The sequence below is a fragment of the Lycium ferocissimum genome, chromosome 12 (genome assembly GCF_029784015.1).
Source record: "Lycium ferocissimum isolate CSIRO_LF1 chromosome 12, AGI_CSIRO_Lferr_CH_V1, whole genome shotgun sequence".
In the NCBI taxonomy this organism is placed as follows: domain Eukaryota; kingdom Viridiplantae; phylum Streptophyta; class Magnoliopsida; order Solanales; family Solanaceae; genus Lycium; species Lycium ferocissimum.
This window is the reverse complement of record NC_081353.1, coordinates 48748398-48816588: the sequence shown is the minus strand read 5'-3', so window position 1 is coordinate 48816588 and position 68191 is coordinate 48748398. Positions and strand designations below refer to the sequence as shown.

Below are 68191 nucleotides of genomic sequence, written 5' to 3'. Positions count from 1 at the left end.
GTATTTCAAGAGTAAGAATTTTGGCATTCGATTATTATACTTGTTTTACGTACTTCTTATGCATGATTTGTATTTCAAATGCAAGCATTTTGGTATTACAGTTATTATGCTCACTTTACTGTACTTCTTACTTCGGTTATGACCCGTCTTACGTATTTCATGCTTTATATACTCGGTACATATTTAAATGCGACCCCCTTTCTTCGGGGGGGGCTGCGTTTCGCCACGCGGTGTATACGGATGAGTAGAGGATACTAGTAGAGATGTTCCGAATTTGGATTGGCGAGCTCCATTTCCTTCACGTGCTGCCGAGTCGAGTATCTATGTTATGGTATCTTGTTTTATGTTAGAGACTTTGCGAGACGAGTCACGTATATAACTGTCGATCTTGTAAGCGGCTCTGTATCATTATGCATTATGTTACAGATTTCATATGATTACGAATTTTTCTTCAATTGAGAAAGACGAAAAATATGTTGTTCTTTGAAAAGCTTCCATTATGCATTCATTTCATGATTTAAGACTCCAGTAAGATTATGAGTATCACGAGGAACAGCGGGTTCGCTCGGCCCTAAGTAAGGGTTGGGTGCCCATCATGCCCCATCAAGTAGGGGTGTGACAAAAGGCTACTGTTATGATGTTGTGAATGTTAGTATTGATGTTTGGGAGTTGATATATGATATGGAGGAAGTCGTGTAAATAAAGGAGATGCTGTCCAATTTTCTCTAGCTTTAGTCAAGTATGCTAAGCTATCGATTTTCTAATGTTAGTATGTACTCCAATGAAGGAGGTAGAAACGTGAGCATTGAAGAAGAACGTGCAAGTGATAGAATAGTTGAACGGAAAGGTATGTAAGGCTAACCACTTCTTTCATAAGGCATGGTTCCTTGGCCAAATATCTATTCTTCTATGAGCCTATGATATTCTCCAATGATCCCATCTCTAAAAAGCTACTAAGCTTATGATCCTCGATATGTTACGATTGTACTAAATTCCTTATACGACGAGTGATCCTCTATGGATAGATGAAATGAAAGACGATAGTAACGATGCTAAAGATGCTTATGAGCTTATAGGTATATGTGCCTATGTATGGCTATTATGAAACCCTGAGCTTATATGGCCGAGTAGAATATAGTAAATAGGTATGTATATATAATGCGCACACCACTACAGTTGGGTACGGATAACCTTGAGCCTTGGTAGGGCCAGGTATGTATGACACTGAGCCTTGGTAGGGCCAGGTATGTGAAACACCGAACCTTCGTGGTCAGGTATGCTATGTAAATGCTATGTATATGATATTAATATGAGTACGAATATGCTAAGTATATGCAATATATGTGATATGTATATGATATGAACATGATTATGAATGGAAATATGACTACGAATACGTGAATGGATGTATGTACACGGATACGCAATAGAAATGGAATGTCCTATGAAAGGCAAGTAAGTGCTATGATGATGATACTACTATCTCCCGTCCTTTGATATTTCACGTATGTTGTCTATTATGCTTTCTTATTGATGTTGATCATGCTTTACATACTCGGTACATTCTTTATGCGACGTCCTTTTTTTGTGGACGGTTGCGTCATGCCGCGGTGGCCGGGGAGACGGAACTTGATCCATAGCCTCATTATTCAAGGACTACATAGCGGAGCTCCATTTCGTTCGGAGCTACAGCTTTTGGTATAGATTCTTTTGTGTACATATTTATGGGCACGGCGGGGTCCTGTCCCGCCTATATGATATGGCATAATCTTCTTAGATGCTCGTAGACATGTGTATATGGTTAGATGTGTTTGGCCTTGTCGGCCTATATTATGGGATATTATTTTGTTAAGCCTCGTCGGCTTATGTACATTTATTTGGGCATAGTCGTTAATGATGATATAAATGAATTGTCGCCCAACTAGATTAGAATGATGATGAATGGAAGTATGATTTAGCTATGTGGCTCACCTAGATGTAATGTGAAAGTATGTCTAGAGGTGCCCGGGTGGATTAGCACCGGGTGCCCGTTGCGGCCCTCCGGTTGGGTCATGACAAAAGTGGTATCAGAGCAGTTCAGTCCTAGGATGTGTCTACGAGCCGTGTCCAGTAGAGTCTTGGTTATGGGTGTGTTGCGCATCACACTTATAAACAAGAGGCTGCGGGCATTTTTGGAATGAATGACCTTCTTTCTTCATAAGAATCGTGCGATAGAGCTATGATATAAGAAACTTCTTGTTCCTTAACCGTGTGTTATGTTTTCGAAATGCAGTGAAAAGGCTACAGCAACCCAAAAGAAGGGCAAACGGTGGCGGAAAATGGGGCTGAAAGAGCACGCCGCGATGTAGAGGAAAGTGAGTCCCAGAGTGCGGCTCAATCTCAGTCCTCCCGTTCAGTACCTATTTTAGAGGAGCGTGAGGGAGCCTCAGCCCTAGCTCCACCACCTCCGGCTCCTCCACCGGATGCTTCAGGCCAAGATGTAAAAGAGGCCATTCATTTGCTTACTCAATTGGTTGCTTCCCATACACAGCGGCAAAGTACGGGGCAAGGCGATAGGGCTGTTAGTGCAAGGGCCCGTGATTTCATTAGCTTGAACCCTCCAGAATTCTTTGGATCAAAGCCGGATGAGGGCCCTCAGAATTTTATCGATGGTATGTTGAGGACACTTCATTTGATACATGCTTCGGACACCGAATCAGTAGAGTTAGCATCCTATAGATTGAGAGATGTTGCGGTTCATTGGTACACGGTTTGGATGGCTTCACGGGGGCAGTGCACTCCTCCTCGGTTTGGCAAGAATTTGTAGATGCATTTCTCTGACATTATTTGCCTCCAAAAGTTTGGCGAGCTAGAGCCGACAAGTTCTTAAATTTGAGGCAAGGAAGCATGAGTGCTCTAAAGTATAGTCTCCGCTTTAATTCTTTGGCTAGGTATGCTTCGGCCATGGTAGCGGATATGGGTGACCGAGTGCACCGATTTGTGAAAGGCCTAGGGCCACATTTGATGGATAGGTGCTTGACGGCGTCCCTTGGGGACAATATGGATATTTCACGCATCCAAGCCCATGCTCAAAATTTAGAAAAAGCCTACAAACAAAGAAGTGAACGTGAGCATGATAGAAGGTATAGCAAAGGGCTATATCTTCGGGTCCGATGAGTGAGCATAGGCGGGCACGGACGGCGGTTTTCGAGGCATTCGGGTCATTCTATGACTAGTGCGCCTTCGATTTTCGGGCCGGAGATTTGATAGATCTACTCGTCCCGGGCGAGAGTCGGAGCTTTCGGGATCTCGGTTTAGAGGTGATTCGGGTCGGGCGAGGCCACCGTACCACGATGTTCCGGTATGGAAAGTTACATTGGGGTCGGTGTAGATTGGGTTCGAAGGTTTGCTATTCATGTGGTCGACCGGGCCATATTATGCGTGATTGCCCCTCGGTTGGTGGTAGAGGTAGGACCCGGCCTTCGGGGTCGATGGCCAGGATCTTCGTCATCTATCGCCCTATGGGGCCGAGTTCACATGCTCCGGTCGGCCATGGTAGAGGCGGAGGAGAGTCCCAGATTCTAGCGATCCTCGGCATCGTATTTATGCTTTGGGGACGCCCGAATCTTGAGTCTTCTCACCCGATGTTGTCACGGAGTATATTATCGGTATTTTCTCATGATGTATATGCTTTGATAGATGCGGGCTCCACATTGTCATATGTTACTTCGTATATTGCGGGTCGGTTTAGAGTCAAGCGGAGTCGATCAAACCTTTTGAGGTGTCTACACCCGTTGGTGAATCGGTAATAGCTAGCCGAGTATATAGAAATTGTATAGTTGTGATTCGTGACCATCATACTATGATTGACTTACATGAGTTAAAAATGGTGGATTTTGATGTCATTATGGGCATGGATTGGTTGGCTTCATACTATGCCAACGTTGATTGTAGAATGAAAATGGTTCACTTCCAATTTAAAGAGAACCGAGTTTAGAATGGAAAGGAAATACGGCGTCACCAAAGGGTAGGTTTATTTCCTATCTAAAGGAGAAAATGATCACAAAAGATTGCATTTATCATCTAGTGCGGGTTCAAGATGTAGAAGGTGAAACCGCCGACTCTTGATCGATTCCGTAGTGAATGAATTTTTGGATGTGTTCCCGGAAGAGCACCCAGGCCTCTCTCCTGAGCGGGAGATTGATTTTGCTATTGATGTGTTGCCAGACACTAAGCCTATATCTATTCCTCCTTATAGAATGGCTCTCGCAGAATTGAAAGAGTTGAAGGAGCAATTGAAAAACTTGCTTAAGAAAGGCTTTATTAGGCCTAGTTCATTCCCGTGGGGAGCACCCGTATTGTTTGTTCGAAAGAAAGATGGCTCCTTGAGAATGTGCATTGATTATCGGCAATTGAATAAGGTGACAATTAAGAATAAATATCCTCTTCCGAGGATCGATGACTTATTTGACCAATTACAAGGCGCCAAATGGTTTTCAAAGATAGATTTAAGATTCGGGTATCATCAAGTGAGAGTTAGGGAGAAAGATATCCCTAAGACGACCTTGAACAAGATATGGCCATTTTGAGTTCGGGTGATGTCATTTGGGCTAACTGATGCACCGGCAGTGTTCATGGATTTGATGAACAATGTGTTCAGACCCTTCCTAGATTTATTTGTGATTGCATTCATCGATGACATCTTGGTGTATTCTAAATCCGAAGCAGAATATTCGGATCATCTGCGTACTGTCCTTAAGGTTCTTCAAACTCGAGAGTTGTTTGCAGAATTTTCTAAGTGTGAGTTTTGGTTGAACTCAGTGACATTTCGGGGCACATTGTTTCAGCCGATGGTATTCGGGTAGATAGCCAAAAGATTGAGGCCGTGAAGACTTGGCCAAGGCCCACAACCCCTACGGAGGTTCGTAGCTTTCTGGGCTTAGCAGGTTATTACAGGAGATTTGTTGAAAGTTTCTCTTTTATTTCTGCACCACTCAGAAAGCTGACCCAGAAATCAGCTAAGTTTCAATGGACAGATGCTTGTGAACGTAGTTTTCAAAAGCTAAAAGATAGATTGACTTCTGCACCAGTCCTGACACTTCCAGAGGGATTGAAAGGTTATGTTGTTTATTGCGATGCTTCAGGCATTGGGCTAGGCTGTGTATTAATGCAACATGGTAAGGTGATTGCGTATGCTTCAAGGCAATTATGAAAACATGAGAAAAATTATCCAACTCATGATCTAGAATTGGCTACGGTGATTCGTGCATTAAAGATGTGGAGACATTACACAGCATGGTGTTCATGTGGATATTTACACGGATCATAAGAGCCTTGGTATATCTTCAAGCGAAAAGAGTTGAATTTGCGGCAACGACGATGGTTGGAATTGCTAAAAGATTATGATGTCGATATTACATCATCCCGGGAAGGCAAATGTTGTGGTTGATGCTCTTAGCGTAGATTCATGGGAAGTTTGTGTGATGTTGAGCCGGAGAGAAAGAGAGATGGCTCGTGAGCTCCGGCGGTTAGCTAGCCTAGGAGCTCGAATAGTGGACTCAGGTAGCAGGGGAACTACCCTTCAGAATTCAGCAATCTCGTCGCTAGTAGTGGAAGTAAAAGAGCGACAATACGAAGATCCCATGCTAACGCATTACAGAGATACACTCCCTCAGAAGAAGAAGTCATCATTTGAAATTGCAGGAGACGGAGTTCTCCGGTGTTGAGGCAGATTATATGTTCCTGATGTGGCAGGTTTACGCCACCAAATATTGAGAGAAGCTCATTGTTCCCGTTATTCTATCCACCCCGGAGCAACGAAAATGTATCATGATCTTAAGTCTATATATTGGTAGAATGGGATGAAGAAAGATATAGCAGAATTTGTAGCTCAATGTCCCAATTGTCAACAGGTGAAGATCGATGTTATATCCCGTATTTTGTACAACGGGACAATCCGGGTTAGCCATGATAAGTTAGGGGCAAGACCATTTCGGGATACGAAGTCGAGACTTTTGACCTTCGATTTTGTTTTAAGGCACAAGTTGCTTATGAATTTGATGGCATGGAACATTTAGAAAAATTTGGGGCTAAAAGTGAAATATTGGAAAGTTGGTAAATCATGAAAATTGGCCATGTGGCTTGGAAATGGTCCCAGCGAATTTTGTGGCCAAATTTAATTAGTCCGGCCCATGTGTGGGCCATGGACAAGGTGTAACTCATAAATGAGCACAAGAGATGACTAATAAGTCATCTTCTCACCATTCTACACTTAGAAGAAAAATCAAGAACCTTGGAGACCAACACGAGGCCGTTACGGCCATACCCAAAAAATTTGAAGATAAAAATTAGCCATCAAAAAATTATTTCATCTGTAAACCCACTAATTGAAGGGTCCTCGTTAACGTGGAGTTATTGTTTGGGTCGACAAATCGCTCGTTTTCATCCGTTGCTAACCCTAGCCAAGTTGGAAGTTAAGAAGAAAGGTAAGGCTTAATCTTGTTCTTATGTGTTATGGATGGTTTATGTGTGTCGTAGTATGTCAAAATGGATGAAATTCATGAAATATGGCATGTTGGAGTTGAGCCGTGTGCATGGCTTGTGGCCGTGCATGTGTGTGTTGTGTAAAAGTGATGAGTTAAATTCTATGTAGCATGTTTAATTGTTGTAGTATGGTGAAATGGATGAGAATCATCAATATATTTATGTATGGTGGTGGCCGAATATGGGTCATGTGGTGTGACAAAGAATGAATTAATATTACTTAGTGTTTTAGTTGTTGTCGTTATGAATTCTATGTTGGCGATAAGAATTTTATGATTCAAGTTGATATTGTAAGTGTTGTGGGCTGATTTGGAGGATTGTGTGCATTTAATGTAATTTCTATATTTATGAGAATGACATTGTTAGAGTGTGGATTGTTGGTGCAAATCATGATTCGGAAGTGAGGAACGTGTTATGGATATGGTTCTCGGGTTTGGGGCAGTTTTCGGGTAAGTTGGAGCATTTGTTGGATTGTTGGAAATATTGTGTGAATTGTTTAAAGAGTTCTTGAATATTGTTTGAATGGTTTCGGATTGGTAATTGAATATATGAGTATTAGTGTTAGTTTGATTATATATTGGTTTGTATGTATGTAGTCGTAGTGAGCATAATTGGAATGTTGTCGGAATATGTGGAGAAGAATTTTAATGTCCGAATGCGTTTCGAATTGATTGTTGATGTTGTTGGAATAGTTGTTGGTATTGTTGTTGATGAATTTGGCAGTTGAATTCTCGGGGTTGTTGCATTTACGGAAATGCTTCCCAAATTCCGTAGAATTACGTGCTAGTTTGGAAATGAACTCCTAAATGCCTATAGTAACGCTGGTATTTATTGATGTTATGTAGATCTTGGGGAGCCCGAGACATAGGTTTGATTTGGATTAGCTTTGAGAGCGATCGAGGTATGTAAAGCTTAACCCTTCCTTCTTTTGGCATGCCTTAGTTGTAAATAGGCTATGACACGAGCCTCGAGAAAATTCTACTCTTGCGATCCGAGTATGCCTACGATTCTTTTTTGCATTTTATCTTTGTCATTCGTAATGTGATGGAATAATGGCCTTTATGTCTTTGGAATATTTGATTTTCAAATGTTGCATAAAAAGTTTTGTTCTTAAAAAGTTCTACGTCGGAAAAAGGGCCGTAACTTTCGTAGACAGAATCGGATCGCCTCGATATGTTCGTAAGGGGTTTTATAGCATATGATGACTATGTCTTTCATAGGAGGGCCCGGATTGGGTTGATGCTCGTCCGTGGGTCCCGCGAGTTTTCTTTGTATAGTGCTAACGACCTTTTGAAAGAACTTAATATGACTATCTTTCTGACCCCCGAGTATGATTATATACTTATCTGTTGAGTCTGAAATGATGATTCTTATACTTATGATTCCGATACGTAACTATGATTTCCAAAGTTCTATTTGATATGTTCCCTAGTGGCATTCGGGGAAAAACTTGATTTGACTATTCTATGGAGTTTTTGAAAGTGATTTAAACTGCATATGGTCTCCCACGACTCTGCTCGTGCATATGGTTATATCTTTCGCCGAGTCCGGGCCGGTTATGTTATCGTGCGCACTATGTGATATTACTAGGAGTATGATGTGTCCGGTTCGCCGAGCCCCTGCTATAGGGCGGGGGTGCATCCGTGTATATTTGGTGTTATGATGTGTCCGGTTCGCCGAGCCCCTCCGCTATGGGGCCCAGGTACGTGTATATGTGATATGTGATATGTCGGGTTTCGGAGATATGAAATCTTCTGGAGTATGATGTGTTATGGCGCCAATGACGGGCGGGCGACCATATTCTAAGAGCCCTGTGCATGATTTGTGTTTTGATAAGTAAGTATTTTGGCATTCTGGATTTTGCATTTATTCTCTGTACTTCTTATTCCGATTATGATCCTGTTTACTATATCTCATGCTTTGCATACTCTACGTATTTTCGTGCTTGACCCCTTTCTTCGGTTTCGTTTCAGCGCGCAGGTACAGGTATTTATTTGGATGACCCACCAGCTTAGGATTCCTGTTCAGCTGTCTTGGAGCGCTCCCTTGTTCCGGAGCCTATACTTTGGTCCAGATTCTGTTATTGTACATATGCATATGTTTATTCAGGGGTACGGCGGGGCCCTGTCCCGTCATATGATTCTGTTATTATTCGTAGAGGTCTGTAGACATATGTGTGGGTTATGGGTAATCACTGTTCAGTTGTGTCCGTGTGATTTGTGATTTGGACGTCCCCCTATACTACGATAGCCTTACCGGCTTATGTGTGATATTATTCGCTGAAAGATATGACAGCGATATGTATATATGTTTGTGACATATTTGGGGCGACGTATTACTTTTCTGTTTGTACACGATCTGGTCATGCCAGTTATGATCTACTGTTTGACTTCTGTATATGTATAATCTGTTTGTACGCTGATTATGGTCAGCAGGTGTGTATGGGTGCCCAGCTCGGGCACTAGTCACGGCCTACGGGGTTGGGTCGTGACAATCGAGCACCAAAAGCCGAGCGGATTGTTGCAAGCTATAGAAATCCCAACCTGGAAGTGGGAAGTAATTAACATGGACTTCATTACAGGTTTACCCCATTCTCGACGTAAGTATGACTCTATATGGTGATTGTGGATAGACTTACGAAGTCAGCTCATTTCTTACCAGTCAGAACTACGTATGTGGCAGAAGATTATGCAAAGCTTTATGTGAAAGAGATAGTGCGACTTCATGGTGTTCCAGAATCTATTATCTCAGATAGAGGAACTCAGTTTACAGCTAATTTTTGGAAGTCCTTCCAAGAGGGTTTGGGGACTCAATTGAGCCTTAGCACGGCATTTCATCCACAGACTGATAGACAAGCTGAACGTACCATTCAGACCTTTAAGGATATGTTATGGGCATGCATGTTAGATTTTGGAGGTAATTGGGAGGATCACTTACCACTCATTGAGTTTGCTTACAATAACAGTTATCATTCTAGCATCCAAATGGCCCCGTATGAGGCTTTATATGGGCGAAAGTGTAGATCCCCAATTGGGTGGTTTGAAGTAGAAGAGTCTAAATTGATAGGGCCGGACTTGGTCCAGCAAGCCATAGAGAAAGTTAAGCTCATACAAGATCGGTTATTAGCAGCCCAAAGTCGTCAAAAGTCCTATGCGGATAATCGCCGAAGGGACTTAGAGTTTCAAGTTAAAGATTGGGTATTCTTAAAAGTGTCGCCAATGAAAGGCGTTATGAGATTTGGCAAAAAGGGGGAGCTTAGTCCCCGGTACATTGGGCCTTATGAAATTATGCGCAAGGTAGGCAAAGTGGCTTACGAATTAGATCTACCTCCTGATTTAGAGTCAGTCCACCCAGTTTTTCATGTCTTGATGCTTCATAAATGTGTTGGAGATCCTACTAGGATCGTTCCAGTAAATGATGTTCAAGTGACAGAAAAATTGATTTATGAAGAGGTACCCATTGCCATATTAGATAGGCAAATACGGAGGCTTAGAAACAAAGAAATGGCCTCAGTTAAAGTTTTGTGGAGAAATAATAATCGAGAAGAGATGACATTGGAAGCGGAAGAAATCATGAAATCCAAATACCTGCACTTATTTCAGCCCCCGGAAGAGGGCCAAGATGAGACATCAAGATCATAAGGTATGTATGTTTTCCTTTTATGCATTGGGTCGTGTGTGGCCAAATTCTATTGCTATTATGTTATGGCCCTGTGAGGCATTGTTATTGTGGGCTGTTGTGACAGGGTGGTAGTGCTACATTATAGGGGAAACTCTGGCGAAATTTTTATAGAATCCCCGAGAGCTTAACATTCAAAGACGAATGTTCTTAAGGGGGGAAAAATGTTACACCTCGAAAAATTTTCCGTTGATGCACAGTGAATAGGCTAACGAAGAGCACGAAGTATATGGTATTTCGATAAGTAAGGAATGACATTTGATGACCCTAATTAAGATTTCAAAGGTATTCGAAGTAAGGGGAGAAAGTTTGCCAAGAGAAGACAGGGCATACGATAAGTATCGGAAGAGATTTACGAGTAACGAGTTAATGACGGCTTAATAATGATTTGGAGAAGAGTTATAACGTCCCTTAGATTGTTAATGAGGTGATGAACAAGTTTTAAGAAGGTTCCATAAGGACTGGAGATCAAATGAAGTGACGAGAATAAGATCAGTGAACTGATGGGTTATACGGTCGATTATACGGTCTGTATAATGTTATACGGTCCGTATAATGGACCGCAGAACCATCACAGTGAAGGTCCCTCACTGATGGGATTATACGGTCACTTATACGGACCGTATAATGTGCCGTATAATGGTCACAGAGACGAGAGGCTAAGGGGTCGATTTCACGGTCACTTATACGGACCGTATAAGTTTATACGGACCGTATAAGTGTCCGTATATTTTCCCGACAGATCAGATTTCTAAGTTATTAAAAAGGGGACTAAGTTCATTATTTCATTTCCATTTTTCACTCCTTCTCTCTAGAACTCTCTAGAACATTTTTCCCATAAAAATTCAAGAGATATTAAGTGAATCAAGTGTAAGAAACCCATTAAAATTCATCCAAGACAAGAAATCCAAGTGAAGGTGAAACTAGGGTTTTGCTCAAGTGAAGTGTTTGCACCCAAGGTTCATTCCTACACCATCTAAGGTAAGTTTTATGATATTTCCATGTTGTTTAAGGTATTTGAAAGTTGAAACACTTGGATTATATAAGGAAATAGGAAATGGATCATGAATTGGGAATAGTGTCACTTTTGAGTAAATATTTGGATTGAGTTACAATTCTTGATACATTATGATTATAAACATGTTATAAATGATATTGAGAGTATGGAATAGACATTGTATGTGAATGAACGTAATCGTGTGTTATGACCATGAATATGGATGATTGGAAGTGAATTGAGAAGTAAGGATAATATAGGTGAATAAAGGCTATTGTTATGATGTTGTGAATGTTAGTATTGATGTTTGGGAGTTGATATATGATATGGAGGAAGTCGTGTAAATAAAGGAGATGCTGTCCAATTTTCTCTAGCTTTAGTCAAGTATGCTAAGCTATCGATTTTCTAATGTTAGTATGTACTCCAATGAAGGTAGAAACGTGAGCATTGAAGAAGAACGTGCAAGTGATAGAATAGTTGAACGGAAAGGTATGTAAGGCTAACCCTTCTTTCATAAGGCATGGTTCCTTGGCCAAATATCTATTCTTCTATGAGCCTATGATATTCTCCAATGATCCTATCTCTAAAAAGCTACTAAGCTTATGATCCTCGATATGTTACGATTGTACTAAATTCCTTATACGACGAGTAATCCTCTAGGTATAGATGAAATGAAAGACGATAGTAACGATGCTAAAGATGCTTATGAGCTTATAGGTATATGTGCCTATGTATGGCTATTATGAAACCCTGAGCTTATATGGCCGAGTAGAATATAGTAAATAGGTATGTATATATAATGCGCGCACACCACTGCAGTTGGGTACGGATAACCCTGAGCCTTGGTAGGGCCAGGTATGTATGACATTGAGCCTTGGTAGGGCCAGGTATGTGAAACACCGAACCTTCGTGGTCGGGTATGCTATGTAAATGCTATGTATATGATATCAATATGAGTATGAATATGCTAAGTATATGCAATATATGTGATATGTATATGATATGAACATGATTATGAATGGAAATATGACTACGAATACGAGAATGGATGTATGTACACGGATACGCAATAGAAATGGAATGTCCCTATGAAAGGCAAGTAAGTGCTATGATGATGATACTACTATCTCCCATCCTATGATATTTCACATGTTGTCTATTATGCTTTCTTATTGATGTTGATCATGCTTTACATACTCAGTACATTGTTCGTACTGACGTCCTTTTTTTTTGTGGACGCTGCGTCATGCCCGCGGTGGCCAGGGAGACAGACTTGTTCCATAGCCTCATTATTCAGGGACTACATAGCGAAGCTCCATTTCATTTGGAGCTACAGCTTTTGGTATAGATTCTTTTGTGTACATATTTATGGGCACGGCGGGGTCCTGTCCCGCCTATATGATATGACATAATCTTCTTAGAAGCTCGTAGACATGTGTATATGGTTAGATGTGTTTGGCCTTGTCGGCCTATATTTTGGGATATTATTTATTTAAGCCTCGTCGGCTTATGTACATTTATTTGGGCATAGTCGTTAATGATGATATAAATGAATTGTCGCCCAACGAGATTAGAATGATGATGAATGGAAAGTATGATTTAGCTATGTGGCTCACCTAGATGTAATGTGAAAGTATGTCAAGAGGTGCCCGGTGGGTTAGCACCGGGTGACCGTCGCGGCCCTCCGGTTGGGTCGTGACATTAATTTCCTATTACTAATACTGCATAACTTTAACCACCTACCAAACGACCGTTTATACTCAAGGTAATTTGCTCGCTTGTTGGGGTTGAGGTCAATCACTGCTGAACGTCTTATTATCAACTCTAACTTATTATCATCGAAAAATGTCTAAATGACATAATTCAGGCCCACCTCAAATGTCCAAATAGAATAAGATTTAGTTAGAATGTTTAAGTGAAAGATCGTGTCCACCTCAGAGGCGATCCCTGATGAGTTCTGTCTTTCTTGAAAGTACTTCCATGTATGGCCAAGCCATTCGTGCCAAGTATTACTAGAGCTTTATCACATATCGTGTAATTTATAAAGTTGGAGGATTTGGCGCCTTACAATGACAAAATAACGTCGCAGGATCTTGGCTATTGTGATTAAAGAAACAATATTGGATGCAAAAACTGTTCACTAGGGCTTTAAATTGGACAACAAATGGTTATGAAGGGAGGGGAAGAACATGTAGTATGTGTCTTTTGTAAACTTTTTAGGTATGTTAATAATTAAATGGAACAAAAGGATAATTTTAGAATATAAAAGATATCTGATATTTAACAATAAAAAAAAATTAACACACTTATTATAAAAAGGTAAGAGGGAGGTGAGCTTAATATTATGAACCACCAGAGAGGTTAATGTTATGGAGTGAAATCCGATTTTCTGAAATTATCTCTAAAAAATGGAGCTTTGATTACTTTTTTTAATGCATATGAGCATCAAACAGTAAAATCTTTCACTTCATCATATATTTTTATTTCTTTTATGCATTGAAAACATAAGTTATAGGAGTAATAATTAATTTGATGAGAGAGAACAAAATTCAAATTTAAAACTCACATTTTCTAGGATAATTATGCATATTGACTCTTTGGTTTTCCAATATAGACAAACTTCTGCAACAAGTTTTAAAATAGTCCAGAGACATATTAATTTTAACACATTAATTTTGAAAGTCTCAAAACGAAAGACAACAGATTACATTTTGACCAGTGGAATCGATTAATTTGATCTTCTCTAAAGTCGACTAGTTATAAAATCCCATGCTATGCACGAGCCCAAACACAAGTGAAAATATTAAAATTGGTGGCTGAAATAACCTTTATTTATAGAAGTATAGATTTCGAATCAGATCACTTGAATGAGTAATCTAGCATTTTTCTTATATTGATAATCTAGGTTTAGATCTGTTAGTTAGAATAAATAAAATGCTCAAGGTTAATCGCTTAGGATTTTACTTTTTATATTAGGCTGACAGCGTTTACCATAGATGACACAAAGAGGTGAAGGTATGGAAACGTATTCTCCATAACACATACTTTAGGCAAGAAGGGTCCCCCAACGGGATATAAGCTATTCTCTCGTTTATTTTTATCTGTCCAGTATTCTAAAAATACATTTTTATTTTTACTTGTCACTTTTAACATATCAAGACAAAACAATTTTTTTTTTCCTGTTTTACCCATAGTATTAAATACTAATTTCAAATCATTTTTCAAATCCAATAAAAATATGCATCAATTAATGTAGGTACATTGGTAAATTATGCACTTCATTTATTATTTCTTAAGGAGTGTGCATAGTCAAAAGTGAACGGAGGGAATATAATAAAGAGGGGAAAATATAGAATTACCACAAAAGTGAATACTTCCTCCGTTCACTTTTACTTATCCAGTATTCCAAAAATAGTTTTTTCTTTTACTTGTTGCTTTTAGCATATCAAAACAAGATAATTTTTTTGTTTGTTTTACCCATAGCATTAAATACTTATTTCAAATCATTTTTCAAATCCAATAAAAATATGCACCAATCAATATGAGTACATTGGTAAATTATGCATTTCATTTATTATTTCTCAATGAATGTGCATAATTAAAAGTGGACAAGTAAAAGTGAACAGATAGAGACTACATTAAAAAAGCTGCAAATGAAGAGTGTCAAATGGAAAATTAAATGGGCCCTCATTTCCACATGAATGATACTTGAAAGGTTGGAAAGTCGCAACATTTTTTTGCGCGGATTGTCCTTCTTTTGGCGTGGTCTTTAATTTTTATCCCTTAAATTAGTGGTCTTTAATATTTGCCCTTCGCTTAACACTCAGAGGTCCTGGGTTCGAACTCAACCTAGAATCAATAAAAAAAAAAAAAAATCGCAAGGTATAAGTTGGGATTCGCAGGACATAAGTTAGACCCAAAATTAGGCCTTAAGGCAGAGGTTTGCAGAATTCCAACAATTTTTTTTTGCTTAAGGTAGAGTTTGAAACCCAACTTATTATGCCTTGCGAATTTTTTAAAATTTTTGACTGAGCAAAAGTTTGAACCCGAACCAAAGAGCTTTTAGCGAAAGGCAAAAATTAAAGACTACTAATTTGAGGGATAAAAATTAAAGACCACCGCAGCGAAGGCCAATCCTGCAAATTGTCCAAGTTGCAATTAGCATGGGAATTTCAGATGGGGCCCAGAATTAAGCTTAGTTATTTAGAGCCTGTTTGGATGAGCTTATTTTAAGACGCTTATAAGCTAAAAAAAATAGTAAAACTTACACAAATAGCTACCTTTTAGTAGCCTCTAACAAGTTATAGCTATAAGTTGAATATTTACTTTTCGTAGCTGGTTTTTGGTATATTTCAGATGAATCTCGGCTGGCTGAAATATAGTGAAATACATCGATATATAGCTCGGCTGTTGAGTAAAAAACGGCTATATTTATGGCAATAAGAGTCTTTTCCAAATTAAATGGTGATTTGTATTAATGGTTCCATGATTCACACAAACCTCATGAGGTTCCATTACAGCTAACGTCTGTCAATCAAATTAACTCTATTCAAATACTTTTTGAATTCAAAAAACAAAACCAAAGATCTTATCTTTCCCAAAATATAGCAAAAGTTCCTTTCTTTTAATTATTTTTTTCAACAATCAGTTTGCGCTAATACAAAGAAAATCCCTTTCGTTTATTAAATTTTTCAACAATGCCGATTGAGATATGTTGTTCTAGTGGAGAACAAGAGGAAGATCGCATTACAACGTATCGCTCTATTTGTAATGATATAAATGGCCAAAGGTAACCGCTTTGATCCGACATTCGTTTTGGAACGATCAAAATTGTTATGTTAACTAAAAAATAGATGCGAGTGTATTCAAAGGATTATTGCAAAAACGATGAATTGGTTGCTACGATTTCAACTCAACTTGGTCCGGATAGTCGTAAACAAAATCTCAATAAAATATGTTGTTGAGGGGATACTCAACCAATGGAAATACACAACGATACGGGAGTTAGGGTGTATGTTGAATGGGTGGGAAAAAAGTGTTTTGGGGATGTATCCATTGTGCGTTAGTATTACAGATAATGATGTTGACGAGATTGCAACTGGTGAGTGTGTTTTTAGAGACGATGTGCTTTAACTTGGATACGATGATAATTTGGAGGATATGGATGCGTATGATTCTAATGAATTCGATCTGTTAAATTGTGGAAAGGTCATTTGTATTTTTAGAGAGGACAACAAATTGATTATTTCCAACGCAGAACAGAAGGAAATTTTTGTAGATCAAATTTACAAGGATAAGGATACATTGAAACTTGTAATGGCGAATTATGCTATTCGAGAACGATTCAATTTCAATGAGAGATCAAATGCTATAAGGTATGTACTTTCCATATTCTAACTTTGCGGGAGATAATAAATGCATTACAAACTGCTCGTTACTGAGAGTGACTTCATACTGATCTATGTTTTATTTGTAGCTATACAGTCGTATGTATGTCGCCTGAATGTGAATGGAAATTACGAGCGTCAAGTGTTGGAAAATATGAACTGTTCAGAGTTAGGTATTTCCATGACGAACATACATGCCCTTTGAAGGACAAGGTATATTCACAGAGGCAAGCAACAAGTTGGTTTATTGGAGAATCGGTTGTTAAGCCGAAAATAGCGAACCACAAGAGGAAAGTCAGCCAAACTTGCATGGCAATTGGCATTCCATGAATCCTATAATATTGCTTGAAGTCGGCATATTTCTGACTAATGCTTGTAACCAACTCTTTGAAGGACTCTTTGCCCCAAGGATAATCAACATATCTCCCATCCTCTAACAAAATGTATCCTAGGTATGTTCGATCGAACAGGCTCACCGCAGAATACGAATGTATTTATAAAATACAATATGGCCATCTTGACTGCGTCCTCGCCTTTGTCCTCCCAATCTGTATTGTTGAAACACTCGATCGGCTGCCTCTTTTGATGTGATCGATGTTCCACCCAAATAATCATCCATAAGCCTATTTTTTCCGTCTTATCGTATACAAACTCATTTGCGTCGAGACACAATTCAATCCGAAGATTAGTGCAAATTCTCTAATGCTAAAACGCAATACTTTTCCATTTATTTCAAATGTAAAGCACTCGTATGTACTTCCCTTAAGCTCTTTAACCATGAATCACCTGAACAACTATGCTTGTACATCCATATGCTGCATTCTGAGATATTTCCCAAAAATAGAGTCTGCAAACTTGTCCATCTGACCAACCCCTGTTAGTTTACCCCTAATGTCACTGATTACATTGACGTTCGTGTATCTTTGCATAGATGGGGCCACAGCAGGCTGCTTCGTGACCAAAAATCTAGAATCCTAGAACAAATGACATATGTAAAACACAGTCAATTTTCCCTACAAAGCTAAGATACAAAAATTTAAAAACAAGAAATCACAACTACAAAGAAACACAACTGCTAAAGTCTTAAAATCTATAACAAACATGTCCGTATTTTTGACATTCACTGAAATACACTGAAATATAATGAACAATTATACTGATAAAATGTCCAACCCAGATTAAAAATAAAAATATAACAAAACACAAAAACATAACTACCAGATGATAAAATGTACATAACAAATTGAAAAACACATAAATAATTTAAAACCAAAGGAAATACGAAAAAAATACACATAAATATATGGTAAATATAGATCTGGTGAATTGAAATACATTCATGAAAAGGGGAAAAATACCTCTTCATCGTCTTCTACATCAATTGAAGGTTTTTTTCTGAACTACTTTTTTGCCCTTCCCTCCAGGAACAGTCTTGGTAACCTTTCTCTTCTTCTGTAGCGGCACTTGAGAAACTTTTTTATCTGGTGCTGACTGTTTCCTCTTTGTTTCTTTATCATCATGAGAATCATGATGTTGTTTCGTCCTTCTTGGATCATTGATTTTTTTGCTACGCGTCTCAGCATAAGATGGCCCTCCTGCAATGGGGTTTTCTTGTTGAGTAAATCCCAAAGAGAAATTAGGACCATCTATTATATTTTCTATACCTCGAGTTCTCGTGCCCGGAGAGCCGATTTCAGCCATTGAAATCGAATCTGTGAATCTTGAGGAAAAGCAACACTAAGAATGGATGATTTTTATATCAGAGAATGATGAAATTAAAGCAACAGAGAATTTTACAAAAAAAAAAAAAAAAAAAAAAAAAAAAAAAAAAAAGCAAACAACATGCATCTTGCCAAAAAATATGCTTGAAATACAAAGATACAAAATCAAAACCGAAAAAAAAACTTACCTATTTTTGGTAAATGTTTTTCTTAGAAACTGTAAAAAATAATGTGGAGTTATGTGAGAGTGAAAAACAGAATTGATAATTGAAAAAGTGAAAGAAACGGATTTGAATTATGGAAGAAATGGGGGGAATTGGGAGTTAATTGTGTGTATTTAGGGAGAGAGATAGAGTATATTTGGGAACTATGCGTCTAAACAGGGATATGGTGCTGCACGGTTATTTAGTAAAAAAGTGGGGTAGCTATGAAGTGTAAAATTTGAAAAATATATTTATGGATCATAAATATTAAAAGGGTTAGATATTATCTATAAATAAGTCTTAGGGGTAGTTACACCAAGTAAATTTTATAAAAAAATAAGTTGAGGTAACCCAACTTTTTTTTTGGCTTATAAGCTGTTTTCAGCCTATGAGCTGCTTTAGATAAGTTAAGTCAAACGGCCTAATTATTTTTTTGAGCTTATTTTAAGCACAAAATGACTTTTAAGCTAAATTTTTTACCCAAACACTCAAAAAAGCTGAAAATAGCTTATAAGCAACTTATAAGCCAATCCAAACAGGCTCTTACACTCGTCTAAAGATTGTTTGAAGGTATCCCTAGCTAGCAGCACATGAAGTTACCAAAGTGCCCTCGTTAGCAGGCAAGCATGTTGTATAATTGGAAATCGGAGGGCTTTTCCGTCAACTCATATTAACGGGAAGGTCCTCCCCGTTCCCGCTTATTAATAGTAGAAAAAAAAAAGAATTTAAAGTTATTGTAATTTGAAAGAAAAAACAGTTGGGAGTACCATTTTAAGTTTTTTATTGTTTATATATTTTAGGGAGAATAACATTTTTGAAACCTCATTTATAGGTAAATTTTGATTTGATCCTTGTGAGATATTCTTTCCGTCTCAAAATATTTGTCGTCTTTACTAAAAATATTTGTCTCAAAATATTTATCATTTTATTTACCCAAGATAAAATTAAGTAACTTTTTTTCCATTTTACCTTTGTATTAATTATATCAATGGGTTGATTTTGTGAGTTCATATACCAATATTTATTGAGAAGAGATAACATGATGGAATATGTTAAGAGGGTAAAATAGTCAAAATGCTATCCTTATAGATGTTTTCTTAATGGACACGTAAATGAAAAATGCGACAAATATATTAAGACACAGGGAGTATGACTCAACACATCCGACCTTTAATTAATTAAAATGTGTGCTTTTGATCCCTTTTTATAAGAAATATGTTATATTTGGACCACTATCCTCAAATACAGATTAACAATACTAATTTAACATAACACATATATAATTAAATAGTGGAGCGGTTAATAATTTTGAAAATTAGTGATAGAGACAAGGATCAAAATTGCATATTTTAAGTAATTAAAAGTTGAATGTGTTTTATAAGGACCGTATATTTTTTTTTTATGTTTGAAAGAAAGCTTTATTGTATCACGGCATTTTGAATAGGGAGCCCAAAAGCGAGGGAAAGATATGTACTGAAATATAAGTCTAAGTAGTCATAGACTATCAACTCAAAGTCAGTTCTATAACTACTCTATTTCTCTGTCAATCCCCATAACCGTCTAACTCAAAAATACAACAAACTGTACACAAAGAAACAGGAAGAAAGAAAGCTCTGTTCTCAAATGGCACCCAAGAAAAAGAAAACTATGGAGCCACCCGCCATTGTTACTACTCGTAGCTCTACTCGCAGTGGCAAAGCAAAATTGGATTCTAATTCCGATACTCAACCACCCACCGTTGTTACTACTCGAAGCTCTACTCGCAGTAACAAAGCCAAACTGGATTCTATTTCTGATCCTCAAGTACCACCCAAGTCCAAGAAACCCAAAACTAACACCTCTGATAATGGTAACACTTCTTCTTATTCCAAGAAAAAAGCAAATATGGAGCCCACCACCGCCATTGCTACTAGAAGCTCCAATCGTATACTCAACTCTCCTCTTGCTGTCTCTCAAAACAAGTTCAAGAAACCCCAAACACCACCCAAGAAGACGCCAAATGTGACACGTAGCTCGATTCGAATTACTGGTCGTCAGGTTCAATTACTTACTACTAAGGTATCGAAATTAACTATCTCTGAGGGTAAAACAGCTCCGTCTTCTCCGGCAGATTTGCCGACTACCGGTGTTCGGACACGTGGCATGATTCGCCGTCTTAAAGGCAAAGGTAAAATGGATGATAGTACGTCACCCAAGTCGAAGAAAACTAGAAGAAGTATTTTTGAGGTGGGAAGTACTTCGACATCCATGCAATCATCAAAGAAAAGGGTAAAAATGGAAGACTCTAAAATCAAGAATACTCGTCGGGGCAAAGCTAAAATGGGTTCTGACCCGGATTCTGATGACCCGGAACCACCAAAATCCAAGAAGGCTAAAGGAACAATGTCCATCACTTCTAGCTCGACTCGCCGGGGCAAAGGCAAAATGGGTTCTGACCCGACTTCTGACGCTGACCCGGAACCACCAAAATCAAAGAAGGCTAAAGGTTCAATGTCCACTTCTAGGGGCAAAGCTACAATGGGTTCTGACCCGGTTCTTGCTGCTAACCCGGAACCACAAAATTCTAAGAGAGCTAAAGGCAAAGGCAAAATGGGTTCTGACCCGACTTCTGATGCTGACCCGGAACCGCCAAAATCCAAGAGGGCTAAAGCCAAAGCCAAAATGGGTTCTGACCCGACTTCTGACCCGGAACCGCCAAAAACCAAGAAGGCTAAAGGAAAAGCTAAAATAGGTTCTGACCCGACTCCTCCTGCTGACCCGGAACCACCAAAATCTAAGAAGGCTAAAAAGGGAAATTCATCTGTTTCAGAAACACCTAAGAAAGAGGAAAATGGGGAGGCTTCTAAAAGAGTTACTCGGAGTTCGACACGTGGCTCTAAAAATAATAACTGAAGGTCATTTTTCTGATATCACTACAAAAATTACTCAATTGAATTTTTCATTAGTTTTAGCTTTATCATGGATATAGTATTGGGGTGTGATTTTTGTGTAATTGATGGGGGCAAATGCTTTAGTGGTTTCCATCTTACGTACTATAGCCATTCTTTTGTCTTGTTTTGGTTGTACGAGTTAAATGCACATTTGGTCACCAGCTTATGCATATTGGAATCAGAAATGTAGTATATGAGAAATGGACAGCGTAGATTTGATTCAAGTTCATGTTATTTTTCTTGCTTACAGTGGTAATTGAGAGTCTTTAATTGCTTAGTTTTGCATGTTACTGTTTGGTAGTATATGAAATTTTTGGTCCATCCGTATTTTCATACTCTGTTTTAATTATTTGTAGTCATGTACCTCTTTTTGTTAATTGCACCAAGTTCTTCAGAAAAGCCAATTAAGACTTAAGATAGATTTTATGATGAAAAAAGTTATATTTAAGGGGATTATTTAATTTAATTTTGGACAGAGGATAAATGATAATGTGTCCTGAATATACATGATTATTTATGGGTTTGATATTTGATTATTTATGTTTGAGTTCAAATTGTGATACTAGCACTTGGATGAAGTGAAATTCAATAGGATTGATTGGGTTAATATACTCAAATTATATCAAGTAGATGGAGGTGTGCAACAGTGCACTTTTGACAAAATAGGAGATGTGTTGTTCTAGGTCGCCCTTCCCGTCAGACCGTTATAACTTTGGTATCGATAGACAAATCAATCTATTTGGAATAAAGCTTCGAGTAACTTAAAGAGAGCTTGGTGGATTTGTCATATTGTGCTCTGATGGTGTTTACAATCATGTCTTGCAATTACCATACCATAGATATATAGCTACAAAAGCAAACTAATTATTTATGTTTTGAGTATCCAAGGACTCCTTAAGAGATTTAGCAGTAGGCTTTGCCTGAGGTGTTTTGAGTAAACCAATCTAGAGACTAACATGTTAGCATTCTTATGATTATAAAACTATAGTGCTTATACTAAGCCTATATATATCGCAATATTAAGATGGGTCATTTTGTTTTATGTGCTTCAATATTCTTCGATTCTTCCATAATCTTTGCACGTATTCATGATCTGTTAAATCTTTTGAATTGCTCAATTCTTCATAAGTTCATTCTAAATTTTGAATACAATCTTCCTTGACTCAAAGATTCTTCCTCAACTGCGGCAATCCTTAATCAGCATCATTTTCATTAACCTCATATATCATACACGCTGCTTAATTCATTAAGGATGTGTCTTTCCTTAATCAACTCTGTGATGCGTTCAATCTCTTTCCCCTCATTAATTCCATCAATCTTTGCTTATGATATTTTTTGTTTGTTTAATTGATCCTTAAAACAAATTAAGTGCAATTTACCTTAGCTCGAGTTACATTAGTGTCTACTCTTTTAATTTGACAGTTCGTTGTATGAACTCTAGTGTATGCTCCGTGATCTAGTTTATGGTAATTTGTCTTTTCAGTTGAGTTAGTAATGATGTCTAGACCTTTGAGGTGTGTGGGAACTTAGCTTGTTCCTGTCATAGAGATGTTCTAAAGTACGTACGTGAAATGTTATTTCCTTATTCAAGTTTGTGCGGGAATTAGAAAAGGATAAAAACTTAACCGCATCGAGTGTTTACACCAAATAAATGAATATACGACATGTCTTGCATATACACATTTATATGTTTTCACTTAGGCTTGTGGATTCATAAGGTTAATTGATTAGTTTGGTGTCAACAAAGGCGGGTGTAGCACACAAACATCAGGTTCATTGAACCCGATACTTTCGATTCAGAGCATAAATTTATATGTAGAAAACCACGAAAATTAAAACAAATAGTAGAGAAACAATGCATATACGGAGGTTTGACTCATTTTTCAATATCAGGTAAAATCTTTTTTAACAATTCAGAATTTAATAAATTTTATATTCCATGAAATCGACAACTCAAGGATCCTAAATCATACTCAAAATCTGATTTTGATTTGAAAATAGTTTAGTGAATTGAGCATTTTCCCAAATTTTTGCGCCAAAACAGGACCCACCAAAATGTTATGATTTTGGTGCTAGATTCTCCGAATACATTATAATGATCAAAGAAAGTGTGAAAACGTTACCTTAGCGGCCGGGCCGGCTTGGAAGCAAGCTACCTCTTGCCTATCTCACCCCCTTCCTTCAGCTGGGTGAGCCTTCGCTTTTTGAATCGTCTTCTGCCCAATGCGGTACCCCCTTTTTTGGTTCCCATTGGGTTTACCTTGTTCACAGGTCGACCCCATGGCAGCAAGAAAAGGCGATCTTGTGCTATACTCCGGTGATCTCTTTCCTACCAAGACATGCAAACTCCCATCGTGTGCGTTTGGCCATCAATTTTCAAACCAGCGTTTGGTCATCAGTTTTCAGTCATGGTTTGAAACCTGGTTTGAAACCATGGTTTGAACCCAAATCATCCAAAAAGCATGGTTTGGGGTTTGAAACCATGGTTTCAACTTTTTTAAATACAAAATTTAACCCATAAGTTAATATTTTGTAAAAAAAGATCCATAAGTTGGTAAATATTTTTAACAATTACCCCCATCAATCATTTACCAATCTCATTAATTTCGACCAACCTTTATTTATGTCTACCAACCTTTAATTTATGTGAGAAGATTAAATTAAATAGTAGTTACATTACTATTCATGTTAAATTTTCGATTTTATTGAAGTAAAGTTTGATTAATTGATGTTGCATTTTTTAGAAAAACCTTCTAGTAGTGTACTAATTTTGTTATAAATTATGATTTGCTCATTTGGTAAGATTGTATAAGAATTAAGAATGTTTTGATAGTTTTTACAATTTGTGGGGTTTTTATGCCTATAAGAGAAAATACAACTTAAAATATCCAAATTGTATGTCCAAACATGATTTCAAACCATGTCCAAACGGGGCCTTAGTGTTTCTCCTTAATCCATAATGATCTTTAACATTTTTTCCCACGAGCTATGCTCTCGAAGACTCAAAATCTTTAAAAAAATAATAATGAAGAGTCTGCACTAGATTTTCTTGTATAACACAACTTGATCTGATATTTTTATATTTGTTGCACTAGAAAAATCTGTACATTTCACTTTTAATTGTCTAAAACATATCAAATGAACTCTGAATTGGATGAAAATAGTTTCTACGAGTCACAAATAATGATACAGACCTAACTGTGCGGTCAAATTATCATTTGGACCACATATGCACAAAATGAGGGGTCAATTTCTTTGTTTTTCAAAAAATGCCATTTATGCGGAATGCGTTCCAAATCCATCCGAACCATCTACCAAATTTTGTAGACAAGTCCCAAATAGTTTTCCCGAGCTACTGGAATTGAAGTCTCGAAATATGATTCGGACTCCTAAACCAGAAAATCATCGGATTATCACATTATCACCACTTAGAAAGAAGTTTGTCCTTGAATGTACCTAAAATCTTCAATACAAGTCAGCATTCGATACAACCAGTTCCTACACAAAATTAGAGAATTGTTAATGCTTAGCAGTTCAAAGTTGTCATATTTCTTAATTTAATTTTTCTACTTCACAGGAAATAAAGTTGTATACCACTTCTGTAGAGCTCAACGAATTATTAACTTTTTTCCGGAATAATTTTTTCACTTTTTTCAAAAATTAGTGTTCGGCCATGAAAATTCCAAATACAATCCAAATACAACTTGAAGTTCTATTTGGAATTTGAAAAACAAGAAAAACTTATTTTTCAAGTTTTTCACAACTAAAATAAGTACATTCCAACAAAACAAACGATTTGTAAAAATTATGGCCAAACACAATTCTAAAATTCCCAAAAAAGTGATTTTTTTTTGGTTTCTATGACCAAACGCCTACTAATTATTTTAGTTACGAATTTTAAAAACTTTGTACATGGGTGAATAATAGAAATAAACAGGGTCTCAATGTAATTACAGTAAAAGTAAGGGGTCAAAGTATGAATCCTCTTTAAGTCTTAAACCCTAACTAAACCCCTCTTCAATTCTCTATCAGCTTTCTTTCTTCATCACAGAACAGTTAACTCCAATTTCGCATTTCATTGTTCAAATGGGTGGCGGACCTCGTACATTCCCAGGTGGTCTAAACAAATGGCAATGGAAACGCCTCCACGAGAAAAAAGCCCGTGAGAAAGAAAACCGTCTACTCGATCAAGAAAAACAGCTTTATCAGGCCCGAATAAGATCTCAAATCCGTTCTAAACTATCCGACAACAGGGCGGCCCACGAACAACAACCCAAGCCCAATTATAGCCCTGTTTCACCACAAGACCACATTAAAGCACTAGCTGATAGGTTCATGAAAGAAGGTGCTATTGATTTGTGGAATGAACACGACGGTCCCATTAATACTACTCCACAGCCAAGTCATCAACAACGTCCAGAGCCTATTGATTTGCGTAAATTGGTGAAGGAAAATTCGAATTTTAGAGATGTTAGGTCTAGTGATGTTTCGGGCAATTATAGTTTACGAAAAGCTAGACATTTCTGTACTAGTGTTAGTAATGTTTTCGCCGAAAATGAGAATTTTAGAGATATTAGGTCTAGTCATGTGTCGCCAAGTTATAGTTTTCAGAAACGTAGACATTTTTGTACTAATGTTAGTAATGACATTGCGCAAAATTGGAGAACTAGAATTCCAATATATTCGAATTTTAGAGATATTAGGTCTAGTGATGTTTCGCGAAATTTCAATTTCCAGAAAGGTAGACATTTTTGTACTAATGTTAGGAATGATATTGTGGAAAGTTGGAGAAGTAGAATGTCTACATATTCGGATAGTTGGTTGAGACGGAGCGATTTTTTAATGTTTGGATGGAGGATGGGTAATAATGAGAATAGAAATGTGAATAATTGGAATGGTTTTTTGAATTTTAGATGCTATTCTACGGAAAGGAGAAACGGGAGAAAATTGGATTTTACTAGAAATGAGAGTTCAACTAGCGAGGGTAAATCGAATTCAGAGGGATTGGCGGTGAAGGGCGATGAGCGTAAAACGAGATGGCCAAGGTTTCGACATAATCCTGAGGAGTCGACTGATGACGAGGATGATGAGGATAGTGAGGTGGAAGAGGAGGAAGGACGAAGTAGAGGGAGTGTAAAAATGATGAGTAGTGCTGCTTTAGGGAAATATGATATGAAGACAAAGAAGAGAGTTCCATTGAAGTTTGTGGAAGATGAAGATGATTTATCGCTACACGTGGAGGCGATAAGGAAGGAGGTTAAAGGGCGGAGTATGCAGAAAAATGAAACCGAAGAAGAAGGCGAAGACGAGAAGGAAACGATACTTAGCTCTAAAAGGTAAAGAAATGATTTTTTTAAGTTTGCCACTAGATATTGCAAATTGTTCATATGTATTATGATGTTTCAGTGACAATGTGGCGTATGATCGATTAGGTTTGATGAATATGATGTATCTGCTTTGACAGTCAAGGCCCTTACTGAAGCGGGTTATGTGCAAATGACTAAAGTGCAAGAGGCAACACTTACTGCTTGTCTTGAGGGTATATTTTTACTAGTTTACTACTAAAATATTTGAGAGAATGATTTGCTGTAAATATTTAGTTTTTTCGTCATACAAACATAGTCTTGATGATGAGTATCATGTTTCATTCCTTAATCTTGGTGTAACCATAAATTCATTATTATTTGTCCTGAAAAAATAAATCCACAAGAAGTTTAACTGATGAGCAAATCCAAGATTAGACCTGTAATATCTCTTTTGGATGGGTTAGTTCTCACTTCTGCTTTTGCCAATTACAGGAAAGGATGCTTTAGTTAAAGCAAGGACAGGCACAGGCAAAAGTGCTGCTTTTTTGGTAAATTAGTTCTTCCCTATTTTGTTATTCCCTGCAGATTATTTGCATGTTTCACTTCCTTGTTCTTTTATTGCATGCTATTAAAGGCCAACAGCTTCCAGCCATTGAAACAGTTCTGAAGGCCTCAAGTAAGAAGAGCAACCAAAGGGTCCCCCCAATAGATGTACTTATTCTCTGTCCCACCCGAGAACTTGCTAGTCAGATAGCCGCTGAAGCTAATGTTTTGTTAAAGTACCATGAAGGCATTGGTGTACAGACACTAATTGGAGGGACACGGTTCAAAGAGGATCAGAGACGCCTAGAGTCTAGCCCATGTCAGGTATATATGCATTTATCTGTATTGGGACATTCTTCAGTTTATGGTAAAAGATGAATTTGATGTGGATAATTTGCTCAGAGGCAACTCCCAGGCACTTTCAAGATTACATATTGAGAAACTTACACGTGATTCTGTTAAACGGGGGTACAACAAAAGATATGTGCAAGTTCTGCCAAATATTTTGATGACTTGTAGTATGGCATGTGTGTTATCTCTGACTCATTAGTAGAAGTTGCTCATGAGGTTTAGGCAGTCTAGCTATAGGTGTCATCTTAGTAGCAGTCAAACTTGGCCTGGACCTGCCGTTTGAGTTTTGACTAGAAAATAAAATAGAATGGGGCTTGAGCTGGCTGTGCCTAGCTGGATTGTCAAGCAGTTGACCTAGGAAAACATGCAAACCCCTGCCTGGTTTCTACCCATGCAACCCCAAACCCATCGTAAAATCAGGCTAGCGTTTTTCTTGTTTGAACTCAAACAGAGCCAAGGTGGATTCGTATAAGTAATTTTTTCTTCTTTCCTCAATGTAAATAATTAACATATCTCGCCATAATTACATTAGTGGTCATGATCATATCACTGGTGGTGATGCCGACAGCAATTGAGGAATATTTTGCTATGGGGAGGGACTGTACGTTTTCATAGTCTGTTAAATAAATTTGGGACACTGCTTTCTTTTGTGCATAATGTGGTCTCCACGGAAGGACAATAAGAGGTGTTTTGAAGCAAAAGCTTATGCTGTATATACTTCCAGATATAACTGCTTAGTTGCCTTATTTGTTATTTATTTTTTTGTTAGCAAAGCAATGTAAATTGGTTTATAGAGTTTTACGAGCTTTAAAACTGTAGCGTTTCCTAAAGCAAGTGTAGGTCCTAGTTTGTACTTAAAAAGGGATTCTTATGTACTTTTTGTTTTAGAATGTTGTATGCCATCTATGATTTCCATGTTTTGCATGTATAGTCTTTATAACTACTTCCAGTTTTTAAAAAAAGCTTTTCTAACTACTTAAAAATCTACTGTTAGTTTATTCATTAAACATATGGTCTTTAAAAAAAAAAACTGCTTAAAATCTACTTTTAGTTTATTCATTAAACCTATGGTTAGACTGATAAGCAAGATAGCTCACTCGCTTCATCTTGTGGCTGGGGTTGGTAACCATGTTTTAGAACTCATTACTTCATTCCCCAAAGAAAAGAAGAGGAAACTATGTTGAGAACTAATATAACCTGTTTGAGCAACAGTAGGGTGTTAAATATGTTGCAACGACTCATGTGCGGGTACCCGATATGGGTGCGGCTAGAGATCAGATTTTTTGTCACATAAATTTTAGGATTCGGGGGTATGAATCCGAGTGTGGATAACGGCCAATAGATGTATGTCACCACATATATATTAATTGAAGTTATTGAACTAAAACTAATAAAATTTAATTCTATATAAACACTTAATAGTTTATTCATAAGATATCTCGTGTAATAACAAAGTGTTCTCATGCATTATATAACTGTATAGATTTGACAAAAACTTAAAAATCAAACCAAATACCCCATCAATTATTCTTCTTGGTCATAGATGTAGTCAAATCACGCAAGGTAAGTTGATCATGTGGATCCCACACCCAAATCTGTTGAACCAACACGGGTGCGGCTTGGAATTTGAAGGGTCCGAGCAACATCTTGTTAATGTTAGTTTCCTTGCAGGAATAGCAACTACGTCTCAATCATAAACTAGTTGAGGTTGGCTATAAGGATCCTCGATATTTGTTCCCATACATTGGGCTTACTTCTTGTTTCATTGCAAATTTTCAATACTAAATAAGTTGTTTTTAAGGATAACATAGAGGTTGTCTAATGCTAGAAGTTCTCTAATTTTTTTTTTTTTTTTTTTTTGCTGATTTACAAATATCTAAACAAAGTGAAAAGCCTTTTATTTTTTGGCAAACAGCAGACTTAATGTAAATGTATGAACATTACGATGCCTTAATCTAACTAGTTGGTATCACATTTTTGGAGCTTTTGTTTCTCTTATCTTCTATTCTTTGCCAGGTTCGCATTAATTCCTAGAGATTATAGGTCTTTTAACACAAGTGTCCTCCATGCGATTTTAGGGCTAGATAATCAAATGGGGCATTCTGAGAATTGAACTCGGGACATGTTTCAACCTAACCGAGTATTTACTACCAAACCAGATACTATTTTTCATGCAGCAATATTAATATTTCAGGGTCAAAACTTCTAAAGCTTTGTGAATGTTTCTTCTATTATTATTTAGCTGACTTCTTAAGGATGTTGTGCATGTTGCTGTCTTTTTCTCTGTATTTAGCTGGCATCTAAGTTCATTGTGGCTTATTGCAATTTCTGTAGATTATAGTTGCGACACCTGGTAGATTATTAGATCACATTGAGAACAAGTCTGGCTTCTCTACACGATTAATGGGATTGAAGATGCTTATACTTGATGAAGCTGATCACTTACTGGACCTCGGGTTCCGGAAAGACATAGAGAAACTTGCTGATTGCTTGCCTCGGCGAAGGCAGTCTTTACTCTTTTCAGCTACTGTCCCAAAGGAGGTTAGTATTTTCCTCGTTTCGTCTTGTTAGTATTTGTAAGTGTGTGCAATCTGGTGCAACACAACCATAATAAAAGAAATTGACTGGTGCTGCGTAATCCAAGAACTTAGGTCTTTCTAGTGAACTTGTAAACTTCCTGCTGGTTGAAAGAAATTTTATGAAAATGCAGGTCCGTCGCATATCTCAACTTGTTCTGAAAAGAGAATATGGCTTTGTCGACACAGTGGGGCTTGGTCTGGAAACGAATCCAAAGGTGTGTGTTAATTTCGGTTTCTGCTAAAGATACGGAATAGGTTCCTGCTTCTTTACAGAAAATTTAGACTGTTAGGTTCTGGATTCAGCGTAATTTCTTAATTTGCAATGTGGTTATATTTTGGAGTTCTATCCTAAATGCATGGGCTTATAAGCAGGTTAAGCAATTTTATCTAGTTGCACCACATGAACAACATTTTCAACTTGTGCACCATCTTTTGTCAAGCCATATCTCAGAAGTGCCTGATTACAAGGTAATTAGTTCTTAATGTTGGAATTTGTTTGCTTGCACTTTTGAAGCTTTTCGTAATACCATCTGCTTTCTTGGTTGTGATGTTTATTTTCTCATATCTATTTTGATGTTCTTTGAACTTTGACTGTCATACAGGTCATTGTTTTTTGTACAACAGCTATGATGACATCCCTCATGTTTTCCCTTTTCCGCGAGATGAAAATGAATGTGAGAGAGATCCATTCCAGAAAACCTCAACTTTATCGTGCTCGAATCTCCGATGAATTCAAGGAAACAAAACGTGTAATTCTTATTAGCTCTGATGTGTCAGCTCGAGGGATGAATTATCCTGATGTTACGCTGGTAATTCAGGTAAATGGCAATTCAGAGAGCTTATAATGCACATTGATAATTTCTTGAAAATTTAAACGTTATCCTTGATTATTCTTTTGAATAATCTTTTTGCTTATAAACAAGCTAAAGCTTATATTGGGAACAATGAACATGAAGAATGCAGCTAACGTGGCTCACATGGCTAAATAATTTTGGGTTCAATGTCTGCCTAACATGACCTTCTCTTAAAAGGAAAAAATAAGAAAAAAAACGTCCTTCAGATAATTTACGTCATTTCTCATTTAAAGTGTTTCCTGCCTCCGTGGAATTAGTCGAGGTGCGCGTAGCTGGTTTGGACACCACTGTTATAAAAAAAGTGTTTCCTGCCTATTTGTAAAGTGATGATCAATATGGTGGTCTGATAATCAAGAAGTGTGCATCATGTGGGAACTCAGTTTCCTTTCTTTCTGGCAGGGCTGTTATCCTTCCTCTATCCCTCACATTGGAATATCTCTGTTTATCAGGTTGGTATTCCTGTTGATCGAGAGCAGTATATACACCGGCTTGGAAGAACTGGGCGAGAAGGCAAAGAAGGAGAAGGTATCGTGTTGCTTGCACCTTGGGAACAATATTTCTTGGATGACATAAAAGACCTCCCCATGGAAAGCTGGCCGGTTCAACATCTTGATCCTCGTGTTAAAGTCAAGGTTAGATGCTTCATAAACACATTTATTTTTTCTATGCACTGAGAAAATTAAAGGAATGTCACTAGTTAGAGAGGATCATAATAAGATCTCGGATTAGTATGCTGGACTTCTGAGAAGTATTTTTTTTTTTTTCCGAATAAGCGGGACTCTTGAGAGGTCCTGTTCTTGATTTTATTTCAAGCGAAAAAACTTTATTTCTTGTGCCTGGCAACCTCAAGTTTGTGTCATAGATGAATTACTTTCCAATGTTCTTAAAATTCCACCTGTCATCACAAATAACTGAACAAGAGTGTTATTGACCCGCCCACTGGAAATAATTGTTTCACTTACGGCTGGAAATCAGTTGTTAGCAGTTAGTTTATGATGATGTGATAATTGCAGATGGAAGAAGCAATGGGAAAGATGGATACAAGTGTCAAAGAAGCAGCTTATCACGCTTGGCTTGGTTATTACAACTCATTAAGGGAAATAGGCAGAGACAAGACAACGCTTGTCGAGTTAGCTAACCAGTTTAGCGAGTCTATTGGTTTGCAAAAGCCTCCTTCGCTATTCCGTAGAACAGCTCTAAAGATGGGATTGAAAGATATTCCCGGCATCCGGATACGAAAGTAGCACGGGGTTCTTTGGTTTTAAATTAAATTAAAAGTTTTTTATGCCAGACGAAAGTAGCAGCATCCACAGTTTTGTGCAACTTACACTTGGTGAACTGAACATGCAGTGGTTTGGCTAGAGCCAATTGGTACAACTTTTAAGGATTCTTTAACATAGATCAGGAAACAACATTAGCAGGACTTGTATTTGGTCTTTTGACTGTCTATTTGGACATCTTGTGATTGTTTTAAATCATGAAATGAATGTAAATATTGGAGTGCTGAATGAACTGTTATTACGTTTGTGTCTATTCATGACAAATTTCCGCATCTTGTGAATGTGTTAAATCTTTTTGATAGATTCGTTTCAGTTTAATGAATACATGACCCAAAATTGTGGTAAAATTTCTCTTACTCTTCTTTTTCCTATTAAGTTACCCCTCTGATCCTACCTTAGAGATCCGCACCATTTTGACAAGTGTAATTAACATGCACTTAAAACTGTTTTGAGTATTACCAATGGTCTGAGTATTTTGTCATTTTCAGGCAGGCCTCTATTCGTCTTTTATCTGCACGGCACGACTACACCATAGCTTTTCAACGCATATAATAAGACAACTCATCAAGTGAATGAGCTCATTTTAACAACCCTCTTGTATGGTAATTCATCACGTTTTCGCCCTTTTTATTGTTTCCGACCAGTGGTGTATCTAGAGCACAACTTACTGGTTCACGAAAATTCAGTAGCCTTTGACTAGACCTTGTATATATATTGCTAAAAATTCACAAAATATTTGATTGTGAAGTCAATTATTATTGTACGTTAATTTGAGATCGTTATGGGAACCCATAAACTTCAAATTCTGAATTCGTCTCTGCTCCCAAGATGACAAATCCTCTACACGATATACTCCCTCCATCTCATAGGAAGTGTCATTTTAGCCAAAAACACACATATTAAGAAACCAATAATGCAATGTGAAAGTTTACTAAATTACCCCATATAATAAAAATAAATTACTTTTTCCTCTTGATTAGAGCATGCACAAGTAGTAAATCTTTTGACATTGGGAATCCAACAATACCAAGTTATTATGTGGCTTTTTCAATCATCATCTATATGTTATTTTAACTTGTCAGTTTTGTCTAAAGGTAGAGTTGGAAAAACTAGCTAATTTATGTCTTGGTTTCCTAAGATGACACTTAGTAGGCGTTTGGCCGTGAAAACAAAAAATTATTCACTTTATTTGGAATCTTGAAGTTGGAGTTGTGTTTGGTTATAGTTTTTGCAAAGAATATTTGGTTGTTTGAATGTAATGAAAGTGAAAACAAGATTTTTGGCGTTTTTCAAAATCCACAACTTGAAGTTGTATTTGGAATTTTCATGGCCAAACATTGATCTTCAAATAAAGTAAAAAAAAAAAAAATTCCGGGAGAATGAAAACTTCTCATGGCCAAACGGGTCCTAATGGAACAATTTTCTTTTTGGCTAAGGTGACACTTATTATGTGACGGAGGGAGTATTATTTTCTTCATTCATCATACTGTTCTAAGTTTATTTCAATTTTTTGCGGAATGGCCATCAAAGGCACTGGTCTTTAATTTTTGCCCTTTGCTAAAAACCCTTTGATTTAGGGTTCGAATTTCCGCTTAGTTAAAAATAAAAATAAAAAAATTTAGTAAGGTAGAGTTTGGATTCGCAAGGTAGAGTTTTGCTACCTTAAGGCAGAGTTTGAGGCAAACTCTGCATTAAGACACAGTTTGAAACTCTGCCTTAAGGTAAAGTTTGAAACTATGCCTGGTCAGGTAGAGTTTGCCATCAGGTATGGCAAAACTCTACCTTAACCTTATACTTGAAAGCAAAACTCTCTCTTAAGGTAGAAATTTGCATTAAGACAATTTGTTTTTTATTCAGTTGAAATTTTGTAAAACTCTGCCTTAATGCCTAACTTTTGCCCGAATAGGCCTAATTTTACTATGAAACTCTGTCTTGTAATTTTTTTTATTGAGTCGGGATTTGAACCCAAAACCTCAAGATATTAAGCAAAGGCGACCAATTTGAGGGCCAAAAATTAAAGACAATCGTGCAAATGAACAGTTTATTTATGTGGGTCCTGCAAACGAATGAGCTTTGACAATTGGATGATGAAGAAGGGCCCTTGGGCTCAAAACTGACGTCATGTTAGCTAAGTAACAAAAATTGAAAACGAAATGTTGTTTTAATATGGATGCCCTGTCTTCTCAAACACGCAATATCCCGCAAAAAATAATTATCTGAAAACCCATTACATATCCCGCTTCTTTAGATAAAATTCATATAACCACCCCGTTCACTTTTACTTTGTTCATTTTTGATTTTATACATTCATTAAAAAATAATAAATAAAGTGCATAATTTATCAATATATTCATATTAATTGATGCATATTTTTATTAAATTTGAAAAATAATTTGAAGTAAGCAATTAATACTATAGGTAAATAGAAAAAAAGAAATTATCTTTTCTTGATATGTTAAAAATGACATAAAATAAAAATCTATTTTTAAAATACTGAACAAGTAAAAGTAAATGGAGGGAGTAATTAAACTTCGCATGTTTTTCTTCAAAAAGTACACAAATGTTTCGACAAATTTCTCATGTTATTCACTGTCACTTCATTTACAAATTGACCATTTCTGCTTTTTTCATCTTTGATTTTCCTGATTACCTTTAAAGCAATTTCATGGAAACTTACTTACATACTAACCCGGGCTTGGAAGCTTGAAAACCATATCATGTCATATGAATTTAGAAAGTCTGATAAAAAATAAAAATAAAATAAAAAGAAACTAGGAAGGCTTGAATGGATGGCTTCCAAGGCCAGGGATCGGGTGAATTTAAATAATAAAGGCTTGTTGGCATTTCAACCTTCTTTCGCTACACTTGTTTATAATTGGAAATTTCAACTCGTACTATTGACTTTCGCAAGATTAAATTGAAACCTTTTTTCGGCATTTACACAGCAGATTAACTGGTTGACCAGGTGCATTTGTTTTAAAAAATTTCTACCCAATGTCGAGTATCCGTATTGGGACCCGACTAAATGCGAATTCGCGCCGGGAAGTCCCACATTGAGAGAAAACATGCTCCCTAACAAAAGCGACTTCGTACCCAAGATGGACTCGAACCCGAGACTTCCGTTTACTAGGTGCATTTACATTCAAAATTGAGTGTTCTTAAACTGTTGACCATTAATAATGAAATTTTTTGAGGGCACACTTGTCATTTTCACAAAGGCCAAGACTAGCTAGTATTTATTTTATTTCAGCTCTTGTCTGCACCATATGTTTTTCAACGCATATTTAATGAGACAACCCATCAGTCTGTACAACTTAATAAGCTCATTTTTCTAATTCTTCTTCTACTTCCTATCACCATAGTCATGAAAGCTCAGTACCCTTCTGTTCCATTTTTACTACTAATCATATTGATTGTCATTGTGAGCCAATTCTCAAGTTGCCACAACACCCAAGAAATCACCATTACAAGCACAAAACAAAGATTCAAAGGAGACTTAGATTCCAGTTTTTCAACAGATCCTAAAGCATCAAGAAATGAAGCTGTTGAACAAAGCTACAGAGTTTCGCATCATGCTGTTCCGGGAGGACCAAACCCTTTACACAATTGAGTTGAATTGATTGTTTACTTCACTCATCTTACTGTCTCTCCAAAATCACAGGTTTTGCAGTTAGTTGTGTTATATTGTGTTTATTCTTTATGGTTTTTTCTTCTTTTTGATTGTATAGTGGCAATCACAAGTGTATACTAGGAAATAGTAACTAGTAATGGAAAGTCTTTTGTTACTATATTTCATTGAACTGATAAAGTTTCTTCTCCTTTTTGCTTTTGCCTTTCTGTTTTTGAAGTTTTATGCATTCATTAACTAAAATGTACAATTTTTTCTTCTTCTTGTAATTCCTGTTCAGTCATAGACTCTAGGAGCAGCTCTTTTTGGCAGGAAACTTGATCCAGTTAAAAAGTAATCAAATGCTGCATCATGTGACCTTTAAAGATATATATGTTTTGTAACTTATTAAGATAATAATAAAAGGCCACAGATAGTGAACAGGGAGGTACATGCCAAAAGACAAATTTCTAATATTGCTAGTAACCAATCACATTGGGATCACTGACCGACTTTTGATTAAATTATGTCCATTCAAAACAAAAACTGCGGCTGATGCAAAGAAGTCAACTAGCTAGATTCAAAAGCAGCCAATAATGTAAATTTTTCTCCCATATTTTCTATCCTAAGCAATTATAGCCTTACTGGTGGAGAAACCAGCTAGCTTTTCGATCCATCGGATACATTATGATACAAATGTGAAAAACGTGTACTATAGTACATCTACATAGGAAGATTCTATTAGTAAGTTCTCCAAGCAGTCCAACATTTCATTTTGAAGCATTTCAAGGTGAATTCCCAGATGTATGACAATCTTGATATGAGGCAACTGGTACTTTCCTACCTGTTGCAATACCAAGTTGAAAGATTAATTTTCTCCCTACTCTATGAAAACTATGTCTGCCATGAGAAACACATAAAAAATGGAAAATTATTTATTGGATCTCAAAAAACGACTTCTTTGATCCTTGAAATCAAAAGCCAGCTACATAGTTTTGCAGGTGTGCTGTTGGAGGGGTTTACAGCGAGCCATATTTCCAACATTCTGGAAAAAATATTTAGTAGAATGTCTGAATATGTCAACTCATGAAACTTCCCACAAGATCTTCAAGTAAGTAACTGGAGCCTAACGGCCACAAGATTACACACGCCATTGAATTTATATGCATAGCATGTATGTCACAAAACTGAAAGTGTTGGATTCCAGTGTAACTGGATGAGATTAATTCCAGTTCAGTTAAAACAGAAAAATGAAGCAAAAGCCATAAAAGATACTGTACTACATAATCATTAAATAATGTAGCTGATCAAGCAAAGCAGATCACAAAACAATCTAAATAATGTAGTGATTTAGATGCTAACCTGCTGTTTGCCTGGAAGAAGCATTTCAAAGTGGTGAAGGCATCTCAAAGCCACCATGGTCGGTCGATATAAAAAATAAGATTTTTAAATGCTTTATATGTAACTGAGGCCAAAGGAGCACAAGTGAACCAACGGGATGAAATTTTTGCTACATAAGCTCTGTGCCCACTGGATCAATTGAGAAAGGAACAGAAAGATGTTTTTGGACAATTGGCTGTAATTTTGATCTCCACATCTGCTTTCAATGAACAAAGCATTCAGATTTTGGCAACTAGATTCATCATCATCAAGTCATGAAATTAGGCCAAAGCTACTTCTAGCTTCCTTTAAACTTCAAAGTCATTAAACCAATGATTTCAGCATGTTATGATAATGATAGTAAATCAAGCCATGTTATGGGAAGTGTTAGTTTCAAAATTAATCTTTCTTATTACATAAACATTAAGAGGGGCTTTGAAATAAATATAAACAGCAGAATCTTGTATGTTAAATATCTAAAAGATAATCTCAACTTATCTGCTAAAGAACAACTAAGTTCGAGATTATCTCCACATCTGCTTTCAATAAACAAAGCATTCAGATTTTGGCAACTAGATTCATCATCATCAAGTCATGAAATTTAGGCCAAAGCTACTTCTAGCTTCCTTTAAACTTCAAAGTCATTAAACCAAGGATTTCAGCATGTTATGATAATGATAGTAAATCAAGCCATGTTATAGGAAGTGTTAGTTTCAAACTTAATCTTTCTTATAACATGAACATTAAAAGGGGCTTTAAAATAAATATAAACAGCAGAATCTTGTACGTTAACTATCTAAAAGATAATCTCAACTTATCTGCTAAAGAACAACTAAGTTCGAGATTATCTCCACATCTGCTTTCAATAAACAAAGCATTCAGATTTTGGCAACTAGATTCATCATCATCAAGTCATGAAATTTAGGCCAAAGCTACTTCTAGCTTCCTTTAAACTTCAAAGTCATTAAACCAAGGATTTCGGCATGTTATGATAATGATAGTAAATCAAGCCATGTTATAGGAAGTGTTAGTTTCAAACATAATCTTTCTTATAACATGAACATTAAAAGGGGCTTTAAAATAAATATAAACAGCAGAATCTTGTACGTTAACTATCTAAAAGATAATCTCAACTTATCTGCTAAAGAACAACTAAGTTCGAGATTGCTTCCATTGGAATATGTTTTGTGACAAATAATTTATTATGATAGCGATTCCAAGATTGAAAGAACTGTCATAGATTGAGCGCACTTACATTATTGTATTCTGTACTGTTCATGAACATCTGGAAGGCCTCCGCTGATTAATAAATGCACATTTAGATGTTGGAAATATTTCAAATTGCAAGTTAAAGGAAAAAAATGAGAGCTTACAAGAGCGAAACCGTATTACTACACCATGAGTATATTCTACACTGGAAATGTTAAAATTCGAACCTGAAAATGGGAAGTAATAATTCTATGAGGTGCTGGGGAACTGGCAGAGAAAATAGCATCAGGGAACAAATTACGAGGACGATCATCAGTAAAATATTCCAGGAATACCGGTAGTAGCCTGAACGATCAAGGATGGGAACTCCATTGTCAGTTTTGACAGAGCGAGCAAAGCATTTTCGGCAGGACCATCCAAAGAACTCTTATCAAATGCTATGAGAAGTACAAGCTCCACGCCATAGTTGAACTCCTGCCACCCAAAGACAGTCAAATGTCTCATTTTGATACCAAAAAAAACTACCCGCACTCACCAATACTAAACTACTGAAAGATGGGCAAGAGAAAGATAGGTTGGATAGTTTGAGAAAGCTCTGTTGTCAAATTTGAAAACCACCACATAATAGACATATTAAAGAGCGAAAAAAAATAATGGGAATGAGGGTAAGCCTTACGGTGGGGGATCAACAATTGACCAATTCCAGAAGAAGCCTGGTGATTAGCCTATCCCGCATTAAGTATATCAGAACATAAATCAATTGAATGGTGAAAAGGAATAACAACTCTAACTACAAAGTTAATAAATGGATATGTTTCAACCTCCCCTTTTCGAAATATTGACAGTATGTCATCTTCTACTTCAGACTCAAAGTCGGCATTGATAATCTCCTGTCAACAAGTAATACTAAAATGTTTCAGAATATGCAGAATAATAGAATTTAAAGAAGGGGGTGGGATTCAATCTGCAGCACAACTAAAAAATACAAATCAAAAGGCACAGAGGATTTGTTCTTTACATGTTAGGGCATCATACATGGCAGTTAGGCACTACATGGTCCTTAAGGACTCCCACATAGAATTGGTTCTCATAGAACTTCAACAGATCCTCCTTCTTTTGAAAGCGCATGTAGATAGCGTGGCTATATTTATCATCATTCCCACCAGAGACGCGTCCTACAGCAGTAAGTAGATTATTAAACAAACATTTAAAGAATAGACCCTTCAAACGGCAAAATCTGCCCCGCTTCATGCAAAACAAATTTCAAAGGAAGACTGAAATCAAGCTTCTCTTAGAAGTAACACAAGCTTTAGAATTGTTAAGGATGAGAATCGCCAAAAATTTAAGTCAAATTACATAAAGAATATCTTCAAGAAAATATGCAGTTTTCTGTATTCATTTTGAATAAAGTGGACGTATTTAATTTTGCTACATCTAAATATCTTTCTTCATTTTGCAACTCAACTTTGGAGACATTTTAACCTTTTCCTGAAGAAACAAACTTGGACTCCTCATTTTTCGTCCTAGGACTTGACCACATCCTTAATATATCTCATACTGTGCTTACCAGACATAAGTGCAATAAATTAAAGAACTCGACTAAAATCCCACAGAGCGCAAGTAAAGCAAAAAACTCACAGCCCTTATCATATCCAGGCAGAAGTCAACAAGAAGAAACTATGACCTAATGAGATGGAAAGAATGCCACGCATTTGATATTGGGTTGTATAAAGATAATCCAGCATATCTTTCTCCTGTTCTTCAGATAAGTCCTCCTTTCCTTTGAGCAGACACACGTGTTCAACTACTTTTCTGCAAGCAACAAGCAGGTATAGTTTTTCAAGACAAAACTTGAGAAATCAGTAGACAAAAAGCAAGTGATAAAATTTTGAGAGAACATTTTCTTCCTGCTATAAATTTCACTATTGCCGGGATTGACATGTAGGACGGGATTCTATCTTTATTCTCGTCCGATTGTAGTTCTTCCAAGGATCAATCAGACTATGGAGTGAATGATTTGTTCAGTATACAAAAAGCAAATGATAAAATTTTGAGAGAACATTTTTTTCCTGCTAGAACATTTTCTTTCTGCTATAAATTTCACTATTGCCGGTATTGACATGTAGGATGGGATTCAATCTTTATTCTCGTCCGATTGATTAGTTCTTCCAAGGATCAATCACACTATGGAGTGACTGATTTGACCAATGAATATTCGATTCTTTCTCCAATTTGTAGAATCGATTCACACCAATTCTTCTATTCTTTTATAGAAAAAATACAGATTTGGGTCGTCATTATTCATATGAGATAGTATTCAATGCATATATATACAATTTTATCCTTCACTTCATTCTTTTTTATTTAAATTACATTCATGATTAGGGTATACTGGTGAAGGAAATACAATGTTTCCATTGATTTTACTAAAAAAAAAAAACCCCAAGTCAAAATTCTATGGGCAGGTTATTAGTTTGTTAAGTTATAACCAGTTTTACAAGAATTCTTGGAGCTTCCTCTCAAATGAAGTTCTCTTAAGATCATCCAAATGTAAACGTTCTTAAATGTGCATCGCCAAGCCAAATATGAACAAAAAGCAAAGAAAAGCAAATTCTACACTAGATATGGGGAAAGGAATATCACAATCTAGAATTGTCAAGCTAAGATAACTGATGCAAAACTCATTAAGATCTAAAGATTCAAGATAAGTATAAAACAGTGCACACTATAAGCCAAAGGCGAAATGTAGAATCTTTCAATTGTTATCAAATTAAATGTAGGATGATACTGAATATCCTTTCCCCCTTTTACATTTTATTTCAAATACACTAGGAGACCACTGCATATTAGTACGATAACTTATCCTTGATTAAAACAATTTAAATTACTGAAGTCATCTGCTGATTATAGCGACTCGAATAATAGTGCGATATTCCTGTCATATTATCAATGTGTTACTGAATGGGGCCGGCCAACTATTATGATTTTTTTCTTTTTTTTTTTTTGAAACATTTAACATTCTACTGTTATGATTTTCTTGGAGAGAGACGCAAGTAACAAGGTAGAAAATATGACTGAAAACTGTCTCATATAAATTTTACTATTAATCATGAGCCTTTATATAGGCACATAAATAAAGTAGTATACTCCTACTGCTAAAGTATTAGACTCTTACTAAATTAAAAAATTGAATATTCTACTAATTACTAAATAAACTATTAGACTACTCCTACAACTAAAAAAACTAATTATACTAGAAAATTGTTTCAGCAACAATGCAACATCCAACACCAACAACATATTATTTTTTTATACAGCCAAGTCACAATTCAGCATCTTTATAAATTTTAGAACAGTGAAAATGCAGGAACCTTTTTCGTTTCACATCACTACACGAGTCCCCCTTTTCAGCAGCTGAGCATACCACATTGCGCTTCTTGGTTCGCAAACCATGATTTGCCTTCAAAACACTACCCAAAGCTGCAACTGCAAAAAGGAAACAGAGGAATTAACAGTTACTACTACTATCTTATGTAATACTCCCTCAATTTCAATTTGTTTGTCTGGTTTACACGCAGTTTAAGAAAGTAAAGAAACTTTTCAATGTTGTGATTAACTAAAGACATGTAGAATGTATCAAAATGCCATATAATCTCTTGTTGTCTTAAACATGACACATGGAAAGTTGAAATTAAAGAGTTGTCAAAAAAGTAAAGAGGCATTCTTTTTTAAAGGACTAAACAGACAAATTGAAAAGGAGGGGAGTAAGAAGCAAAAATTGCAATTTGAAAACTGAAATTTAGGACAATCAATATATATAAAGAAGAAATTTAAAAAAAAAAAAAACACATTCTATATTGTTTGACAAGAAATCAAGTCACCTTTCCATTTGGGGTTTTTCTTAATGGAAAAAGGACTTAAATTAAAGGGTTTATGGAAAGAGACTAGGGTTGTGTTAGTGAGAGGAGAAACAATGGATTGAATAGGAAAAATCTGCATTTTGATTATTGTTGGTGTATGTGGGGAGAAGGGGGACATTTATAAAAAAAGTTGAGATACTTTGGAACTGAAATGGGTGGACTAGGAATAATCCTCATTTAAATAGACGAAATTGAAATGGCACTAAATGCTTGGTTTTTTTTTTTTTTTTTCGGGATAATTAAAGTGCTCAATTTGGAAATAATATTTATTTCTTACTAATATATTCCCTCTGTCCCAATTTTTGTGATACAGTTCGAATTTTGAGAGTCAAACAAAAAACCTGATTTATTTGTATGTCCTTTCAATATTTTGAACTAGTCAATTTGATCGCGCTTCACGCGGTGGTAAAAAATATTGGTGAATTTAGAAATTACTTAAAAAAGGTGCATATGAATTGTATGTTTGATTTCCTTTCCAAATTCTTTTTGCAAGATTTTCTTTTCATTGTTCTTAATTATTTCTATTTCTATTCTTTAATCTCCCTCTTAATCTTTCCTTTCCCTAATTAAATAATTAGGTCCAACTTTGGAAATTAAAAGCCGTCACTCTTCTTCTTCTTTTTTCCTCCTTTATTTTTTATTTATTTTTAATTTTAATTTCCTACCCGCTATCGAAGTTGCATGGAGAAAGTACTCCTCATCACCAAAGGCAACTTCATCTTCAATATTTCCCAAACTTGGGACCTTTGACTAATTAAGAAGTAGAAAAACTTATCACTCTATCACAATTTTTGGTGATCTTTTTCTCCTTGATTTTCTTGTTGCTAGTCCAATTATCTAAAACTTAGCTCCTCTTTTCATGCCTACAAACCTCAAGTTTTTCTACTAATTCTCTTTTAAACTATAAAAAGGAGAATTATTTCTTTCTACCTCAATATTTCCATCACCGATCCTATAAATTGAGAAAAGTGACCAAAAGAAAAGGAAAAATGATCCAAATAGCCAACCTAATAAGGAGAAAGAGTCCGGAAAAAGAAAAAGAAGAACATTAAATAGATTCTTCTTCTTTTTCTTTTGATTTTTTTTTACATGATAATATATCTGCGATTGTATAGAGCGTCATTAAATTTAGAAACTATTTTTTTTCCTAATATTTAAATATCCATTAAACTTTGAACCATACAAAAATTTATAGTATGTACTATTTCAAAATGAAAATAAGAGAGTGTGATTAAATGTCTTAATTCATAAACGAATTAACTATAAATTAGTCAAAAAATGAGGCTATTACTAATATTCTAAGGCAGAGTGCATAAAATGTACCTAACTAAATAATTCTGAATTGTTGTTCATTTAAGTGACGGTAAGAGAAAACTTATAAGACAAGTACACCATATTTCTTCTATGTTATTATTATTGTACCAAAAAACTCTAGGCAATAAAATTTGTTATTTACCATGGAGAAAATTAAAAAGGTTAGCAGTAGTACCTCTTATCGAAAATCATATCGTGTACTTTGTTCGATAGCCGTAGCATGCGCATCAAAATGCATCCAATCTTCTTGCATGGAGGAGAACTTTCTTGATTCTTGTAAACTAATAATCATCCATGCGATAAAATGACTCAAACCAAAAGCTACTCTAATTTTTTCATTTAAAACAACACATTATTTTACTATTACAACATTGTTGTACAAAAAAGGTTGTAACTATAAAGGGCATAATAACAGACACAAACATGCTTTCCAGCTTAAGTACTCTATTTACAACTGAAACAAGAGTAAGAATTTAGCAATAGAAAAGAAGAAGAGAACTAAGGGGGATAGAAATTTAAAAGTTGAAAAAAAAAAAAAAGAAAAAAAAAAAGAGGAACACGACTGTGTAGTCCATAGTCTGTTGAGGTGGAGAGAGAGAGAGAGAGAAGCATATATGATATATTGATGCCATAACATACGTTACCTGAACAAACACAATAAAAAGTCATGACTCTTAATGTGGAAGGAAGAGGAATAGATGAGGCATAATTAAGAGGATTAATAATGGAATGATTTTTGGGATTATTAATAAAACATAAGTGAGGAAAAATTAAGAAAAATGTCAAAAATTTGAGAAAAAAGACAAATGTGATTCTTGGCTTTAGAGGCATGCCACATAGCGAGTCTAGTGCCATGCTTTATATTATTATTATTATTATATAGATTGTTAATTTTTGTAACTTATAGTACTTTTTATGTAGTTTCTAAATATGTAAATTTATTTTCAAAAAACTTAAAGATTGTATGTTTGAATTCATGGTCAAAATAAAAAAAATTTGACTCTTGAAATTTGAACTATATCACATAAATTGAGACAGAGGAGTAAACTCGACTTTCACAGGATAGTGTAAATTTATCAAATAGTCACTCAAGTTAAGAAAATTATGTAATAAAGTCACTTTACTTTGTTTTGTTTTAATAAAGTTATTCAGCTTATATGTTATATCTTAGAAATCACTATTGCCGGATTGTGAACTAAGATTTCTTAAAAAAAATTTGTTAGCATTTTAAATTTTAACTTATATTTCATGTGGGATCTAACTAGGTAGTCGTGCAAGCATTTTTTATATGAAGAAAATACTTTAAGGACATAGTTGAACCTTTTATGTTCTTTATTTCATTAACTGGTAAAATTGCTGCCATGTGACTGAGAGGTCACTAGTGCAAGCCATGGAAATAAACTCTTGCTGTGTACAATAGACCCTTTTGGTCCGGCGTTTTCCCGTACGCCGCGCATAGCAGGAGCTTTTTCATCACGCTGGCTTTTTCCACTTGTGGAATTACTAGCAAACTATACCCAGAGGCGAATACAGGATCAAGAGGATGAGATCAACTAAGAAATGTTTTTGGGATTTCAAGAGGATGAGTTCACCTCAGAATTTTTTTTTAAAAAAAAAGGATACAAAGGTGCATTTAGTAGGGTTCAATCCCACAACTTTGAGGCATTAAAGGCAGCACTTAACCGGTGCTCCATTCACTCCAATTTGACCATGTGTTACTTAAGTTAATATTAGATATATTTTAAGGATTATATACATAATATATCGAGTTTAGTCGGGTGACCATGTGTTCACGTGACCCATTTTTTATGAATGGATTCGCCCCTGACTATGCCCGTGAGATGCACGGGACCCAACATGATTAAATTGATTACTCACTTTAGTTAGTCTTTATGGTTTGTATATTTTGCAAAGGATGCTGCAATTCTCCTTAGTGAGCATCCATATTTTTTTCTTTTCCTCTTATTTTTCCCCTTAATCTATCAATTGTTGTTGAAATTTATTTTATTTTAGTTATGTTCGCCTCTTTTTATATTTGGTAAGTTGACAATTTAAATATGCTACATGTCAAGTTTATAATCACAAGATTCAAAGGATAATTTATTATATTATACACATTTTTAATTTAGAACCACAAGATTCAAAAGTCTATATTTATTTCTTAAACTTCGTATCTAATCAAACGTAGACACTTAAATTGAGACAGAGGGAGTATATGCCAAATGAAGGAAATGAAAGGACAATTGAGACACCGCGGATACGTGGGGACTTAAAAAGTAAACACACAGAGGTAAATTAATGTTCAACTTCTGAAATGTACACATATTAGTCCCGACTTAGAGTACAATTTCAGTTGCTTTTTGTACAACTTATTATTGCTGTGTTCGTCCACTTTGGGCATTTGTTGTTAAATAAAAAATAGTTGTCTTATTTTGGTTATGTCCTCCTCTTTTTATATTTAGTAAGTTGACAATTCAAATATCCTACATGTCAAGTTTATAATTACAAGATTCAAAGGATATTTTATTATATTATACACATTTTTAATTTAGAACCACAAGGTTTGAAAGTCTATCTTTATTTTTTAAACTCCGTGTCTAGTCAAACGTAGACACTTAAATTGAGACACAGGGAGTATATGCCAAATGAAGGAAATGAAAGGATAATTAAGACACTGCGGACCCGTGGAGACTTAAAAAGTAAACACACAAGAGGTAGAATTAATGTTCAACTTCTGAAATATACATATGTTAGTCCCTGCTTAGAGTACAATTTCAGTTGCTTTTTGTACAACTTATTGTTGCTGTGTTCGTTCACCTTGGGCGTTTATATATAATAAAAAAATATAAAATAGAAAAATATAATGTGGCCAAGTAATATGGAACGAAGGGAGTACTTCATTTATTAATTCTTAAAGAACGTGAAAAGTCAAGTATAGTAATGTGACAAAGTAATATGGGACGAAGGGAGTACTTGATTTATTAATTCTTAAAGCCAAGTAATATGGGACGGAGGGAGTACTTCATTTATTAATTCTTAAAGAACGTGAAAAGTCAAAAGTGAACAAGTAAAAGTGCACGGAGGAAATAAATATGTGTCGGAGAATTAAATTGAAGTGCATACATGTATACATAAGAAGAGAATAAATATTCAGCAAGAACGTGAAAAGCCAAAAGTGAACAAGTAAAAGTGCACGGAGGAAATAAATATGTGTCGAAAAATTAAAATTGAAGTGCATGCGGGTATACATGAGAAGAGAATAAATATTCAGTACTATGACGAATGTCCACGTGGGATTTATTAATTCTTAAAGAACGTGAAAAGTCAAAAGTGAACAAGCAAAAGTGCATGGAGGAAATAAATTTCTGTAAGAGAATTAAATTTGAACTTTGAAGTGCATACGTGTATACATGAGAAGAGAATAAATATTCAGTACTATAACATATGTCCACGTGAGATTTATTAATTCCTAAAGAACGTGAAAAGTCAAAAGTGAACAAATAAAAGTACACAGAGGAAATAAATTTGTGTAGGAGAATTAAAATTGAACTTCATACGTCTATACATACGAAGAGAATAAATATTCAGCAAGAACTTGAAAAGTCAAAAGTGAATAAGTAAAAGTGCACGGAGGAAATAAATGTGTCGAAAAATTAAAATTGAAGTGCATATATCTATACATGAGAAGGAAATAAATATTAAGTACTATGACATATGTCCACGTGGAGTAAAAAAGTAGTTGGTTAAAATGTATAAGTTATATAACTTTTGATACAAGCATTCATTGCGTGTATAATTTATAAAGCTTTTGGTACAAGTAATCAATTCTGTGTTGGTCTCTCTTCCACACTTATATATAATAGAAAATAAATGTATGTTGTTGTTGTTCCCAAATTGAGAAGATGTTATTTTCTTGGTCATCTATGCTTCTCCAAACGAAGTCCTCCAAACGAAGTCAACTTTTGAATTCGTTATATACTAATCTCACTAGACGCGTCTCGAGGTAAATTATAAATTGGTGGAAATGAAGTCAAAAGTCTTCCTCTCTGTTTTCTCACGTCCTCTCCATTACAAGATTAGCATCATTTATTGACTAATGAGTAAACTCTATTGCCTATTCGTCCTTAGCTAACCTCCATTAAAAATCTATCCATTGTATTTGCCACATACCCAAATCAAACATGAGCTTCATCAAATCCTTCTTCATATCCCTCTCTGTAATAACTTGTCAGCTTATCTCAACACAAGCAGATACAATAATTAACATACGAAACAATTGTCCTTTCACGGTATGGGCAGCTGCCGTCCCCGGTGGAGGCCGACGACTCGACTATGGCGAAGCATGGAGGATCCCACAAACAAACTTGAGCTCAATTAGAAGCCGGCGTATTTGGGGCCGAACCAATTGCAATTTTGACACATCTGGCCGAGGTAAAGGAAAACATTTTATTGATAAACTCTATGAATCTCTGAATTCATTTTACAATTTTCACACTCTGAAAATAGCTAGCAGCATTTCTATTTACAATAAGTAATACGGAACCTATTTTTATTATAATTTAGAAAATCTATTCCTATATGAATTTGTTATGTACCAATTAATAATGAAGGGTAAACTTGTTATTGTACGTGGGGTTTGTACACTGATCGGATTCATTGGATTTGTTGATAATAAACTCTCTTTCTCTCTTCTTCTATACACTTGATTGAATTTCCATTACTGTAATTGTTGCATTCTTAGCTTCTTAGGTTTTACTGAATTGTGCGTAATCAATTAAGCACACAACACAATTTGACTACGAATCCTAATTATACATGAATTAAATATCAAATCCTAACTAATTTTGACTTCCTATAACTTTAATTTTTTTCCGCAACAAGTCAATGTCAAACAGGGGATTGCGAGGGACTCCTCGAATGTCAAGATTATGGTACACCCCCAACCACTTTAGCCGAATACACCTTAAACCTATCCAACAATAAGGATTACTTAGACATATCTCTTGTTGATGGTTTCAATTTACCAATGGAATTTAGCCCTGCATCAACTGATTTAAATGCTCTGCTAGGATTAGTTGTACTGCGGACATCATAGGACAGTGTCCTAATGAATTAAGGACATCCGGAGGATGTAACAGTCCTTGCACTGTTTTTAATACTGACCTATATTGTTGCAGAACTAAATCTAATAATTGTGGTCCGACTAACTTGTCGAACTTATTTAATGATAGATGTTCAACTTCTTACAGTTATCCTAAAGATGATACAACTAGTATCTTTAATTGTCCTAGTGGAATCAACTGTAGAGTGGTCTTTTGTCCATAAATTAAATGGATGCAACATATTTTCTCTAATTGCTGCTTCTTAGACGTTTGAAATTTCTATGCAAATTTGGTTTACGTCAGTACCAATTGCAAGTTTGACACATCTGGCCTAGGTAAAGGAAAATATTTTATTCATAAACTATATGAATCTCTGAAAATTCTCTACCATCTTCACACTTTGAAAATAACTTGCAGCATCTTTATTTATAATAGTACAAAATTAGAAAATCTATTCCTATATGAATTTGTTATGTATCTATTAAATGAATTAATAATGAAGGGTAAACTTGTTATTGTAGGTGGTTTGTACACTTTTGGGATTTGTTGATAATAAACTCTCTTTCCCTCTTCTTCTATACACTTGACTGAATTTACATTACTGTCCAACTGTTCAAAAGCTATTCTTGCATTCTTAGCTTCTTAGGTTTCACAGAATTGTGCGTAATCAATTAAACACACAACATAATTTGAATACGAATTCTAACTATACATGAATCAAATATGAAATTCTAGCCAATTTTGACTTCCTATAACTTTAAATTATTGTTTCCAACAGGTCGATGTCAAACAGGGGATTGCAACGGACTCCTCGAATGTGAAGGTTTTGGTACACCCCCAAACACTTTAGCCGAATACGCCTTGAACCAATTCGGCAATAATGATTTCTTTGACATATCTCTTGTTGATGGTTTCAATTTGCCAATGGAATTTAGTCCTGCATCAGCCGATAATTGCTCTGCTAGGATCAGTTGCACTGCAGACATCATAGGACAATGTCCTAATGAATTAAGGACACCCGGAGGATGTAACAATCCTTGTACTGTTTTCAAGACTAACGAATATTGTTGCATGTCTGGTAATTGTGGTCCGACTAACTTGTCGAAGTTCTTTAAGGATAGATGTTCAACTTCTCACAGTTATCCTAAAGATGATCCAACTAGTACCTTTACTTGTCCTAGTAGAACCAACTATAGAGTGGTCTTTTGTCCGTAAATTAAATGGATGTTACATATTTTCTTTAATTGCTGCTGCTTATGACGTTTGAAGTTTCTATGTAGGTTTGGTTTACATCATTGTCGCTATTTATGGAGCTGAAAATTCAAAAAATTGTGAAAAGTATTCAATGAGAATTTCAAGTATTATGGCAACATTCATTGAAAATGCAAAGCATATGGTGTATTTTAATGTAACCAATACTTTTTTTTAACGGATGTCCCTCGAAGGGATAATTTATGACCAATATAATGGTAGTATTCTTGTGTACCTGGCAGTAGGGCTGCGTATCGATTAATTCAGTTCAGTTTTAAAAGTAATCGGTTTGACTTATCGGTTATTGGTTTGTAACGCTTAACCGTTAAAGAAGCGTTGAGATATATATATATATATATATATATATATATATATATATATATATATATTGATTAGTCGGTTATCGGTTCGGTTATCGCTTTAACCGTTTAAGATTGCACACAAAATTTTTTCATTCAGAATCACTTAAAGACAAAGTGTAACTGAATTTGTAAGGGTCTCTGGATAAATATTGCAAGTTCATTGAATTTGTTTCGATCTGTCAAGACTCAAAGAGTCTCATTTCACTTAAAGAAGCACAAGCCATTGTGTTATTGCATCTAGTCGTTCCAGGCTTTCTAACACCATAACGATTTTCGTCCAAGAAATTTGCAAGAGCTGCTGATTTGCAAAGTGTAAACCACAAACAAGAACAGTAGTACTAGTAGGTCATTATTGATCTCCAAAGTAGTGCGACACTAACTGAGTAAACATGCGAGTTCATAGATTGCTTTACACATTGAAGGGTAAAATTGTAATTAAATAAATTACTATTGAGTTTTCAGTGCACGCGTTAAAAAAAGTGACCAAACCGTGAAAGAACTAATAACCCAATAACTTGGGACAATACCTCAATAGTTAAACCAATAACCTGAACCATTAACCCAATAATTCAATAATCGATTCGGATTATTGGTTTAGCCGTTAATTACACCGCCCTACATGGCAGGACCATGCGCGCTTGATCTAGACTTTTATAGCTCCACTTGCAAGTTGCAATACTATACCTTCTGTTAAACAGAGTTATAAAAATAATTGGTAGTATTAAATTTGTTTATTCTATTTTATAAGAAACCGTACGCACATGTGAAATAAAAAATTACTATTTGTTTAGCATTGTCAAAAACAATAACAAAATTAGTTTATTAAGAAAATTGTGATTTATTGAACTTTTGTATAGTTATGAATATGTGTTCATTCCCAAAAAATAAAATAAAAACTAAGGAACCGATATACCAAGTCACACGAAAAATGGATATATTGACCTCTTGATCTCTAAACCTTTTTGGAACAAAAAGAACAATAGGTTTTAGCAATTACACGTGTTAAATATTAGTTTTATTTAGGCCTCATTTGTTTTCATTAAGATTAAGACGTCTGAATCTGAATGCACATCTGAATCATTAAGATGTTGTCTGCTAGGGTCCGAATACTAAATGATTAAAACTGTTTGTTTTTCAATATCTGAATATGCATAATGTATTTATTTCACTATCTGAATATGCATAATGTATTTATTTAAACATAATAAATATACAATTCAAATTAAAAAGTAACTAAATAGTAGAAAATAAATACAAATTTAATTTTAAAAAAATTATTTGATTAAAAAAAATGAAACATTTATGCTCACTAGTAAAGGTGGAGATGTTTTGTAGTCGTGGTGGGTGGTGGCCGGGGTGGAGGGGTGAGTGGGTGGTTGGGGTGAAGGGTGGGAGGTAGTGGGGGTGGGGGTAGGGTTGGTGGTGGGGTTAGTGGGGAGTGGGGGTGGGGTTGGTGGTGGGAGATGAGGGTAGTGGGGAGTGGGGGTGGGTGGTGTGGGGTAGGGGTTGATGGTGGGGGTGGGGTTGGTGGTGGGAAATGGGGGTAGTGGGGCTGGGTGGTGTAGGGTGGGATTGGGATTGGTGGTGGGTTGTAGTGGAGGGTGAGTGGGAGGTAGGGTAGGGTTGGAGTGGAGAGCGGGTGGGGGTGGGGTTGAGATGGAGGGTTGGGGTTGGAGCTGTTGATAAAAAAGTTCCATACAAAAATACCTCTGAATGATATTAAGACTTGGTTCAAGATCTTAATGATTAAGACCTATTCAGACCCAAGATATTTCAAGAGAACTACGAGCAAAAATTAGCCACACAATTAAATTGCGTATTTGGCCCGAAATGAAAGATGAGAGATGGAATTTGCATTCACAATAACAAAGATAAAAATATGAATAATTTTACTTTTAATCCCGTATTTATTAATTAGTAACATGTAATTTTGGTCGTTGTAATAATTAACCTTAAATTATTTAAAAGGTGTATTTTTGCCCCTTTATGTAGTAAATATGTTATACTTAGATTATTATTAGACCTATATTATACCTTAAATTATGAAGTAACAATATAAATTTAGCATAATTCTTTGTTAATTAGCGACGCAAACGGACTGCATATGATACAAAATAGAAAAATGGGAGATGTACTTTGCAGTCACAATAACAACAACGAGAATAGGGATAATTACAAATTAATAACTAAAAACTCTAATTCTGATCCTTGTAAATTGTAAATCAAGGCTATTTAACCTTGAAGTGATTAGTATTTGCATTTTCGGTCCCTTTACGTAGTACTTAACATGTTATTTGTAGATTTTGTTAAATCTATACAACCTTTAATTGTGGAGTAACAATACAAATTTAGTATAATGTTTATTTTAAATGATTTAATAATTAATAATTCATCAAATTTGTGAAGATTCACAAGCAGAAAGATCAATATTGCACATTTGACATGAAGGTTAACACAAGGACCAACATTATTACGGAGTTTTTTTTTTTTTTTTTTTTTGATAATTAAGTGACTATGCACAAATTTCCACAAGAATATCATAATCTCTGAAATTTCAGAGCTTGTTAGAACTTAGAACCTATGAAAGCTCCTCATACTAGGCCAGTAAATCAGCTATTTAAACCTATAGAAAGTGTCTCCAAATAAACACATTCTCAAGTTTAACCCAAAAAAAAAAAAAAAAAAAAAAATAGAAAAATTGAGCTTCCTCAAATTCTTCCCCCTTTTTGTCTTCCTTTACTTTGACCAATATTTTTCATCTTTTACTCATGCTGCCACTTTTAACATTATCAATCGGTGCACCTACACGTCACCGGCATTTCCCAGGGAGGCGGCAGTGCTCAACTCAAGTCAATCTTGGACCCTAAATGTGAATCCAAGAATAGTCCAGGCTTGCATTTGGGGCCGAACTAAATGTAAATTTGATGGCAATGGTCGAGGCAAATGCGAGACTGGAGACTGTAAGGGGCTTTTGCAATGTCAAGGCTATGGTATTCCACCCAACACTTTAGCTGAATTTGCGCTTAATCAGCCTAATAACTTGGACCATGTCGATATTTTTCTTGTCGATGGATTCAACATTCCTATGGAATTTAGCCCAACTAATGGTGCGTGCCGTAATCTTAGATGCCCAGCACCTATTAACGAGCAATGCCCAAGCCAATTACGAACACAAGGTGGGTGTAACAACCCGTGCACTGTTTTTAAAACGAACCAATATTGTTGTACAAATGGACCTGGATCATGTGGACCAACTGATTTCTCGAGATTTTTTAAGACAAGGTGTCCAAAAGCTTATAGCTATCCACAGGATGATCCAACAAGTTTGTTTACATGTCCTGCTGGTACAAATTACAGGGCTGTTTTCTGCCCTTAATTAGAAATATATATAACTACACAAGTAGTACTAAGAAGTATTGAATAAAAAGAAAGTGACAAAGAGGAGAGAGCTAGTGGGTTGTCTTGTTCATTGTTGTCGCATTCGTTTGCAGTTAATTTTAAGAAATAAAGAAGATTTGGTAAATTATTATTAATAGAGTTAAGCTTCATCAAGAATTGTCCACTGAAATTAATGAAAAAGATGAAATGGTTGCGTTGTGTAACAGAATTGTCAATCACCCTTCAGCTACAGCAAACATTCAAGACTTACGGCCCAAATATGCAAGTTGACATGAGAACAAGCATTATCAGTAGAGAAATTTTCACTTGTTCTTTTGTACAGCTGTATAGTAATTTTCACCATGAGAACAAGCAAACTGCAACTTCTTTTTTCCAAGTAAAATTAAGAGATAATGGTTAAAAACACACACAGTATTACTTTTTTGCGAGTTTCTACCTGAACTATTAGCAACTATTTATAGGTCAATTGTACGGTAATTATAGGTATTTATGATAAGTATTAATTGGTAATCTAGTACAAATGTTAACTAACATGTCAAACATAGATTAAACTACACTAATAGTGTAAACAATATTTACATTATTAGTGTATATAATTTAAACCGGTTTCAAAATCACCAAGAGAGCAAAGTACAGAAGGACCACTGTTGACTTCTGAGGAGAGGGGTTGGGGTGCCTAGATGTAGTTTAACAATCTAAACAAGAGGATTCAAGTTTATAGCAGATCATTTAAAATGTAATAAGCAGAAGATCAACATTTGGTCTAGCTTAATACCACTCTGATACTAAATATAACAGATACAGTGAGCAAAACACAACATCGTTCATCTTCAGTAAACAACAAACAAGAAATGGAAACTGCAATTAGCACTGATAGAGATTTCGAGTCATGCTCATGCACTTTATACAAAAGATCATTCAATAAACATATAAAACGGAGATGTTAGGCTTCATCGTTTTGATCCATGCAGTCTGAGTTCAGATCAGTCATTAACATTAGCATTGACTTCCTGAAAGTTCAAGAATACCAAACAAGTTAAGAAAGCACACCAATGATTTTCACAATATTAGTAAAAATGTGTAGCATTAAAATGTGCCACATGCTCGGGCACTAGGCTATCCCAACCCTGGCTTCTATTCAGCATATAGCAAACATCAAATCAAATTGAATGGAAACTATCTGACTAGTTTAAGCAAGAGGCAAAAGTGAATCCATGAAATAGAGTTATTGAGTTCATAATGAGTTCTTTTGTGCATATGCATGCATAGTTCAAGTTAAAAGAAATGAGTTCAGTCTGCTCATGATTCGCGTGTGACAAGAGCACAAGCTCTATTTCACCGTACAGTCTATTTGAGGCACATCAAAGGATCTTCAAAACAACTTGTAAGCAATGCATGAACGAAAATCAAGTAGCAGATATATTAGCTAAAACAGGGAGTAGGCATGAGCTTTTTGATCCTTTTGAGTATTTTGTAGTTCCTCCTTTGTTTGCTTTACTTACCTTGGAAGCAAACAAATTAAGAACTTCTTTTGCTATTCATCAAAAACTTAACCTTTGGATAATTTCGGATAGTATTCAGTACAACCAATATATAGATAATTCTTCCAGTACTCTTGCAACTGCTTCTAGCACTTCTCTAACTTTTATGACATCTCTCTCTTTCCAACCAAAAAAAAATTGTGTCGCCTCAACTAACATTGAGCTCCCGTTTGGCCATCGATTTTGGAAGCTTTTCTTCAAAAAAATAAAATTGAAAGCATTGTTTCTCAATGGATAATGCTTTACTCGAGCCGACGGTCTATCGGAACCAACCTCTCTATCTCTACGAGGTAGGGATAGAGGTCTACATACGCTCTACCCTCCCCAGACCCCACCTATGGGATTATACTAGGTATGTTGCTGTTGTCGTTTGTCCATGGAATTTGATCAGTTTTTGAAAAAAAATTGCAGCAAAATTTTCAAGTTCTAGTTTTGGGTAATTTTTTTCTTCCACTCACAAAACTTCAATTTTTCCCCAAGTAAAATGCATGTCCAAACACTAGGGCTGGGCATAAATACCGAAAACCGAAAAACCGAACCGAACCGAACTAGTTTGGTTCGGTATTTGGTGTCCATCGTCAAAAAATCGAAACCGAAGTAGTCGAACCGAAGTTTGATAAAACCGAACTGAAAAAACCGAACGTGCACCGAAATTTAATACATTACCCAAAAAAATTAAAATAGTCCAGGTCCATTAAGTTTAAAGCAAAAAAAACCCAATTGTAATAAGTCCTCTTTTGCATTTGTATCCCTAATTTTCCACTTCAATTGAAAAAATCAAATATCCTTAACAAAGAAAGGTAACTAGGATGTCTCTTTAGGATTAATGTATGTCCTTTATGTGTTTTCTTAATTATTCTTACGGTATGTATATAACACCTAGTAATCCTATGTCATGATTATAGTTTTTGCTTCTTGTGTATCTGTTTGTTTGATTTTAATTTCAATTTATCAGTTTTATGTTTTATTGCTTTTGAGAATATTAATTAGTGTCAATGGAATCGCTTCTAATATTATATTAAAAAAACCGAATTGAAAAAACCGAAACCGAAACCGAACCGAACTTTAAAAAACCGAAACCGAAAGAACCGAACTAGTTTGGTTCGGTGTTTGGTGTCCACCTTCAAAAAAACAAACCCGAAATAGCCAAACCGAAGTTTCATAAAACCGAATCGAAAAACCGAACGCCCACCGCTACCAAACACAACTTCAAGTTCCAAAAACAATTTTTCAACACAACCTCAAAAACTCTTTTTTTCTAGTTTCACAAAATCTATGGCCAATCGCTAGCTTAGACTATGTAAGTTTACAATTTTAAACCTACCTACAGTAGGTTCTATGAAGCAATAATAAAAAACAAAAATAAACAGCATACAAATAATAAAGCTGAAGAACCTGCAATTAATTATGAGGACTAACATTGCTTGTAAATAGATCATGAGAACCGAACCCTTCATTGTAGTGACTAACAATTCTAAGAAAATTGAAGTACAGAAGTTTGCTTGCAGGTCTATTCAGAAAGAAGCATCAATAATTAGTAAAGTAGGTCTACTTCTTGTTGACAATAATAAATATGATATAATTTACTCATTCTCTAATTAAAATTAATGGAGTCCTATCAAACAGGGGTCACTCCAAGTCCTTTTCTCCCCTAGACTTCCCTTTAGTATGGTAAAACTCTCCAGTCTCATGACTATTTTAGCTTTGTTTCCTAAATCTTGTGTACTCGTTCGAATTATTTGTGCTGTCATCACAATGTTTATGAGACTGAAACAAGATTCGACCATTAATTAACAGTGTTGCAGCTTCGTTTCCTAAATCTCGTGTAAATGTTAAAATGATGCCTTTTTTTTTTTTTTTGAAACTTCGTACTGTGAAATGATGCCTTTTAAAAACTCTGTTCAATACAACAATTTACATCCTCTAGCTTGAACTTTGAAAAACAATATACTACAACCTTGTTATAACTTTTGTTTCATGTAAATAGTGACAGAATAAAAAGGAGGAATGCTTATGAGGCTCCACGCAATACAAGCAAATACGATTAGAGATTCTTAGATATTCAATGTCTTGTTCTATATGTGATAAATATGACGTGCAATAAAAGAACATCAACTAGTTAAATGTGCTAGTGGAAAATGGATAGAGCTGAACACTTACAAGTAATTGACAACATGATTTTCAAGTCTTCATGGTATCATGTCCCTGGTCAGCTATCCATAAGGGGATTAACAAGGCTTTCAACAAAGATTTCTGGCGTAAAACACCACTTAAGTTCAGTAACTTCTGGTTGTCTGATTGAATCATCCTTTGGATTGTATATCATGAAAACTGACCGATACAGAATTAAAATTTCACTCTTATATGACTGGCAAAAAAAGGAGGAAAACGACATGCAATAGGGTGGATAATAGTTATAATTCCCATGATCATCAGGACAATTAATGGTGAACATCTTTGTCCAGGATGCTTTAACTCCATAATCCTTCATAACCCACACATCGGAATGACTTCTTTCATAGTTACAAAGTACGACTAGATCGCTTCCCAAAACTCCCAACATCAAATCAAATTTGCCTTTTCCATAATCGGGTTGCTCTACCGTATCCCATTTCTCATTTCCTAAATCAAAAGAAGTGATACTTAAGGCTGACGTTCAATAAAGCTCCCCCTTGACAAACTTAGCTGAACAATCTATCACAGAACCTTCCAAAAAACCCCGGACCGTTCTCCAAGAGTCATTCTTCAGACGATAAATTTTAATCTTTGTCTTGTACTTAGGATTATCATCAAACATATTGAAAATAACAACTAATTTATAATCATCATGTAACTCATCATATCCAAAACCATATCTAAAAGAGCGAGAGCAAGTTGGTCTCGATTTAACTCCTGATTCAGGCAATTTCTTATACTTCCTAATTGCTGGGTTCCACATACATAAATTAACACCTGATTGAGGCCATTTCTTATCAATCTTGATTGGTCTATCAAATTTTTCCGTACCAGCTAAACAAATCAATCCATTGACAGAATCACACCACCTGATATTAAAGTTTTGCATGGGATAATTATCCATTTCAGTTGCCTCAGTAATTGAGTTGTAAAGTATGGAATTTAAATAACAGTCCTTGAGAATGCATATTAAGTTTAAAATAACCCTATGGTGGTTGTATTCTCTGTCATTAGCTGATGAATGGAGATGTGTTTTTATGAATTCAGGGCTAGAGATTAAAGCAAGCCATGATTTTGAGACACACTTGAATTGTAAGAGTGATTTTACGGGCAGCTTTGAGAGTATTTCTACATTGATTTCTTGTGGAAGGGAAGGGATTATTGGGGTTGATTATTGTGTTGAAGTGGATGGAAATTGGATATGGCTTGTGGGTTTTCTCCTCTTTGAAGCTCTAGTTTCCATTGTAGCTGCAGATGGAAACTTGGCTCATTAGGGTTTTAGTCAAAAGTTATGTATGTGGGATGGTCACTTTTTCAGCTAGCAATCAAATTTTAGTCACAAATCATTCTTCATCTTTGAATTTTGACACAAACTCGTCCTAATTTTTTGTTACTCCATCCGTTCCAAAATAATTAACGATTTAGCCTCTAAAAGTTAATCCAAAATAATTGAGGTTTTAGTTTATCAAGAAGGTATTTTATTCTTTTTTCAAATTTATCCTGAACACATTCTTAATTTAATGAACGAATTTAATGCTTGTTACAGTTTTAAAGCCTCTTTTAATTAAGGATATTTTAGTCAATACACCTCTTAATTTTTAGGAATAAGTGAATTCCTTAATTCACGCGCCCAAATCTAAAACCTCAATTGTTTTGGATTGGAGGGAGTATATGAAGCACTAATAGGCCTCCACTAAATTGGTGCATTTCTAGATATCCGCTAACTACACCATTACTCCCTCCATTCCATTTTACTTATGGTTCAGATGGTTCAACGTAATTGTCATTTTCGAGAACAAGATATAAACTAATTCTTAATTTTCACTTTTACCCTTACTCAATAAATATGGAGAGAGATTAATATGGTGAAAAAGTGAATGGTATTAAATTGAGATAAAAAAATAAATAAAGATAATTTTGTCAAATCACTCTTTTAGTTAATGTTTTCTTAAGGGACGTGAAAAAAAAAAACTTGACAAGTAAAATTGACCAGAGGGAGTAACTTTTAACAGGAAAAGTGGCTCATGTGCATGAGCAAATTTAATAAGAGGCAGAAGAGTTCTTCCAAACCTCCTTCGTTTGAAAATTACATTGTTTATATGAGTTAAATTTTTTAAGTATATATATTAAACTAGTGAATATGACTGCGCGAAAAGAAAAATTGAAGCATATATATTTATCAAAATTATATCTTAAAAGGAAGATCACAATCTAAGAGAGGGAAGGAGGAAATGATAAATTACAGAAAACGGGAAAAGTGTTTCAAGTTTCTTGACTTTATGATTATTGATCTTCTTCATGCATGTTCTTCAGCCATTTCAATTTTCACATGGTAACTTCATTCCTCCTTTTTCGACACGTTGAATATATTTATAGCATTGCATACTCTTTTCTTTCCCTATAGCATTTCATACTTGACCTCATCACTAATATTGCCACCTCCATATATGCTAGCTCCTCATTAGTCTCAGTCATCAATCAAGAACTATATAAATGGTGACTAAGATACTAATTGAAAACAAAGTAGTTGATAATTTAAATCACGAAAATGAAAAAGACGAAAGGGAATGAAATAAATCTTTTATTAAACTGAGTGGTCATAAAGAAGGAACTATGACTACAACAGGCTACAATAGAAAAAGAAAGTAAAGAAAGTTTGTAATGCTACTGCAGAGGAGACAATAATTCATTAAGCCACTACTAAGCGGCTATTTCAAGTGGATATATGAATAAGGTCTATAATAAGAGCTTTTTTGTACATCCTCACTTTTGTTATTCTCAACAATTTTAGAGGAACTAAATTTTCCTCTAGACCAGCTTCATAACTCCAAAATCCGAACTCTACAGCTACTTCTGTAAGTATGATGCAACGATGAAATGGATTGAATCATCTGAAACTGTCACCAAATTCATGAACATTCATATTCAAGAAGCCAAAAACTCATTTGTAACAACATACTTTTGAGCGACTTGTATCCCCGGAGAGAAGACATTTCACGTTATAGTCCATTCCCGAATTCAGACTAGCTAACTTCATTGAGATAAACTACATGAAAGTATACATATACAGAATTCAGCTATTTTGCTAATGTTTACCTCCCAGTCAATTGGAACATGAATTGCAACTTAAGACTGAAAACTGAAATATTGAAAATATTATAAAAATTAGTTTTTTTTTTTTGGAAAGCACATCAAACAAATATTTCCGCTGAGAGTCTATCGGAAACTACCTCTCTACCTCCCAAAGTAGGGGTAAGGTCTGCGTATGCTCTACCCTCCCCAGACGCCATTTGTGGGATTACACTGGATTTGTTGTTGTTGTATATCAAACAAATATTTTCCAGAAACTCGACACTAATTGGCAAAGTCAATTTTTGCGTACTATAAAACAATGCAGCCTAAGTAATTTACCTCAACTCGGCGGTGGTGAGATTGCACATAGTTAATAGCCTCATCAACCTTCACAACTTTTTCAGTCATCTATTAAAAGAGTAATGTACTTAAATCAGAATTCTGTCTGTTTTCTCTTAAATCTTTGAATCTCTGGAACCAAAGTTCACTTTTAACTTCTCACTGTTGAAGGGCTTGGGCACATGGTTTTTCCAGGTCTCTTTTCTTCCTTGTATGTACAGTGAGAAGGAAGTTACGGAAGTACGAAAATCACAGAGATATCAATACAAACGGGAGAAACCAAGTTAGAAATTTCAAAGAGTCAAAGTGACTATAAAAGAAAAATCATTGAAATAACATTTCTGTTATCAAAGACAGGGTTGACAACTCCGATCGAAGCATCTTGATTCCAGTGCTTTACCTGATATGGAAATCTGTTATTACAGCATTAACAACTTCACGTGTAAACTTTCTTCCCAGGAGCTTCTTCTTCAGTTCTACACCCGTAAGTGTTCTGCACAGTACAAAAACATGCATCAGAAGGTAGCTCTCTTTTAATCGGTCTAGGGGCCTCTTTTCTTAGCTTCAGTGGCTGGAAAGAGAACTCATGTGCATCAACAAAGGTTTAACAGTTTCATCGTCTGTTCACACATCTTTCCCTAAGTGAAATCGATGCTCACAAAGCTCTATGAGGTATGCCACTACCATTCGACCTCATCGTCTAGGCTGGTTATAGGCTTTTGTTTATTATTTTGAGACTTGAAAAGAGAAGTATGTCTCCATTCTGATCATTCCTCTCCAAGAAACTATGCTTTTCTATGTCCAAAAAGTGCTTTCTTGTCAAAGCAGCTTCCGGCTCTTTGTATTATTTAGATTTCTTTGAAATGTGCCAGACTGGAGATGCGCTATAATCTCTTCCTATGGAGCAGCTTATGGCATTGTCCTTCTGCTTCTTAAAAATCATACCAAAACAAACCGTTTCTTTAGAGTAATATACACAGAAACATACATATACATCCAACCATAGGTATATGCCATTTCAAAAAATTTGAGAATGAATTGATGTAATATTTTCTATGGCCATGTTTGCCCTAAAAATAAAAAAATTTGCTTAACTAAACCAGTGACCGGACTACCATATTCGAGAATTTTGAGAATAAAATGCTTTAGTCTTTTCCATGGCCATGTTTGCCTAAAATTTAGTATTTGATTAACAAACCTATGTAGAGAATCTGGGGAACAAACTGTTCTAATCTTTTTATATCATCATATTTGTCCTAAAAACCAAACCTTTACTTTACCAACCCACATCTCACAAGAACCTATTTCGATAATTTGGAGAATGAACTGTAAAAATCTTTTAGGTGGTCACCTTTGGCCTAAAATCAAATTTTTTCTTCACAAATCATACAAGTACCCATTTCAAGAATATGGATAATAAGCTGCTGTTATCTCTTCCTATTGTCATGTTTGTCCTAAACATCACCCTTTGCTTCAAAGTTGTTGTGATTTTTCTATGACCATAGCTTTTGCAAGTTCCGAAAAGAAGAACAACATGTAATGAATTATGAAAAACTAATCACTTCAAAGAGAGCACAAGAGTATATGCGGGTATCGTTTCTTTTCGAGGGCAGAGGCAGAGATGGCGACTATATCCGGTCGTTGGTGTAAGCACCCGTCATGTGAATTTGATGTAGATGGTGGATTCGATTTCAATAAAGTCGAGAATTTAAATAGGAGTTAACAAATCGTGACATTCCTTTAGGAGGACAGTATTGCCCCGATTTTATACAAATTCTATATTATCTGTTAAGTACATCATGCTATTCTTCACTTTGATGGTAGCCATGGATATCGATTGTGAGAAAAGCAAGGGCAAAAGTTAACGCTAGGGGAAAAAAGTGGAATAAACGGAGAGCAAATTGAAAAAGTACCTTCTCGTTTTTAAGGTGTAAATTAAGACGTGACTGATCGGGTTATTTTTTGTTTTTGTTTTTTAAGTGAGCGCAAACTTGGTAAAAATGGGAGAAAAGTCCAAATATCTGACAAAAAAGATAAATATGAATCCTATACTGTGAGGCTGCCATGTCACCAGGCTTAAATCCTGCAATTATAGATGTTGAATACTCTTGACCAAAGGTAAAGTTCACTCGGAAAGGCTTATTAAATTGATACTAAACGAATGTAGTAAATGAATATAAAATGCTTAACTTTCTAGGAAAAATTAGTTGGCAGAGCCCTTAAGCCTTTATTTCGTTACGAAGGATAATTTCCCCAAGAAAATCATACAATAACAATAACATACCCAGTGTGATCTTACAAGTGGAGTCTGTGGAGGGTAGGATGTACCCAGATCTTATCTTTGCCTTTGTGGGCAGAGAGACCGTTTCCGAAAGATTCTCGGCTTAAAGAAAGGAAAAAAGAAGGGAAGAGGAGAAAAGAAAGTGAAAGGAACAGAAAATTACTTCGAAGCAAATACAAAAAGTGTACCAGTAAAATAGCTAGAAACCACACAAATGTATAACCAAATGTTAATGCACACTGAAGAGTAAGAAACTACGTGAGTACTAAATAATATTGCTAATGACAAGAGACAAAACACATGCAGCAATAAATAGTAATAAACATCGAAGCATAAGAGACTACGTGATAACTGAATCCCACTACTTACTAACCTTCTATCTTAATCTTCGACCTCAATACCTTCCTATCTAAGGTCACAGTCAACTGAAGTTGTGTCATATCTTATCTAATCACCTGTCCCAATTCCTATTGAGTTTTTTTATTTGATAAAGGTTCCCAATTCACAAGATGTTTCCCCAAACTGAAATTTGATCAAATCTTAGACGCGTCTTGACACTTGAGGTAATTATAAATTCCTGGTAATGAAGTTAAAAAGTCAAGTCTTCGTCTCTCATTCTCATATTCTCTCTATTACCACCAATTTAGCACCATTTATTGACTAATAAGTTTAAACTCCATTGATTATTTATCCTTTAGCTAGCCTCCATTAAAATATCTCCTCCATCATTGATTTTTTGTCACCCTCTCAAAGCAAACATGAGGTTCATCAAATCCTTCTTCATATTCCTCTTTGTTATGACTTTTCAGCTTATCTCAACACAAGCAGACACAATAGTTGACGTACGAAACAATAGTCCCTTCACAGTATGGGCAGCAGCCATCCCCGGTGGCGGCCGACCACTCGAGTATGGCGGAACATGGAGGATCCCAAAAACAAACTTGAGCTCAATTATAGGACGGCGTATTTGGGGCCGCACCAATTGCAATTTTGACACATCTGGCCGAGGTGAACGAAAATATTTTATTCATAACTGTATGAATCTCTCTTTACATCTCCCTCCAAAATAAGTGTCATCTTAATAAAAATCACGTTCATTAAAAAATTAATAAATATAATATAGAGTTTACTAAAATACCTAGAAGTGAATTCAGGATTAAATCTTGCGGGTTCAATCTTAAGATTTTTAGTATTGAATCCTTTATATTCTAAAAGTTATGGGTTCATATCTATTATATATTACAATTTTAATAATTATTTACACATAAATTTATGTTCCGTATCGAAAGTTAGGGGTTCACCCCCTAATTATAGGATAGATCCGCCCCTGAAAATACCCCTATTTATTAATCATAGATTTTTTTTTTTAGAATTGTACAATATTAAAGAAGACTATGTTATAAGACACACTAGTGAAAGGTTTTTAATTAGTGTTTATTTCTCTAGTTAGAAAATCAATGAATCAAGCTATTCGGGTGACTGTTTCTATGTTTGGTTCGATGGATTGAGGGTCTATATATCCCACCATATGTTATTTCTGATGTACTCGTTTTTTATCCTAAGGACATAATTGGAAATACTTATCAAATTTAATCTTGAATTTTTAAATTAACACTTATTTTGAGATAAAAAAATTTTTGTGTACTAAAGTGACATTTATTTTGGGATGGAAGAATAGTTAGCAAAACTTCTATTTATAATAGTACGAAACTTACTTAGACCATAAATTGAAAAGTCTATCCTTATATGGATTTGATTACAAATTCTAACTATACATGAATCAAATATCAAATTCTAACCAATTTTAACTTTTCACAGCTTAAAATTATTTTTTCCAACAGGTCAATGTCAAATCGGGGATTGCAAGGAACTCCTCGAGTGTCAAGATTATGGTACGGTCCCAAATACCTTGGCTGAACACGCCTTAAACCAATTCAACAAGAATGATTACTTGGACATATCTCTTCTTGATGGTTTCAATTTGCCGATAGAATTTAGTGCATCCACTGACAATTGTTCTGCTAGGATTAGTTGTACTGCCGACGTCATAGGACAGTGTCCTAATGAATTGAGGACACCTGGAGGATGCAACAGTCCTTGTACTGTTTTCGGGATTGACCAATATTGTTGCACATCTGGTAATTGTGATCCGACTAACTTTTCAAAGTTTTTTAAACATAGATGTTCAACTTCTTACCGTTATCCTAAAGAGATTCAACCAGTACCTTTACTTGTCCTACCGGAACCAACTATAGAGTGGTCTTTTGTCCATAAATTAAATGGATGTAACATATTTTCTCTGAAATTTCTATGCAAGTTTGATTTACGTCAATACTCAGTATCGTTATTTATTGGGCTAAAAATTCAAAAAATTGTGAAAAGTATTCAATGAGTATTTTAAGTAATATGGATCATTCATTGAAAATGAAAAGAATATGGTGTAATTTTTTGTAACGAATACAGTACTTCTTTTAACGGATGTCCCTCTCCTCCGAGGAATGGTTTGTATATAATCGTACTTCCCCATTGCATTTTACTTGTCGTCCTTATTAAAAATAAATGGTTCACAATAATTATCATTTTAGAAAATCAAGATATAATTAAGTATTTTTTCATCTTTACCCTTACTCAATAAATATGGAGAAAAATTAATGTGATGAAAAAAAGAGTAAAATTAATTGTGATCAAAGAATAAATGGAAATTGTTATAAAATAATAAAGCTACAAAAAGAATATTGTAGAGAAAAGAGAGAAGAGAGTAGAATTCTTTTATTTCTCTTGATGGGGATGTAAATACAATGAAAAGAACCTATCTATTTATAAGGGAAAAGTAGCTTGGTCCCAAATTCACAATCCCTAAATTTTCTCCTAAAGATAGACATCCACGATAAATAAATAATATTTATAACACTCTCCCCTTAGATGTCTATTTGATAGATAATGTGTCCCGTTAAAACCTTACTAGAAATAACCCAATGGGAAAAATTCTAGTGAAGAAAAAAGAGTACACATTTCTAATAATACGCCATTTGGTTGCCTTATTAAAAAACCTTACAAGGAAAAATCTAGTGGGACAAAAACCTTGAAAGGGAAAAAGAGTACAACACGTATTAACTCCCCCTGATGAGAACTTCAATCAAAAAACTTGAATATTGACATCTCAATCTTGTGCACCATCTTTTAGAAAGTTGCAATTGGTAGAGACTTGGTGAATAAATCAGTCATATTATCGCTCGAACAAATCTCTTGCACGTTAATATCACCATTCTTCTGGAGCTCATGTGTGAAGAACAACTTTGATGAAATATGCTCTGTCCTTTTATGAATCCACTCTTTAGTTGGGCTATGTATGATGCTGCATCTTCAGTCTTTGAATAGAGGTGTATTGTTGAAATCACTCCAAGTGCATTCCCGACTTGCTTTATTAATAGATGTTATCTTTATATGAATTGACTGTCATGTAGAAGAACATCGTATGACTGTAACATAAAGATATGACACTTCAAGACCAAAGAATTTTGCAAGTTTCTCATTTCAACTTCTTTCAGCAGATAATCTATTGCTTGTGGAAACTCTTCGAGAGTTCCAATAATATTCAAGTCATTAACTTGGACCTATAATATGACAAATTTTGATTTTCACAAAGACGTAAGGATAAATAGACCCTTAGTTAATGAATATTCATTATGATAAAATCGCATTCACCTTGCTTGATTTAATCCATATAAGGATTATAAACAGATTTTTAGAACTTATATATGCTTCAAGCATTTAAAATTCTTCAAGAATTTTCATATAAATTTTGTCATTTGTCAAGTGACAATATCCATTAATATTTAAATGCGTGACATTTTCTGTTGTCTGGACTGCAAGTTCAATAAGCTTGAATAGATTACCAAAATGCGTCATTTCACTTGACAATAATCTCTACAATGCGTCATTTCACTTGACAATAATCTCTACGTTAGCATGCTTTATAGACGTAGAATTCAGATCCTCACAATCTTTTACAATATTGCGCTATGTTGTACTAAAGATTTCGTCGACGAAATATCATTTGTATCGGTTCACAATGCGACATAACTTATTGAGATCTCATCACTTTCATTATTTTAGGTACCTAAACCTCTCATGGGGTTTCATGAAGTGTTATGTCGTATGCTTTTCAAGAGCACATTGCCTCCTTATTATGACCATTTTGACCATTTTCTCCTCTCCCTTTTCAATGATTATTTCATTTGGAACCAATTGATCTATCATGCTGCATGCATGTTGTATACTTTGTCCTTCAGGGACATTAATGTTATAGGATTTTGCAATTTGAAATATGAAATTAGTTTTGGATCAAAGAAATGCTTCGAGCATTTAACTTGAATTATCTTTGAATGAGGATCATAGCATATTTATTAGTCGCTATTCTTCTCTCCCCCTTATGTTAGAAAAACTAACATATATCTGTTTGAGTCAAAATTCGTATATTACTCAAATAGTTGAATTTGTTCTAAGGTTAACTACAGTTGGTAGTAATTTGGTACATATGAAAGAATTAACACAATCAATTTATTAGTTATTGATAAAGAATAAGTAAATAAAGAGAAAAGAGTAAACTTATTCCAATTATGATGAACAACAGTAGCGGAGTTCTTAGTCCTCCAGAATGATTGAATGCTTGATGATCAAAGAATAAAGGTGAAAATAAGCCAGAAATTATAATCAATAATAATAGTGTATTTTTCTAGTCAGACTTGGATGGCTTGGTCGACAAATGAAAATCCTATTTATAGGTGTATGATCCTATCTGGTGCTCTTTCCATTGTGTATCTGTAACGGCAATTAATGAATAAAGGTGAAAATAAGCCAGAAATTATAATCAATAATAATAGTGTAT

The 68191-nt window shown here is 35.4% G+C and overlaps 5 protein-coding genes, 1 long non-coding RNA gene and 1 pseudogene across 7 annotated transcripts; 5 read left to right on the top strand and 2 right to left on the bottom strand.

Moving 5' to 3' along the window:
* Positions 1 to 20131: 20131 nt before the first annotated feature.
* On the top strand, positions 20132 to 21400 carry LOC132039404 (uncharacterized). The gene has a single exon (XM_059429891.1). It carries the CDS (start codon positions 20132 to 20134, stop codon positions 21398 to 21400), a length of 1269 nt encoding a protein of 422 aa, XP_059285874.1.
* Positions 21401 to 25403: 4003 nt separating this feature from the next.
* Positions 25404 to 32650, top strand: LOC132038953 (probable DEAD-box ATP-dependent RNA helicase 48). Its single transcript, XM_059429460.1, has 10 exons — positions 25404 to 26774; positions 26871 to 26977; positions 27237 to 27292; positions 27387 to 27611; positions 29973 to 30179; positions 30349 to 30432; positions 30590 to 30685; positions 30820 to 31035; positions 31521 to 31703; positions 32085 to 32650. The coding sequence occupies exons 1-10, from the start codon at positions 25525 to 25527 to the stop codon at positions 32313 to 32315; spliced, it is 2655 nt and encodes an 884-aa protein (XP_059285443.1). The 5' UTR covers positions 25404 to 25524; the 3' UTR covers positions 32316 to 32650.
* Positions 32651 to 36407: 3757 nt separating this feature from the next.
* LOC132039403 (uncharacterized) lies at positions 36408 to 42546 on the bottom strand. The gene is made up of 10 exons (XM_059429890.1): positions 42429 to 42546; positions 41919 to 42033; positions 40232 to 40359; positions 39583 to 39722; positions 39369 to 39437; positions 38883 to 39021; positions 38712 to 38774; positions 38594 to 38637; positions 37321 to 37555; positions 36408 to 36802 (listed from the first exon to the last, which is right to left on the bottom strand). Exons 1-9 carry the CDS (start codon positions 42544 to 42546, stop codon positions 37469 to 37471), a joined length of 903 nt encoding a protein of 300 aa, XP_059285873.1. The 3' UTR covers positions 36408 to 36802; positions 37321 to 37468.
* Positions 42547 to 47784: 5238 nt separating this feature from the next.
* Positions 47785 to 50266, top strand: LOC132040253 (thaumatin-like protein). Its single transcript, XM_059430879.1, has 2 exons — positions 47785 to 48212; positions 49662 to 50266. Exons 1-2 carry the CDS (start codon positions 47963 to 47965, stop codon positions 50096 to 50098), a joined length of 687 nt encoding a protein of 228 aa, XP_059286862.1. The 5' UTR covers positions 47785 to 47962; the 3' UTR covers positions 50099 to 50266.
* Positions 50267 to 52033: 1767 nt separating this feature from the next.
* Positions 52034 to 54029, top strand: LOC132039402 (pathogenesis-related protein R major form-like). Its single transcript, XM_059429889.1, has 2 exons — positions 52034 to 52108; positions 53126 to 54029. Exons 1-2 carry the CDS (start codon positions 52034 to 52036, stop codon positions 53870 to 53872), a joined length of 822 nt encoding a protein of 273 aa, XP_059285872.1. The 3' UTR covers positions 53873 to 54029.
* Positions 54030 to 60176: 6147 nt separating this feature from the next.
* On the bottom strand, positions 60177 to 62919 carry LOC132040143 (uncharacterized). Of its 2 annotated transcripts, none has more exons than XR_009410573.1 (2): positions 61023 to 62919; positions 60177 to 60657 (listed from the first exon to the last, which is right to left on the bottom strand). It is a non-coding gene; the product is annotated as an uncharacterized LOC132040143 (long non-coding RNA). The 2 variants fall into 2 exon arrangements; XR_009410574.1 differs by having other exon boundaries at positions 60177 to 60508.
* Positions 62920 to 63929: 1010 nt separating this feature from the next.
* On the top strand, positions 63930 to 65577 carry LOC132040142 (thaumatin-like protein; annotated as a pseudogene).
* The last annotated feature ends 2614 nt before the right edge of the window (positions 65578 to 68191 follow it).

Coding starts and splice junctions, on each gene's coding strand:
- LOC132039404 (XM_059429891.1), top strand. CDS start 20,132: ATGGCACCCAAGAAAAAGAAAACTATGGAGCCACCCGCCATTGTTACT.
- LOC132038953 (XM_059429460.1), top strand. CDS start 25,525: ATGGGTGGCGGACCTCGTACATTCCCAGGTGGTCTAAACAAATGGCAA. Junction 27,293..27,386: donor GCAAAAGTGCTGCTTTTTTG/GTAAATTAGTTC, acceptor AAAGGCCAACAG/CTTCCAGCCATTGAAACAGT. Junction 31,704..32,084: donor ATCCTCGTGTTAAAGTCAAG/GTTAGATGCTTC, acceptor TGATAATTGCAG/ATGGAAGAAGCAATGGGAAA.
- LOC132039403 (XM_059429890.1), bottom strand. CDS start 42,546: ATGCAGATTTTTCCTATTCAATCCATTGTTTCTCCTCTCACTAACACA. Junction 40,360..41,918: donor AGTGATGTGAAACGAAAAAG/GTTCCTGCATTT, acceptor TGTTGCTTGCAG/AAAAGTAGTTGAACACGTGT. Junction 38,775..38,882: donor GATCGTTCAGGCTACTACCG/GTATTCCTGGAA, acceptor TCCCATTTTCAG/GTTCGAATTTTAACATTTCC.
- LOC132040253 (XM_059430879.1), top strand. CDS start 47,963: ATGAGCTTCATCAAATCCTTCTTCATATCCCTCTCTGTAATAACTTGT. Junction 48,213..49,661: donor TTTTGACACATCTGGCCGAG/GTAAAGGAAAAC, acceptor TGTTTCCAACAG/GTCGATGTCAAACAGGGGAT.
- LOC132039402 (XM_059429889.1), top strand. CDS start 52,034: ATGGGGGTAGTGGGGCTGGGTGGTGTAGGGTGGGATTGGGATTGGTGG. Junction 52,109..53,125: donor TAGTGGAGGGTGAGTGGGAG/GTAGGGTAGGGT, acceptor TTAAACCTATAG/AAAGTGTCTCCAAATAAACA.